The sequence below is a fragment of the Scyliorhinus canicula genome, chromosome 8 (assembly GCF_902713615.1).
Source record: "Scyliorhinus canicula chromosome 8, sScyCan1.1, whole genome shotgun sequence".
Taxonomy (NCBI): domain Eukaryota; kingdom Metazoa; phylum Chordata; class Chondrichthyes; order Carcharhiniformes; family Scyliorhinidae; genus Scyliorhinus; species Scyliorhinus canicula.
Genome location: NC_052153.1, coordinates 153,384,344 through 153,456,432, shown reverse-complemented (window position 1 = coordinate 153,456,432; position 72,089 = coordinate 153,384,344). Strand labels below are relative to the sequence as shown.

The window sequence follows — 72,089 nt, the reverse complement described above, 5'->3', positions numbered from 1 at the left end:
AAAGGGCAATTTAGTACGGCCCACCTACCCTGCACATCTTTGGGTGTGGGAAACCCACGCAGACGCGGGGAGAATATGCAAACTCCACATGTACAGTGGGCCGGGGCCGGGATTCAAACATGGGTCCTTAGCGCTGTGAGGCAGCAGTGCTAACCACTGCGCCGCCGTACCCCCCTCAGCCACAGTATTTCAATGCCCATGTATATCTGTACTTCCACATAGCATCTTTTCATTGAGTGAATAGCCCAACTCCTTGGGCAGGAGTTTTTGAATGGGGGGGGGGGGGGGGGGGGGGGGTTGTTGAGTAGGCAGGGATACCAGCTGCTCAGCAGTCATTAACATTCAATGAGGCATCGATTGTCTAAGTGTGAAATTTCCGATCTCACCTGGGAGGTAGTCCTGCTTTCGAGAGCTGCTGACCAATCAGGAGGCTGGCAACTCTGTAGTCGCAGTAATGCCTCTTCAAGTGGTGGTCACTCCTGGGTCTACAACCAGTCCTCAGAGAAGATGAGATTATGGAGCCTGGACAGTAGATACGTCGGGGTATTGATGTGGCCTGGCTGGTAGGCCTCAGCCAAGGGTCTGGGTATCTGGTATGAGGCCGGGGGGAGGGGGGGGGGGGGGGGGGAGAAAGGTTAACGGCCAGGTATGATCTTGGCAAGAAAGTGCTGAGGATCCTCGAAGGAGGTATTGCCTTTCTTGACACCAGCTTTTGCACTAAAGCAGCCATGCTGCCCGTTTGGTATGGTCCTCCAACTGCCACATGTACAATAGATACGGATATAACCTGACCTGGGAGAGGGGCAGGGAGGTTGAAGGTCAGATAACACATGTTTGGGGGTCACCAGCATTGCAGATTAAATTATTTTGTAATTGCAGTTAAATCTGTGACTTGGAGTGTTGTTCTTTCAGTTTGAGATGTGACACAGCAGTGTCGACCTGAAATGTTAACTTGATTTCTTTCCACGGATGCTGCCTGACCTGTTGAGTATTTCCAGCACTTTTTTTGCTTTTATTTCAAATTTCCCGCATCTGCAGTATTTTGCTTTTCTATAAGCTTTTGTAAGGACTTGTCAAATGACATTTTTACCAATACTATTGCTGACAGACAATTAAGCCTTGCAGAACAGGAGGGCGGCACAGTGGCGCAGTGGTTACTGTCTGTGTGGAGTTTGCACATTCTCCCGGTGTATGTGTGGGTCTCACCCCCCTCACCCCACCCCCCCCCCCCCCAACCCCCCAACCCCCCAACCCAAAGATGTGCAGGGTAGATGAATTGGCCCTGCTAAATTACCCCTTAATTGAAAAAAAGAATTGGGTGCTCTAAATTTATACTTTAAAAGTCTTACAGAACAGATACAATTGATATTAGAAGGGCTCTGTTCAAAGTTGATTGTGTATCTAGAAATGTGGAGGCACAATGCATTCAATCATTTATCTGAGTAGGTGCTAAAGCTAATCCCTATGCGTTCTTTGTTAACAACCAAACGGCAAATTAGATCTAAACTATACAAAACAATCTGACAAATGACAAACGAGAGCTCCAGAAAGGATTAAATGACAGAATAAACTATATAGTGAAATATAAATGCTGTGAGGCATAAAAGCCTATTGTTCAAGTTGTCTGTGATTAGTAGGAGTATTCAAAGTGAAAATGTAATCATTATAAATGGGACATAATGCAACAGCAATGTAAGGGACAACATATGCCAAATCTGATACATTAGCAGGCATCCTATGTTGCTTTGTGTTGTTCAGACAAAGCTGAATGGTGATAATTAGATTATTCTGAATTGTTATTGTCATAGAGAAAGGTGCAAATGAAGACTGAATAACGGCTCACCAAGTTTGAGGTTATTTAATAGGTTTAGCATTTACATGACCTAAATCTGTAAATTACATTGTCTCAAATTACATTTGTGGGTGACTTTCTTGGTGAAGATGACATCATAGAATCATAGACTTCCTACAGTGCAGAAGGAGGTCATTCAGCCCATCGAGTTTGAACCGACCCTCCGAAAGAATACCCTGTCCCCGTAACCCTACCCAACCTTTTAGTCACTTCAGAGGCAATTTAGCCTGGCCAGTCCACCTGACCAATTTAGCCTGGCCAGTCCACCTGACCAATTTAGCCTGGCCAGTCCACCTGACCAATTTAGCCTGGCCAGTCCACCTGACCAATTTAGCCTGGCCAGTCCACCTGACCAATTTAGCCTGGCCAGTCCACCTGACCAATTTAGCCTGGCCAGTCCACCTGACCAATTTAGCCTGGCCAATCCACCTGACCAATTTAGCCTGGCCAGTCCACCTGACCAATTTAGCCTGACCAGTCCACCTGACCAATTTAGCCTGGCCAGTCCACCTGACCAATTTAGCCTGGCCAGTCCACCTGACCAATTTAGCCTGGCCAGTCCACCTGACCAATTTAGCCTGGCCAGTCCATCTGACCAATTTAGCCTGGCCAGTCCACCTGACCAATTTAGCCTGGCCAGTCCACCTGACCAATTTAGCCTGGCCAGTCCACCTGACCAATTTAGCCTGGCCAGTCCACCTGACCTGCACACCTTTGGACTGTGGGAGGAAACCGGAGAACCCGGAGGAAACCCAGACAGACACGGGGAGAACATGCAAACTCCACACAGTCACCCAAGACCAGAATCAAACCCCGGTCCCTGGTGCTGTGAGGCACTAGTGTTAACCACCGTGCCGCTTATGTTCGTCATGATGCCTGTCATTGATGGAATTGAAGGCAGAGAAATCCCCAGGGCCTGATAATCTACATCCCAGAGTGCTTAAGGAGGTGGCTATGGAGACAGTGGATGCATTGGTAGTCATCTTCCGGGATTCTATATACTCTGGAACAGTCGCTGATTCAGGAGCTGATGAGGAGCTCAGGAGCTGAAACAGGGGCTGGTTTAGCTCACTGGGCTAAATCGCTGGCTTTTAAAGCAGACCAAGCAGGCCAGCAGCACGGTTCGATTCCCGTACCAGCCTCCCCGGACAGGCGCTGTAATGTGGCGACTAGGGGCTTTTCACAGTAACTTCATTGAAGCCTACTCGTGACAATAAGCGATTTTCATTTTTCATTTCCCTGCAGATTGGAGGGGAGCTAATGTCACTCCAATATTTGATTTGATTTAGTATTGTCACATGTATTAGTATACAGTGAAAAGTATTGTTTCTTGCATGCTGTACAACCAATGCGTACCGTACATAGGGAAGGATGGAGAGACTGCAGAATATAATGTTACAATTGGAGCAAGGTGTAGAGAAAAGACCAACTTAATACGAGGTAGGTCCATTCAAAAGTCTGATGGCAGCCAAGAAGAAGCTGTTCTTGAGTCGGTTGGTACGTGACCTCAAACTTTGGTATCTTTTTCCTGATAGAAGAAGGTTGAAGAGAGTATGTCCAGGGTGCGTGGTGTCCTGAATTATGCTGGCTGTCTTTCTGAGGCAGCGGGAATTATGGATAGAGTCAATGGATGGGAGGCTGGTTTGTGTGATGGACTGGGCTACATTCATGACCTTTTGTAGTTTCCTGCGGTCTTGGACAGAGCAGGCTCCATACCAAGCTGTGATACAACCAGAAATAATGCTTTCCATGGGAGGTAGAGAGAAAACTGGGAATTATAGACCAGTAAGCCTAAGTGGGTTGAATCCATTATCAAGGACTTTATAGCTGAACATTTAGAAAACAGTGGCAGGATCAGTCAAAGTCAGCATGGATTTATGAAGGGAAAATCATGCTTGATAAATCTGTTGGAATTCTTTGAAGATGTTAATAGACTCGAACAGTTTGATATTAAGAAGAAGGATGTGCTGGAAATTTTGAAAAGCATCAGGATAGATAAGTCCCCTGGGCCTGATGGGATATACCCAAGGTTACTCCAGGAAGCGAGAGAGGAGATTGCTGCGCCGTTGGCGATGATCTTTGTGTCCTCACTCTCCACTGGAGTAGTACCGGATAATTGGAGGGAGGCGAATGTTGTTCCCCTATTCAAGAAATGGAATAGGGAAATCCCTGGGAATTACAGACCCATCTTACGTCTGTAGTGAGCAAAATATTTGAAAGGATTCTGAGAGGTAGGATTTATGATTATTCAGAAAAACCTAGTTTGATTAAAGATAGTCAGCATGGCTTTGTGAGGGGCAGGTCATGCCTCACAAGCCTCATTGAATTCTTTGAGGATGTGACGAGACACATTGATGAAGGTCGGGCAGTGGATGTGGTGTATATAGATTTCAGTAAGGCATTTGATAAGGTTCCCCATGGTAGGCTCATTCAGAAAGTTAAGGAGCATGGGATACAGGGAAATCTGGCTGTCTGGATACAGAATTGGCTGGCCGAAAGAAGATAGCGAGTGGTAGTGGATCGAAAGTGTTCCAGCTGGAGGTCAGTGACCAGTGGTGTCCCGCAGGGATCTGTTCTGGGATCTCTGCTCTTTGTGGTTTTTATAAATGACTTGGATGAGGAAGTGGAAGGGTGGGTTAGTACGTTTGCCGATGACATGAAGGTTGGGGGAGTTGTAGGTAGTGTTGAGGGTTGTTGCAGGTTACAACAGGACATTGACAGGATGCAGAGCTGGGCTGAGAAGTGGCAGATGGAATTCAATCTTGACAAATGTGAAATGATTCATTTTGGAAGGTTGAATTTGAATGCTGAATACAGGGTTAAAGGTTGATACGGTTGTTAAGAAGGCGTATGGTGTGTTGGCTTTCATTAACAGAGGGATTGAGTTTAAGAGCCGTGAGGTTTTGCTGCAGCTTTATAAAACCCAATTAGACCACACTTGGAATATTGTGTCCAGTTCTGGTCGCCTCATTATAGGAAGGATGTGGATGCTTTGGAGAGGGTACAGAGGAGATTTACCAGGATGCTGCCTGGGCTGGAGGGCATGTCTTATGAAGAAAGGTTGAGGGAGCTGGGGCTTTTCTCACTACAGTGAAGAAGGCAGAGAGGTGACTTGATAGAGTTGTACAAGGTGATGAGAGGCATGGATAGAGTGGATAGCCAGAGACTTTTCCCCAGGGTGGAAATGGCTGTCATGAGGGGACATAATTTTAAGGTGATTGGAGGAAGGTATAGGGGAGATGTCAGAGGTAGGTTCTTTGCACAGAGAGTGGTGGGTATGTGGAATGCACTGCCAGCAAAGGTGGTGGAGTCAGAGTCATTAGGGACATACAAGTGACTCATAGATAGGCACATGGACAGCAGTAAATTGAAGGGGTGTAGGTTAGGTTGATCTTAGATTAGGATAAATGGTCGGCACAACATCGTGGGCTGAAGGGCCTGTACTTTGCTGTACTGTTCTACATTCTATGTTCTATGTAACCAGTACAATTGACAAGGGGGAGCCAGTCGGTGTGGTATATTGGACTTTCAGAAGGCGTTTGACAAAGTCAAAATAAGAGATTATTGTACAAAATTAAAACGCATGGGATATGGGGAAGTGTATTGAGGTGGATAGAAAACTGTTTGGCAGAGGGGAAACAAAGAGTAGGAATTAATGGGTCCTTTTCAAATTGACAGGCAGAAACTAGTGGGGTGCCACAGGAATGGTTGCTGAGACCCCAGCAATTCACAATATATATTAATGATTTGGATGAGGGAATGAAATGTATCATCTCAAAGTTTGCAGATGAAATGAAATGAAAATGAAAATCGCTTATTGTCACAAGTAGGCTTCAATGAAGTTACTGTGAAAAGCCCCTAGTCGCCACATTCCGGCACCTGTCCGGGGATACCAAGTTGGGTGGGAGGGTGAACTGTGACGAGAATGCAGAGATCTTACAGCATGATCTGGACAGGTTGGGTGAGTGGGCAAATCAATGGCAGATGCAGTATAATTTGGATAAATGTGATGTTAGTCACTTTGGAAGCAAAAACAGGAAGGCAGATTGCTGCCTGAATGATTGTAAATTGGAAGAGGGGAGTGTGCAGCAGGACCTAGGTGTCCTTGTGCACCAGTCGCTGAAGGTAAGCATGCAGGTGCAGCAGGTGGTAAAGAAGGCTAATGGTATGTTGGCCTTCATTGCGAGAGGACTCGAGTACAGAAGCAGGGATGTGTTGCTGCAATTATACAGGGCCTTTGCGAGGCCACACTTGGAGTATTGTGTGCAGTTTTGGTCTCCTGTTCTGAGGAAGGATGTTCTTGCTCTCGAGGGAGTGCAGCGAAGGTTTACCAGAATGATTCCAGCGATGGCGGGATTGTCATATGAGGAGAGATTGACTAGGTTGGGATTGTTTTCGCTGGAGTTCAGAATTATGAGGGGGGATCTCATAGAGACTTATAAAATTCTGACAGGACTAGACAGGGTAGATGCAGGGAAGATGTTACCAATGATAGGTGTGTACAGACCAGGGGTCACAGTCTGAGGATTCAGGGTAAACCATTTCAGCCAGAGATGTGGAGACATTTCTTCACCCAAAGGGTGGTGAGCCTGTGGAATTCATTATCACAGGAAGTAGTTGATGCTAAAATATTGAATATATTCAACAGGCGGCTAGATATAGCACTTTGGGGAGATTGGGATCAAAGGCTATGAGGAGAAAGCAGGATTAAGCTATTGAGTTGGATGATCAGCCATGATCCTGATAAATTTAGCTTTGGCTCGTTTGGCTCAAAGGGCCAAAAGGCCTCCTCCTGCTCCTATCTTCTATGTATCTCTGTACCTATATCATCTTGGGTGTTTGGTAGGGTTCCGATGGGTACTTAGGCGTCTGCTCAGGCAATTGTGCCCAGAGGGTTCTGGTGCAAATAAACCAGGATACCATAGATGATTGAGTTTTAGACAAGTTTCTGGCTCAGGATATCCTCTCTTTACATTTTCTCTCTGCTTCAGTCCCTTGCTTTCGAAGGAGGCTGCACGCACCAGGTTAATGTGGTTTTGCCAGGTGCAGTGATCCTGGCTGAGCTTCTTCCAGACTGAGAAGTCGATATCAAAGCTCCTAAATGAAGCCTTCATAGTATCATAGAATCATAGGATTTCTACAGTGCGGAAGGAGGCCATTCGTCCCATCGAGTCAGCGCCAACTCTCTGAAGATGCACTCCACCCAAGCCCACTGGCCCGCCCCATCCCTATAACCCCACCTAACCTAATGGCCAATTTAGCATTACCAATCCACCTAACCTGCACATTTTTGGACTGTGAGAGGAAACCCACCCAGACATAGGGAGAATGTGCAAACTCCACAGAGTCACCCAACACCGGAATTGAACCCGAGTAATGGTGCTGTGATGGAGCACAGCTCTTGCGGCTAAAGGAATCAAAGGGCATGGAGAGAAAGTAGGAGTGGGATACTGAATTTGCATGGTCAGCCATGAATGGTGGTGCAGGCTCGAAGGGCCGAATGGCCTACTCCTGCACCCATTTTCAATGTTTCGAACCAAAGTGCCACTGTGCTGCCTGTAAGCTCTTCCCTTGACTGCCACGGGAGTGCTTCCCAGGCTCAGGCTATCCACAGCAGATTTGTTTTGGTGAGTGAGTGTCAGATATTCTAGATAACCAGCCCAACTCAGTTGTGTCTCAATATAGTGTGGGTGCTCAGCGTGTCAGATCAGGTGAGCACCTCATTCTCTGGTATTCTGTCCAGCCATCTGATCTTCAGAAGTTTCCAAAGGCAGCTCAAGTTAATGTAGTTGAGCTTCTTGGTATGATGCTAGTTCACAGTCCAAGTCTCACAGATGTAGAGCACAGTGGGCAGGTCTTTTGCTCTATAAATATTATGTTTGGTTGGCAGACTTACCCCTCTTCATTCCCAGACTGATGTTCTCAGTCTGCCAAAGGCTACACTTGCTTTGGCAATTCTTGCATGTGTCCCGTCACTAATATAAATAGTTTGAGAGAGTGTGCTACTGAGGTAAGTGAACTTATCCACTGCTGACATGTTCTGGTTATTACTGAACCCTTAGTCTCAAGGTAGGCCCCAGCCCCTGCCAAAGTTCCCCCTGCCTGGCGGATCGGCCCTCCCCCAACTGTGGCGGTGCTGGACTGAGTCCGCAGCCGCCAGGCCGAGTTCCCAACAAGCACACGCGACCGATGCCATCGGGAACTCGGCCGGTTGGGGGCGGAGCATAGGGGGGAAGGCCTCAGGTAACGTCCTGAGGTCGTCCGTACGGTATACACCGTACTCCTAGAGAACGCCGCTTTGGAGGGGGCAGAGTATCGTGAATGTGGCGCCGCCCCCGATTCCAGCACAAACGGGGATTCTCCGGCCAATCGGCGAATGCGATTTCGGCCTCGACAACCGGAGAATCCCGCTTTATGTTTTTTTTCCTGGTGTTGTCTTAGATTAATCAGCTTCTCATGCAATATTTGATTTTGATGCTCGGATCACAATCATGGGAGGCATTGAATAACATGCTGGAGAAAAACATGATGAAGTGGGTTGGTGCAAGCACATAGCCCATTTAACACCATTAAGACCATAAGATATAGATAGGCCCATATCACTTCTGAATGTGGACGCAAAAGTGTTGGCAAAGGTATTGGCAGGTAGGCTGGAGGAGTTCCTCCTGAAGGTGATAGGTGAGGATCAGACGGGGTTTGTGAAAGGGAGGCAGCTTTTTTCAGGAGGGTTTTGAACGTCGTTACGGCACCGGTGGAAGGGAAGGAAACAGAGGTGGTTGTGACATTGGACGCCGAGAAGACATTCGACCGGGTAGAATGGGGGTACTTGATGGCAGTTCTGGAGCAGTTTGGGATCGGACCAAGATTTGTGAACTGGGTAAAGCTACTATATAAGGAGCCGAAGGCAAGTATCCGCACGAACAATATCAGCTCGAGATACTTTTCTCTCCACCGTGGGACGAGGCAGGGATGTCCTATATCCCCCCTGCTGTTTGCAATTGCAATTGAGCCGTTGGCCATCGCATTAAGAAGTTCGGGAGCATGGAAAGGAATAGTGCAGGGGGGGGGGGGGGGAACAGAGCATAGGGTGTCCTTATATGCCGACGACTTGCTGTTGTATCTGTCGGAACCAAGTGTGTTGATAGGAGGAATATTGGAGCTACTGCGTGTATTTGGGTCTTTCTCGGGATACAAGCTGAACCTAGACAAGAGTGAGTATTTTGTGGTGTCTCGGCCGGGGGTGGGGGGCAGGGGTGGGGGAGCTGCCATTCCGTAGGGCAGGGACTCACTTTAGGTATCTGGGGGTGCAGGTTGCCCGGGAATGGGGGAGGCTTCGCAGGGGGTTTGGGTCTCCCAAACCTGATGTACTACTATTGGGCGGCGAATGTGGAGAAGGTGCGGAGCTGGGTCAGAGGGGTTGATTCCTAGTGGGTCAGAATGGAGGAGAGTTTGTGCAGGGGCTCAGGACTGAAAGCACTAGCAACAGCGCCGCTCCCGATAGCTCCGGGGAAATACTCAGGGAGTCCGGTAATAATAGCTTAATTGAAAATCTGGAGGCAGTTTCGCCAACACTTCGGGTTGGGGGCAGGGTCAAGGGAAATGCCGACTCGGGGGAACCACAGATTTGAGCCAGGGAGGTGGGATGGAAGTTTTCGGAAATGGGAAGAGAAGGGGATTAAGACACTAAAAGATTTGTTTCTTAGGGGACGGTTTGCAGGATTGAAGGAACTGGAAGCGAAGTATGGGCTGCAGCAGGGAGAAATGTTTAGATACATGCAGGTTCGGGATTTTGCCAGAAAGGAGATACAGAGTTTCCTGGAGGAACCGGCCTCCACATTGCTGGAGGAGGTGCTGACGACAAGGGGACTGGAGATGGGGGTAGTGTCAGCGATGTATGGAGCTATTTTGGAAGAGGATAAGGCACCACTGGAAGGGATCAAAGCAAAGTGGGAGGAAGAATTGGGAGAGGTTATAGAGGCGGGGGTCTGGTGTGAGGTGCTCCGGAGAGTGAATGCCTCCACCTCGTGTGCGAGGTTGGGGATGATACAGCTGAAGGTGGTATACAGAGCACAATTCATGAGGGCAAGGATGAGCCATTTCTTTGAAGGACTAGAAGATTTGTGTGAGCATTGCGGGGAGGGGTGGGGACCTACTAATCACGTTCATATGTTTTGGTCGTGTCCAAAGCTAGAGGATTACTGGAAGGAGATTTTTAGGGTAATCTCCAAGGTGGTGCATGTGAAACTGGACCCGGGTGCCCGGGAGGCCATATTCGGGGTGTCGGACCAGCCAGGGTTGGAAACGGATGCGGAGGCAGATATCGTAGCCTTTGCCTCGTTGATCGCCCGAAGGTGGATGCTGTTGGGATGGAGAGCAGCCTTTCTACCCTGTGCCCTGGCGTGGCGGGGGGGGGGGGGGGGGGGGGGGGACCTGTTGGAATTCTTGACTCTTGAGAAGGTTAAGTTTGAACTGAGGGGAAGGATGGAGGGGTTCTACAAGTCATGGGCATTATTTATTTCGCACTTTCAAGAACTGGTTAACATTGAACATTAGTTGGGGGGGATGGGTGGGAGGGTTGGGGGGAGGGGGGCTGTGTGTATTAAGGGTGACTATGGGTAATCCCTGATTCCTTTTTGTCAGTTGTTTATGTAAACATGCAGGCTAATGTTTGGGGGTTGGTGGGAGGATCAGATCATTGTTATTGATATGGGGATTGACATATTTGTTGCTGATTATTGTTTATTGTTGGTGGGTGTAAATTTGGGAGAAAACGTGAAAAAGGAGAATAAAAATATTTTTTTTAAAAGAGCATAAGATATTGGAGCAGAATTAATCCATTCGGCCCATCGAGTCTGCTCCACCATTCAATCATGGCTGACTAGTGACTGGGAACGGGTGAGACGTCTCACCATCATCCAGATCATGCGCGAGCATGGCATCATGAAACTGCTAAATCATTGTGAGGAATTTCCCAGGGCAGCTGAGTTTCTCCATTGTCTTCCAAAGATCCTCACAGCTGACTGTGTCAAAAGCCATGTTCAGGGCAATAAACATGGTGTTGAGGTCCATGAGAACATGAGGTTCTCCTGTAGCTGTCTTAACTGCAAACACATGGTTCCTCGACCTTTTCTGAAACTGCACGGACTCTCTGGCAGGTGATCCTAGTTGAGATGTTGCACTAAGTGGTTCGGAAGGATTCTGGTGAAGGATTTTCCAGCAACGGAGAGGAGCGAGATTGCCCTATAAATGTCACAAGATTGGCGAGTTTCTTTCCACTTGTACAGCTGGACAATGGAAGTATTTTAGTATTCTTGCGGGATTCTTCCTTACGCCCACATGGACTCAAAGCGTTCAGTGAGCTTTCTCACCAGGCATTGACATAGAACATAGAACAGTACAGCACAGAACAGGCCCCTCGGCCCTCAATGTTGTGCCGAGCCATGATCACCCTACTCAAACCCACGTATCCACCCCACACCCGTAACCCAACAACCCTCCCCTTAACCTTACTTTTATTAGGACACTACAGGCAATTTAGCATGGCCAATCCACCTAACCCACACATCTTTGGACCGTGGGAGGAAACCGGACCACCCGGAGGAAACCCACGCACACAGGGGGAGGACGTGCAGACTCCACACAGACAGTGACCCAGCCGGGAATCGAACCTGGGACCCTGGAGCTGTGAAGCATTTATGCTAACCACCATGCTACCCTGCTGACCTCCAGCCTTGTAGATTTCAGCTGTGATTGTATCAGCTCCCGGGGATTGGCTGCCAGACAGGTCTTAGATTGTGTTTGTCATTTCTTTTTTTTTTTTTTTTAATAAATTTAGTGTACCCAATCATTTTTCCAATTAAGGGGCAATTTAGAGTGGCCAATCCACCTAGCTTGCACCTTTTTGGGTTGTGGGGGCGAAACCCACGCAAACACGGGGAGAATGTGCAAACTCCACACGGACAGTGACCCAGAGCCGGGATCGAACCTGGGACCTCGGCGCCGTGAGGCAGCAGTGCTACTGTGTTTGTCATTTCTAACAGTGTGGAAGGATCATCAACAGAACAGCTGGTGCCAACCTGTGGCAGTGGCTGTCTGTTGATGGCTTCTTTATTGATGCATGGAGCCCAGTTGAGGATGTGGTGAAAGGAATTTGCCCACCTTTCTAGAATTTGAGCCGGAATTCTCCTTCCGTTTTCCTGCAGTGGTATTCTCTGGTGCAGCTCGCAACGCACCCCCACCCGTAGGTTTCCTGGTGCCATGGGGTGACTCCAATGGGAATTTCCCTTGAGTGCGGCTGGGAGGCTGGGGCATCCCACCTCTCAGCTTTTACTGTGAGAATTGTTGGCCTATCAGAACTGAGGACTGGTAATGAACCAATAGACTGGGGACCATACACAGATTTCAGAGAATTGCTTTCTTTTTAAAAATAAATTTAGAGTACGCAATTCTTTTTCCAATTAAGGGGCAATTTAGCATGGCCAATTCATCTACCCTGCACATCTTTTTGGGCTGTGGGGGTGAGACCCACTCAGACACGGAGAATGTGCAAACTCCACACGGACAGTGACCCGGGGCCAGGATCGAACCTGGGCCCTTGGCACCATGAGGCAGCTGAGCTAACCGCTGTGCCACCGTGCTGCACCTAGAGAATTGCTTTCAGTCTTTGCGGTCTGCATGTAACTGAAGATTATCTGCTTTCTGATGCAGTCAATCTTGTTGTTTGAGCTTGCATTGGACAGTTTAGCAGATGTTTCAATGGGCATTGTGCTGGATAGTATAGTGCTGATTTTTAATTGAGGAGAACCTGAAGAGATGATGGGCTGGGTTCCCCATTGACCGCGCTGGTATCGGGGTCCATGATCCGGTGGAGAATTATGAAATCGGGATCGGCGTCGGACGTTGGCAGGCACCAATCCGAAAGTGAATCATGCGGCAGCATGGTAGCACAGTGGTTAGCCCAGTTGCTTTGCACCTCCAGGGTCCCAGATTTGATTCCCCAGCTTGGATCACTGTCTGTGCAGACTCTGCATGTTCTCCCCGTGTGTGCGTGGGTTTCCTCCGGGTGCTCTGGTTTCCTCCCATGGTCCAAAGATGTGCAGGTTAGGTGGATTGTCCAAAATGGTTAGGTGGGGTTACTGGGTTAGGGGGATAGGATGCAGGCGTGGGCTTAAGTAGAGTGCTCTTTCCAAGGGCTGGTGCAGACTTGACGGGCTGAATGGCCTCCTTCTGCACTATAAATGCTATGATTTTATGATATGAATCGAGATCTACGACCACGTGCCGGTGGCAGAATGTAAATGAATGCAAATGGGTCTTAATGACCTGTATACATCTATTTAGCAGGTCCAGCACCCAATGCTCCGGCTTTCCTTGATTCTCCGGTCCCCTGGGCCGGGAATCACTTATGGTCTCTACTCGCACAGCCCTAGCGTGGTGGACCTCGCAGTGGGCCAAGGGGTAACTCCTTCAGGGAGTTTCCCCCAGAGTCCATCCTGGGTTTTCCTTGAAGACACCGGGGATCTCCGACTGCCCCAGGATCTAGCTGTCATGCATGCTCCCTGGGAAGCGTGCACAAACTTGCATGATCTGCAGGCAGTGGTCGCACACAAGTTAAACATTCAGGGAGTGGAACCCTACCTGTTGCTGAAGGGCACTCCAAGACCACCCAGTGTGTGCAAGGCGGCATGCGTTCCATCAATTACCCCCTGGACCTGGGGCATCCCGGCAATGCCAGAGAATTCTGTTGCCCGGGCATCTTGTTGGGCTTGGTCCAGGTCAAAGTTTATGTATTCAGCTGCCCGGGCAAACAGGTCATCTGTGACTTCGCGGATGCACTTATGGGCTGTAGGTTGGGAAATGCCACATCCACACAAGTCCCCGCTTGAGCCCTGGAATGAACCAGAAGCGTAGAAGCTCAGGGCTACAGTGACCTTGATGGCCACCGGGAGCGGGTAGCCTCCTTGTCCATGAGGTGCCAGGTCCGCAAGGACATGGCACAGCTGCCACACCGTCCCCTTGTTGAGGCGGAGCCTCCTGCGGCACATGCTGTCCGAACCTGTCCTCGAATGACCAACGGTGTTCGTACACCTTGGGCCATTGCTGGCCTCCCCCCTCTGGGTCCCTCTGTAGCCTAATGGGCTACCAGGTCCTCAGGGTGTGGGGCGGGCCCCTGCACGTGGGCTGCTGCCTCCAGCCTGCGTCGACGATGATGCCGCCTTCTCCAGCGTCGGGCTGCCTGGACTACCACCAGCAATGCGGCGGCATGACAATATCATCCGTAATGTGATATCTGTAAAGAATTGGAGAGGGTGAGAGGCTAACCATCAGTTATGGTTTCCACCCCGGGACCCTCGGGTTCCCCAAGCCTCCCCTACCCTTACATTCCCTGCCTTCTCTCAGGGTGCCATCCAACAAGCTGGTTGTGATGGGGGACTCCACCCTGCACACACATCCCCGACCACAGCAGGAGCCCATGGGCACAGAACCCCAGATCCTTGATCCCAGACCCCTACAGAGAACATATCTTGGACCAGTCTCAGGCTCCCTCCCTGATCCACACATACTCACCCTCTGGTCGTGGGGATATCCCCAGTGCTGAGGCTCAGCTCCAGGGTGTTTGATGCTGGCTGCTATCTCTGTGGTGTTGATGCCTCCAGTGTCCAGGTCTTACAGTTTGATTGTGATGCTAGACAATAATACTCACCTGCGACATGGCATGTGTACCTTCGGGAATCCACTTGAGCGCTTTGAAGTGCTTGTGCAACTGAAACTGCCATTCCTTATGGCAATAGCCTTCAGCTATGTGGCCAGATTCTGCCACAGTCAGAGAGAGTTGAAGTGACCATTACCGTATTACCACAGACAGAGCTCTGTCCTGGGGATGTTTGGTGGGAGGGACAGGCAGCAGCTGATGTTGCCCCTGGTATGGGTATACACATCCATTATTTGGTGGCATGTTGGACTTGCAGGCGCTGAGTCCCTCACCCCCCAGCCCAGGGGCGACCCCCAGTGAAGGTGCCCACCCACCCCGACCAAGCCCGAGTGCTTGGGCAGCAGCTCCAGTGCCCTTGGGCTGCATGCCCAATTTTGAAGATGGTAATTCACCTCCTCTCATCTCTTCAGCAGCCATTGCGCTAGCTTCACATTTTTAAATAGGTGTGCTAAAGGACACCCGTGTGACAGCTTTCTGGAGAGCCAGTTAGATCACGGGAGGCCATTAGATTGGGAATGCATCCCATTAACGATATGGAGATTGGCCTCAGTTGGTGTTAATTGGAACCTAGCCACATCTAGGCAGGATCTGGGACCCGCCAACGGGAGTGGGTTAGTTAGATTGCAAACCGATTGGTGCCCGGCACGGATCCCGATTTCTGTCCCTCCTGTGATCTGACTGGCTCGGCTGCGACGCGGCCGTTAGATCACGCCCTATATCCCTGAAGCTTTCCCAGTCATCCTCAATGCAGTCAGTGAAGAGGAATCGTTCTCCGAGAATATTGAGAGTTACTTGTGTCCCGTAAAATGTCATGTATTGAATGAGTTTCATACCATTGAATTTAGGAACATACGTCATCTCTTCATACCATCATTGTGTCAGTGCGAAATTCCCTTTCCAAGCTGGAAACCTGAAGTTCCAAGGTTTATGATGTAAGATAGAATTACAGGGGAAGGTGTAACTAAGTAAAATATAGTCATTAGAGTAGAAATTGTAATATAATACCCAACAAAACTATGTTTTGAAAGGACCCTGATTGCGTATACGTTCCTTAAATGCTTAAACATTAAATTAATTTTGAAGTTTGTTCTGAGGCATTTTCTCAGGAATATTGCGAAGACTGCTCAATGTATGGGTCTGCTAAGAACAACTTTTACTGAAACTTTTGGCATGATTGTTGCCAGGGTTCAGTTCAGCCTGCCACAAGAGCCCGTGCTATAGTAATATTTTGTGGCCATTAGGTGATTGTTGGCAGTAAAATATAATGCAATGTAGAGTAAAGTTCTTTCTTCTCTACCCCAACAATACCCAGAATCAGTTTTAGAAAAGCACAGAAATAGAGTTTACACACAGGTTGTCAGCTTACAAGTGGAATCTGATAATAATTTTTTTTTGAAATAATTTTTATTGAAAAATTTTGAATTTATACAACAATAACGCACCATAGTAAAATACCAAAAATAACAATAATATTAACAATCATAAACATTAGCCCCACCTCCAGGAACAACACAGCATTTTAACAACAACGCAAATTAACACAATATAAAGTTACAGCCCCCCCGGGTTGCTGCTGCTATTGACCAAGTTACCTATCTTTGAGCCAGGATGTCCAGAAAAGGCTGCCATCGTTTATAGAACCCTTGTATTGATCCTCTCAGGGCAAATTTGACCCTTTCCAATTTTATAAATCCCGCCATGTCACTGATCCAGGTCTCCACACTTGGGGGCCTTGCATCCTTCCACTGTAGCAGAATCCTTCGACGGGCTACTAGGGACGCAAAGGCCAGGACACCGGCCTCTTTCGCCTCCTGCACTCCCGGCTCTACCGCAACTCCAAAAATCGCGAGTCCCCACCCTGGCTTGACCCTGGATCCAACCACCCTCGACACCGTCCCCGCCACCCCGTCCAGAATCCTTCCAGTGCTGGGCATGCCCAGAACATATGGGCGTGGTTCGCTGGACTCCCCGAACATCTGGTGCACCTGTCCTCACCCCCAAAGAACCTACTCATCCTAGTCCCGGACATGTGGGCCCGGTGCAGCACCTTAAATTGGATGAGAGGAATCAAGCCCATCGTCCTCCCACTGCTATGACATTTTGCAAGCAGCAAAGATAGTGGACATCCCTCTCGCCAGAGTCCAATTGGATCACTTATATGGGAAACTCCGAGTCTCTTACAGCCACTGCCGGTATTTAGCCACCAGTGGGGGTGGGTTCTCCTCCAGACGTAGAAATGCACCTCAATTTTGAAATTTTCATTTTTGTTTTCAGTGGCCTTGTATATATCTGTGTCTGTAATCTCCTCCAACCCCACAACCCTTTTAGATATCTATGCTTATCTGTTTGAACACCCCCAATTTTAATAAGTCCATCATTTGTGGCCATGGATTCAGCTGTCAAGGCCTAAGCTTCGGAATTCCCTCAACTTCCCACCTCTCTACCTCTTTCCTCCTTTAAGGCACTCTTTAAAACCTACCTCTTTGACCAAGCTTTCAGCCTTCTGCCCTAATATCTTCTTATGTGGCGTGGTGTCAAACTTTGCTTTATAAGGGCGGAACTGGGGCACAGTGGATAGCACTGTTGCTTCACAACGACTGGGACCCATGTTTGATTCCCGGCTTGTGTCACAGTCCGTGCGGAGTCTGCATGTTCTCCCTGTGTCTGCGTGGGTTTACTCCGGGTGCTCTGGTTTCCTCCCACAAAGTCCCGATAGACGTGCTGTTAGATGAATTGGATATTCTGAATTCTCCCTCAATATACGCAAACAGGTGCCGGAATGTGGCGACTGGGGGATTTTCACAGTAACTTCATTGCAGTGTTAATGTAAGCCTACTTGTGACACTAATAAAGATTATTATTATAAATGCTCCTGTGAATTACCCTGGATTTGTTTCTTACTTAAATCGCTACATAAATACTTGTTGTTGCTGTTCCTCCTGCTGCACTCATCTTCCACAATTGAATAGTTAAGATTGGGAAGCAAGTGAAAATTGTCCCATACAACTAGACAACAGAGGAAATGCATTAAAGGGAGTTGGTGCGGCCGACCATGTCAAAAGCTGCAGAATGGTTCACGAGGATGTCACTTTGATTAGGGTTGTTTCAGCGCTATGGCAAGGAGAAAACCCTGATTAGATGGGCTCAAATGTTGTGGAAAAGAGGTGGTGCAGTGGTTAGCATTGCTGCCTCATGGCGCTGAGGACCCAGGTTTGAATCTGGCCCTGGGTCACTGTCCGTGTGGAGTTTGCATGTTCTCCCCCGTGTCTGCATGGGTCTCACACCTACAATCCAAAAGATGTGCAGGGTGGGTGAATTGGGCACACTAAATAGCCCCTTAATTGGGCACTTAAAATTTTTTTTTTTTTAAACTGTGGAAAAGTATGCTGTTTAGGGGAATGTTTAATAACTATCTGAAATTAATCAAAATATAGGCTACAGGGAGCGCACAGGGCATTTGTTTTAGATTGGTCGAACAAAGTACTGACATGGACACAGTTAATTAAATAGTCTCTTTCCATGCTGTAAACATCTGTGGCTCTATACTTCAAAGTTTTGCTGCACATTAGGAATTGTGCTCCTTTACACAGGGATTTGGGAGTCAGAAAGTATTCCAATTACTGGTTGTTCACAACATTACGTTAATGTGAATCATCTGGGGATGATTTTCTATTTTAGAAAAGTGATTTAAATGCAATTTGGTATGGTTATTGATTATAATAACTCCTCTGCATGATCAGCCGGGTGACATGGTTGAGCATTTGATCTGAACCATGGAAGGTATTTTTTTCAGCATTTGTCAGAGGATTAAAGAGACAAAAAGTCTATCAATACCCATTGTAAGTAATGGTCCATTGATATCCAAGTCATATACATCTACAATCAGAAAATCAAATTGAATAGTGTTTGAACAATGAATTTTTCTGCTGATTGATCTTGTGCAGGGCAGGCTGAAGGACTATTTAATGATGAGAAATTTATGAAATATGTCTGGCTACAGGGAGACTGGTGTTTCTTTCTGATCAAGTCCAATGCCAAATACATTCAGACTGAATTCCAGAATTGTGACCGACAAAGAAAGGAGATGGATTATGATGATCCTGCCCATCTGCTGGTTCTTGAGCCGAGCAGAGAATCAAAAAGGAAGTTATTACTTTCTCATAATCTTCAATTCATGATATGCTCCCTCTGGCTTTTCCTGAAAAATTATATGAAGAACAATATAAAAGAATCAGTTTACTAGCCACAACAGTTTCCTTTTGCATATTCATATTCGTCAGACTATTACATTAGCTGTAAGGGGTTATTTGATGCTGAGCGATGGCCATGTTTACTCAAAGGGCTTGCAAAAAAAAAAATTTAAATGGGAAATGATCAACAGTTACGAATTCTCCTATGTATTCAGGAGAAGTTATTTGGGGCTGCAGAGAAAAAGTGAAATGAGAATGAAACACAAGTGTATCATATAGATCTATTCTCTTATTTGGCAGTCATAATAGTAACATTAACGTTTGCCCACATTATAATGATGGCTGCATTTCAGAATTTTTCCATTGGCTTTGAAACACTTTGAGAGTATGAAAGGCAATATATAAACATGGTTTCATTGTTTCGTTTCCTTGCTTTATCTACAAAAACAAAGTTTGAATCTGAAATCTATTGTGCACATTGTTACCTAAAATACTGAGAGATAACGGACTGACACCTAGATTCAAATCCAGATTGAAATATGTTCCCCCTGATGTCTGTAAACATTCTAAATTAAATGTTTTCAGACAACCTCAATCCCAATCTTAGCGAATGTATCAAAACAACACTAAATTGGCATTAAATTGCCATTACCACAAAGAGATCAAAATGTGCTTCATGTGGGAAATGCTGATGTGGTGAAGTTGAAGGAAGCAAAGCACATTATTGGGGTGGTATAAATAGTTATGAATGCAATATTTATCCTGTGCTGACGGTATATGGTACTCACCCTGGATATCAAATGCAGAAAGCATTCATTCTGCCGAACTGACAGTCCTTGCCTTGATGGACAGATATTTTTACAGAAAAACATTGCTTGATTTGTTCTGACTTAAAGAACCTTCCCCAGCTGGTGTTATACATGCTATAGCAGGCAAGGAGAATTCAACTGCTTATTGACAATAAGCATTTCAGCTATCCTCCGGAATGTGTGCAAAAATCATATGGGGAGTGGCAATATTGTGGTTTATAAAGCCTTTCAGAATTCTTCAGCAAATATTCTGTGGAGTAAACTGCCACATTATCAAATCAGTCAAGACATCTAAAATACATCGTCAGGAGATTAATCTTTTTAAGCAATCTCCAAAGAAAGAAACATGTTTGATTATATAATTTTTTAGAAGGAAGTTAAGAATTTCATTGTTTTTTAAAAATAAATTTAAGAGTACCCAATTCATTTTTTCCAATTAAGGGGCAATTTACCATGACCAATTCACCTAGCCTGCACACCTTTGGGTTTCTGGGGCGAAACCCACGCAAACACGGGGAGAACGTACAAACTCCACACGGACAATAACCCAGAGCCGGGATTGAACCTGGGACCTCGGCGCCATGAGACAGCAGTGCTAACCACTGCGCCACCGAGCTGCCCTCTTGAATTTCATTGTTGAGTCATGAGAAGACATTGGACTATATAAGAATGCCAATTTAGAAACAAAGGTACCAGAAGTATGGTTCATATATAATCTTTGTACCTAGTTGATAAAACAATAAACAAAATCAATCGACAATGGCAAATCAAGAATTTTACCCAAGTGCCAATGATTTTGTGGCCTTGACTCATGCAAACTCCTCCTACTTTAAAAAGATGTTTCATTCAATTAAAGAAAATGCTGTTTTTTCCCCCTCTTCATTGACTGAGTGGCAATGCCAGGGAGCAGATTGCCTGACCTTTATAGAGCCCATTGCATTAACTTCAATGGGATGAAATTCAGGCAGGAACCAAAATGGATGAAGATGAAGTGCTCCACCTGATTACGATCCAATTGTAAAAAGAAAAATCAAACTCCCTTTTGCAACGCTGACTTTTGCTGCACCTTTTTAGTTTTCATTGCTTGCAAAATAAACCTTCAAATAGCTTTCAAAGATGACAGAAATCAGAAACCCAGCATGTGAGGAAGCACACGGTTAAGTCCATATCTAGCTGTTCTGCAGCACAGCACGCTAGTTCCCCGATGTTTCAGATTATTATTTATATGCTCAGAAGGAAATATGTCAAAACTGAACTCTCTTTTAAAAATCTATATCTTCTTGATCTCAAAGCACTCTGATTATTTTCATCAATACAGTTATCAACTGAACCTGAAACAAATCTCAAGTCACAGCACAGTTGTTGTTACCATATTATTTACTATGGAAGTAGTACTCATTGTATTCTATTGGGGTGAGTTGGCTAGGGGACAAGCTTTTGATCAATTGATTATGCCCATTGAGAGAATCTACATTGAAATTGCATTGCTTATCTACAGCCAAATTAAGTCTCTGGAACATTCATAACTCCTGTGGGTGATTATAAGTATGGAATTTTTGGACCTAAAGGGTCATATTGCCTGAAACGTAACTACGGCCAGAGATGCATTGGTTATAAATTAGCAGAAGCAACTGGAGGTAGGGGGATAATTATAAATTCTTTATTTGGTATAGCAGACACACGTCTCCCCTTATTTTGCATCAAAGCGGGGAGTTGAAAGGCAAGCATGTGGAAAGCAATTTAGCTTTTTTGAAGCAAATAGAAACCAGAAATGATCATTTCAGTCAGATTAACAGCAAAGACCAATGTATACCATCACATCATATTTCCTATTGAAAATATTGTCTTAATTTTGAGAAATATAACATTTATTTGTTGCAATGGAAGTTGAGCAGTTTAACAATAGACTCCCGACCAAATGTTCAGCAGAGTTCTGACTCCAAAATGACCTGACACCAAAATGTGTTGTCATCTGAAACATAGAAAATAGAAATAGGAGGAGTCCATTCGGCCCTTCGAGCCTGCTCTGCCATTCACTATGATCATGGCTGATAATCAAGTTTAATATCCTGATCCTTCCCTCCATATCCTTTGATCCCTTTAGCCCAGGGGTGGGCAAACTACGGCCCGCCAAAGGTCTTTATGCGGCCCACCAAGATCAAGTCATCAAAAAAAAAAGATTTTAAAAAATTTTTTAAAAAACATTTTTTTTTGTAAGGTTAATGGGGGGGGGGGGGGGTGCTGTTGGGTTACTGGTATAGGGTGGATACGTTGACTTGAGTAGGGTGATCATTGCTCGGCACAACATCGAGGGCCGAAGGGCCTGTTCTGTGCTGTACTGTTCTATGTTCTATGTTCTATATGAGGCGCCCAGAATCATAACCGGGTGAAGCGCCATTTTTGAAAAGTAGAGAAAAAGAGGGCTAAAGGCAGGATGCTGGCGGGGGAAGCGCTGAGGTATATGCCGCACGCTAATTGGTTACAACCGGGACTATTAATTAATATACTATGCGGCCCTTTAAAATTGTGAATTTCTGAATGCGGCCCTTGCACGGAAAAGTTTGCCCAGCCCTGCTTTAGCCCCAAGAGCTATAACTAATTTCTTCTTGCAATTACACAACGTTTTGGCCTCAACTACTTTCTGTGGTAGCGAATTCCACAGATTCACCACTCTCTGGGTGAAAAAAATTCTCCTCGCCTCAGTCCTAAAAGGTTTACCTCTTCTCCTCAAACTATGACCCCTAGTTCTGGATTTCCCCACCATTGGGAACATTCTTTCTGAATCTACCCTGCCTAATCCTGTTAGAATTTTGTAAGTTTTTATGAGATCCCCTCTCACTCTTCTGAATATAGTCCTAACTGACTTAGTCTCTCCTCATATGACAGTCTCACCATCCCAGGGATCAGCCTAGTAAACTTTTGCTGCACTCCCTCCACAGCAAGAACATCCTTCCTCAGATAAGGACACCAAAACTGCACACAATACTCCAAGTGTGACCTTACCAATGCCTTATACCAATTACAATAAAATATCTATATTCCTATACTCAAATCCTCTCGCTATGAAGGCTAATTTAACACTTGCCTTCTTTGCTGTCTGCTGTTCCCGCACGCTTACTTTCAGTGACTGATGCACCATGGTAAGGGGCAGCAGGGTAGCATGGTGGTTAGCATAAATGCTTCACAGCTCCAGGGTCCCAGGTTCGATTCCCGGCTGGGTCACTGTCTGTGTGGAGTCTGCACGTCCTCCCCCTGTGTGCGTGGGTTTTCTCCGGGTGCTCCGGTTTCCTCCCACAGTCCAAAGATGTGCGGGTTAGGTGGATTGGCCATGCTAAAACTGCCCGTAGTGTCCTAATAAAAGTAAGGTTAAGGGGGGGGTTGTTGGGTTCCGGGTATAGGGTGGATACGTGGGTTTGAGTAGGGTGATCATTGCTCGGCACAACATTGAGGGCTGAAGGGCCTGTTCTGTGCTGTACTGTTCTATGTTCTATGTTCTATGGTCTCGCTGAGTATTCACCTCTCTCAATTTACACCCATTCAAATTATAATCTGCCTTCCAAAGCAGATAACCTCACATTTATCCACATTATGCTGCATCTGCCATTCAGCCTCTTCAAATCCTGCTGAAGCATCTCTACATCCTCCTCACAGCTCACCCTCCCACCCACCTTTGTATCATCTGCCAAGTAACTGGAAGAATCCTGGACAGAAACTGGAGGGGATGGGACGTTTCGGCGTGGCCAGTTCGGCGTGGCCGATTCGGCGGGGCCAGTTCGGCGTAGCCGATTCGGCGGGGCCAGTTCGGCGTAGCCGATTGGAATGGGACGTTTCGGCATGGCCAGTTCGGCGTGGCCGATTCGGCGGGGCCAGTTCGGCGTAGCCGATTCGGCATGGCCAGTTCGGCGTGGCCGATTCGGCGGGGCCAGTTCGGCGTAGCCAATTCGGCGGGGCCAGTTCGGCGTAGCCGATTGGAATGGGACGTTTCGGCGTGGCCAGTTCGGCGTGGCCGATTCGGCGGGGCCAGTTCGGCGTAGCCGATTCGGCATGGCCAGTTCGGCGTGGCCGATTCGGCGGGGCCAGTTCGGCGTAGCCAATTCGGCGGGGCCAGTTCGGCGTAGCCGATTGGAATGGGACGTTTCGGCGTGGCCAGTTCGGCGTGGCCGATTCGGCGGGGCCAGTTCGGCGTAGCCGATTGGAATGGGACGTTTCGGCGTGGCCGATTCGGCGGAGGAGTTTTTCGGCGGAGGGACGTCAAGACGTCAAGATGGGGGTTTTAAATTTATTTAAAAATCTATGCTAGCGCTTCCCATTGAGAGTCTACTGGGGGCGGGGGGAGAGGTCAGACCCCCGTAGACTCACGATGGGAAGCGCTAGCATAGATTTTAAAATAAATTTAAAACCCCCATCGTGGATTTAATTAAAACAGTGTCAATTTCAGCGGCCGGAGAGGGAAGCTGCTCTCTCACTGAAGCAATTGACACTGCCGGCTGCTCTCTCCCTCCAATCCAACTTTTAAGTTTTAATGTTTCTGATTGGAGGGAGAGAGCAGCCGGCAGTGTCAATTTCAGCGGCCGCTGATTGCTTCAGTGAGAGAGCAGCTTCCCTCTCCGGATCAAAGTGAGCCGGCCGCTGAAATTGACACAACTGACAGTTGGGGTCCATAAGCTCCCCCGCGGAGCACCAAACCGGGTCTGACTTTATACAGCCGGTGTTACTGAAGATATTGTGACTTTACACAATGTGTTAAGTCAGACAGCAGTGTAGATCACTGGGCAGCTGCTTCAATACTTTCAGTAACACCGGCTTTCTTTAAGAGTTTAATGTTGGTGCCTTTCTTTAAGAGACCCGGTTTGGTGCACAAACACGATATCTGAGGCGGCTGGAAGGAAAAGATACAAGAAATGGGCTGCACAAACATTTTGCGACTATAACTAATTTGACGCCGAAACGTCCCTCCGCCGAAAAATTCCTCCGTCGAATCGGCTACGCCGAACTGGCCACGCCAAATCGGCCACGCCGAACTGGCCACGCCGAAACGTACCAAACCCTATTCTGGAAGGCCATCTTGGGGAAGCAGCAAAACTGCTGTGAAAATATGTATGGCTCCCCTTCTAAGTAGGTAGGATTTCATCCATGGAGACGATGGTACTGTATTAATATAAATAATGGATTAAACTTTCACTTTGACCATTTTGCCTGCCAGCTGCATGAAGCAGTATGATGTTAATAGACCAGTTAGGTGAAAAATCATCGAATCATCGAATGCTTCTGGCACAGAAGGAAATGAAAAACACTTATTGTCACAAGTAGGCTTCAAATTAAGTTACTGTGAAAAGCCCCTAGTCGCCACATTCCGGCACCTGGTATAAGAATTGAACCGTGCTGCTGGCCTGCCGTGGTCTGCTTTCAAAGCCAGCGATTTAGCCCTGTGCTAAACCTGCCCCCTGGCCCTTTGGTCCTTGGTATTCATGCTAGTTCTCTGCAAGAGCAACTTATCTAGTTCTGAGTCCCTGCCTTTTCTTGTAGCCCTGCAATTTTCTTCTCTTTGGATAATTATCCAACTCCTTTCTCAAGCCCTTGATTAGAGCTGCCCCCACCACACAGTGCATTCCAGATAAAACTGAGAAGAAAATAAGAATACAATCTGGATCAGGCCTTTTGACATTTTCCTATCCTTAAGAAGGCTAAAGAAAGGTCACTATTTGCATTTCTAAAGGATGCTTTAACATTTATAGATTATATTAGCTGGCGGTTATTTTAGCATGCATAAACTGCTTGGCATTAATTAATCCATGGGAGATTAAAAACCATAGGGAATGTTTTTACAACAGAACCTAAAAAAGGATTCTAATGCATTTAATGTTCAAACTTAGCTTTATGCACCACACTGGTGTTTTTGCAGTTGTGAAACAGATTCTCAAATGAAGGATAAATTGTGCATTGATTTACAGAGAGCACAATATAAAGCATTTGGGAGTTATGGATTATGGTTCATAGTAATATGCTACATTCTCTTCAGACTGTGCAAAACAGCTACATCAATCTTAACAAGCCTACAAGGGTGTCAGTAATGCAAAAATTGCAGGATTCTAGCACTACCTCTAATAATTTGTCCAATGCGTATTATTAACTGGAACATTAACCTTATCATAAATCCTAATGAAAGCAAAGAGTTGACCTAGAATCACCCTGACAATGTTGGAAAGAAAATAAAATCACATTACGCTGTTGAAGAGATACTATTTATAAAACATGCAATCAGAGGCAATTAAACATAAATATGCATCCGGATATTAAACTTTCATAAATTGGTGCTGACATAATTATGTACTGAGCAATTTTGCTTTGTTGTAGCTCATTTAGGTGGCTCAATCAATCTTTAGTATATTTATTGGGAAAAATTAAAACACACATCATCACCTATGTTATGTGTTATGTTGCATAATTGTATCCATATATTTCCAAACCTAGCAGATGCAGTATTTTTGAGCAAATATTCATGTCTTTCATTGTTCTCTGTAACCTTTGTTCATCTCTTAATTTAATTCCCCTTACTTTTTTCTCCTTTGTTTCTTGTCTTTGTGGCTGTGTCCATCTCACAGTCTTTCCAAATGATTTGTTTCTATCTTACCTCTTCCAATTTGGTTCTTCATTCTTTAACGTAACTATCAGTCTATTCTTACATTTTTTATCATTTCATGTCCTTTTTCACTTTCTGAGAATATTCTAGATAAGCAATAAACTGATATTTCCCTGCATCAATTCTGCTTTGTTAAAAGCGTGGTAAAATAGTGGCATTTTATTAATATTAATACTGGTGCAATTATATGGTGATAATTTTTAGCCTAGTGTATGTGGTCCAGCGTAATCAGTCACAGAAGCAAAATGCTCCAATTTTAAGGAGAATCCCATGTACATGATAACAAGAAACTCATTTTTATTATATCGTAACAAACTGCATCATGATGTGTGTTCATTACAGTTGTGGTAAAAGGTAAAATATATTTTCTCCTTAGTTACTTGCTTAAGTTACAGAATGTGCTAAAATGTTTTTGAATGTTACATTAGGAAATAGTTAATGTCTTGAAAGTTGCTAGGCATCATTTGGTTCCTATATTCCATTATCTTTTCTATGATATAGAAATTAGCAGAGGTGACACAGAGTAAGACAACCTGCTGTGAGATGGAGGAGGGAGGGGCGCTCAACAGGAAGATATATCTGCCCCGAATGTTTAGGGAGTGACTCTCCTGTCTGAACCTCTGCAAAGAAGAGTGTTCTAGCTTCACTAAGGAGAATGTATTGATATCTGTCACCTCAGCAGCCATAACTGCAGCCTCAGAACAAAGTGAGGATAGAATTGCCGGTGGCTATGAAGAGACTGTAGTGCCATAGAGTCCAAGAGCAAGGAAGTAATGCTGAACTTGCATAAGACACTAGTTAGACCTCAGGTGGAGTATTGTGTATAGTTCTGGGCACCACACTTTAGGAAGGATGTGATGGCATTGGAGAGAATGCAGAAGAGGTTTGCAAAATTGGTTTCAGGGATGAGAAAGTTCAGTTATGAAGATAGATTTGAGAAGTTAGAATTGTTTTCCTTGGAGAGGAGGAGGCTGAGGGCAAATTTGATAGAGGCATTCAAAATCATGAGGGAGCCGGACAGATTAGATAGGGAGAAACTGTTCCTGCTTGAGAATGAGAGAGCACAAATTTAACGTGATTTGCAAAAGTAGCAAATGTGATGTGTGAAAAACATTTTCACACAGCGAGTGGTTTGGGCCTGGAATACACTGCCTGTAAGTGTGGTGGAGGCAGGTTCAATTAAGGTATTCAAGAAGGCATTAGATAATTATTTGAATAGAAACAATAAATGTGGTTACAGGAAAAAGGCTAAGTCATAATGTTCATTTGGAGAGCTGGACTGAATTACCAGCTTCTACACAATAATAATGATGTGATTTTGTTACAATTGCCATAAATCAAAACAAATTAACAACTTTTAGGGTTGAGCAGGTAATATTTAAGATATTACACTATTCGCCATTCATAAGTGAGATCCAAAGATCAGTCCAAAGATGCGTGCCTTAGGTGGATTGGCCATGCTAAATTGCCCCTTAGTGTCCAAAAGGTTAAGTGGTGTTCCTGAGTTACGGGGATAGGGGAGGGGGGGGGTGGGGAGCGTGGGCCTAGGTAGGGTGTTCTCTTTCTGCACTGTCGGGCCACTCCCCCGCCCTATCCCTATAACCCCATCTAACCTTTTGGACACTAAGGGACAATTTAGCATGGCAAATCCACCTAACCTGCACATCTTTGGACTGTGGGAGGAAACCGGAGCACCCGGAGGAAACACACGTAGACATGGGGATACTGTGCAAACGCCTCACAGTCACCCAAGACCAGAATTGAATTTGGGTCTCTGGTGCTGTTAAGCAGCGAGAACTAACCACTTTGCCACCATGTTGCTGCACATTGTCACCTTTAATGGTTTCAGCCCCATCGTCGGCCACTGCTTCAGACATGGCCATTCAATGATTTTGAGCACTATCTTCTCCATCAGTTTGAGGACAGATGAGGTCATGCAGCTGTGCCTGTGCCCCTTTCTTTAGTTGCTGCTTCCACTAGTCATAAGGGGAGGCAGTGGCATTGTGGTATTATATGTTTGATCAGTAATTCAGAGACCCAGAGTCATGCTCTGGGGACCTGGGTTCAAATCCTGCCATGGCAGATGGTGAAATTTGAATTCAACAAAAATCTGGAATTAAAAGGTGACCATGGAACAATTGTTGTTAAAACCTCATCTGGATCACTAAGACAGCACCTGCAGTATTGTGCACAGTTTTGGTCCCCTTATTTGAAGAACAATGTAGTGGCACTGGAGGTAGTTCAGAGGAGGTTCACTAGATTGATTCCAGAGTTGAGGGGTTTGTTGTATGAGGAGAGATTGAATAGTTTAGGCCTAGACTCTAGAGTTTAGAAGAATGAGGGGAGATCTAATTGAGGTATACAAGATGCTTAAGGACATGGATAAAGTAGGCATGGAGTTGATGCTTCCTCTTGGATTGGATTTGTTTATTGTCACGGGGCTTTATTGTCTTGTGGGGCATTCTAAAACAAAACATCATAGTCTTGGAATAAGAGGGAGCAAATTTAAAGCAGACTTGAGCAGAAACAACTTCTCCCAAAGGAGAATCTGTGGGATTCTCTACCCCAGAGTGCGTTGGATGCAAGGACAGTGAGTAAATTTAAGGAGGAGTTAGACAGATTTTTAATTGGTAATGGGTTGAAGGGTTATGGAGAACAGGCAGGACAGTAGAGTTGAGGCCAGAATGGGATCAACCATGATCACATTGTTAGGCTCGGGAGGGTAAATTGCCTCCTCCCACTCCTAGGTCATGTGTACTGAGGAGGAATAACAACAAAAGGGATTATTATTTAAATGGCAAAATATTGAAACATGCTGCTATGCAGAGAGACCTGGGTGTGCTAGTCGCAAAACATTGGTTTACAGGTGCAACAGGTGATTAAGAAGGCAAATGGAGTTCTGTCCTTCATTGCTAGAGGGATGGAGTTTAAGACTAGGAAGATTATGCTGCAATTGTATAAGGTGTTAGTGAAGCCACACCTGGAGTATTGTGTTCAGTTTTGGTCTCCTTATATGAGAAAGGACGTACTGGCGCTGGAGCGTGTGCAGAGGAGATTCACTAGGTTAATCCCAGAGTTGAGGAGATTGGATTATGAGGAGAGGTTGAGTAGACTGGGACTGTATTCACTGGAATTTAGAAGGATGAGGGGAGATCTTATAGAAACATATAAAATTATGAAGGGAATAGATAGGATAGATGCGGACAGGTTGTTTCCACTGGTGGGTGAAAGCAGAACTTGGGGGCATAGCCTCAAAATAAGGGGAAGTAGATTTAGGACTGAGTAGAAGGAACTTCTTCACCCAAAAGGTTGTGAATCTATGGATTTTCTTGCCCAGTGAAGCAGTTGAGGCACCTTCATTAAATGTTTTTAAGATAAAGATAGATAGTTTTTTGAAGAATAAAGGGATTAATGGTTATGATGTTCGGGCCAGAAAGTGGAGCTGAGTCCACAAAAGATCAGCCATGATCTCATTGAATGGCGGAGCAGGCTCGAGGGGCCAGATGGCCTACTCCTGTTCCTAGTTCTTATGTTCTTATGAGATGCTCTGGCTGATTCTCAATCCAGCTCTTACAAAGAACAAAGAAAATTACAGCACAGGAACAGGCCCTTCGGCCCTCCCAGCCTGCGCTGACCCAGATCCTTTATCTAAACCTGTCTCCTATTTTCCAAGGTCTACTAAAGAACTGTAACATTGTAGGTAGCAGGTGGGGAACATATCAGCTATGGTAGAATGGCAGAGCAGACTCAATGGGCCGAATGGCCTAATTCTGCTCTGATATATTATGAACTTATGAACTTATAATATCCTTTAGGGAAGGAAATCTGTAATCCTTGTCTGGCCTACATGTGACTCCAGATCCACAGCAATGTGGTTGTTGACTCTGAAATGCACACCGGGATGGGCAATAAATGCTGACCCAGCCAGTGATGCCCACATCCCATGAACAAATAAAAGAAGCAAATCAAAAACCCGTATTTTCCTGCAAGTGTGCCTGTGAGTGTAGGGCAATTTATTTAGTTGATGTGACTGTTGTGGTTGTACAAGCTGTGAGATATGAGTATGAGGCTTGCATCAAGCAGTGCTAAGTATGTGGGAGTAAAGTGACACTATAAGTGTTACGTATGAGTTGTGAATTATACAGATTGTTGGTCGGTGAGTCATGGGGTGTAGTGCATTGAGCAACGTGAGGCTACTGGGGCAGTTGGTGAGATAAAGCATTTGAGGATACATTCATTAACCTTGATCACTCAGGTGAGGTCATTGAACTCCTTGTGGTGCTGCATTCAAGGATCCACTTGGGCTAGGCTCCTGGCATTGACTACTACGGGTGTCTGGTAGCACCAACTGCTTGTCTGGAGGGACTTGAGCCCTGTGGATTGATGGCATCTCTCCCGCTCACTGCCTCCTAACCCAAAGTGCGGTATTGGAAAGTCTTGCCGACCACTATTTATCATGTTCTATCATTTTTTGAATCCCTCCCAGGTCAAATTCAATTAACCTCATGCACCTTTTCCAGCTTAAGTTGCAAATTGTTTTAAAATAAATTTAAAGTACACAATTATTTTTTTTAATTAAGGGGCAAGTACCTGCACGTCTCTTGGGTTGTGGGGGTGAAACCCACACAGACACGGGGAGAATGTGCAAACTCCACACAGACTGAAGCCGGGATCGAACCGAGTCCTTAGCGCCCTCGGCGGCAGTGCTAACCTCTGCAACACCGTGCCGCCCACAAATTGGTTTGAAGTATTGCAGGCTAGCATGAACTTGTGTTAGCCCTATTCCTGCATACAGCCACTCAACAATATGCGTAGTGCTGGCTGCATGCTATAATTATTTAAATGAGCAGGCAGCACCAAGTTAATGTGCTCGCTGCATCAGAAGCACTGGCACTGGTTAATCGCACATCCCCATCCCTGCTTATTTAGCTTTATGGTCAACATTTCCCAGATATAACCAGTGTTACTTTACAGAGTAGGAACACTGCTCTCTTTAACTGATATTCACATTATCAAGTCACACTGACAGAACTAGGGTAAACTAGGTGAGACGGTAGCATAGTGGTAGTGTTAGTAATCCCAGGGGCCAAGCTAATGCTCTGGGGACATGGGTTCAAATTCCAACACAGCATCTGGTGCAATTTAAATTCAAAAAAGCTAGAATTTAAAAGCTAGTTGTGGTAATGGTGATCAGGAAACTATCATTGATTGTCGCACAGTCCAAAGATGTGCGGGTTAGGTGGATTGGCCATGCTAAATTGCCCGTAGTGTCCTAAAAAGTAAGGTTAAGGGGGTTGTTGGGTTACGGGTATAGGGCGGATACGTGGGTTTGAGTAGGGTGATCATTGCTCGGCATAACATCAAGGGCCGAAGGGCCTGTTCTGTGCTGTACTGTTCTATGTTCTATGTTCTATGTTCCCTTATACCCCTTTAGGGAAGGAAATCTGCCATCCTTACCCGGTCTGGACTACATGTGGCTCACTCTTAAAAATGCCCTCTGAAATGGCCTGGCAAGCCATTCAGTTTAAGGGCAATTAAGGATCTGCTGACCGAGCCAGCGACGCCCATATCCTATGAAAGCGAAAAATAAAAACCACATTCACTGTTACGGAACATGAACAGAACGCTATCCACAAAGAGCCAATGTCGAAATGGTGACAGTGTTTACAGTGACTGATATGGATACAGCAGTGTTTATGCTGTAGTTTATACTAAATGGTCCATGTTTATCAATGTAACAATAATAAAGATAGTGATAGTTATACTGACCAAGATAAGAAACAGCAATACCTACGCTCAATGTGGAAAGTGTCCCACTGCTCATGATAGCGATTTTTAAAAAATGTTAATGCATATCTGTATGAATGTGTGTGAGTGAGAATGTGCGTGTAAACTTGTATTTAATTGTAAATTGTATACTCGAGCCAAAATGGTCAGAACTAGGGGAAATAATCTGCCAGCAAAGTTCTCTAGCCGGGGATGTATTTACATAGCATATGCTTTCCTGTCAGACTGTTCATTGTCAGCAGTTTCTGCTGTCAGAGGAAGAAAATAGATAACAGGAGAGTATTCAACATTGTGGTGAAATTAGCAGCCTATCAAAAGACCACCGCCAGACCAGCTCTCTCATAAGTAGCTCTGGTCCTCCGTACGTTTCATGTAACAGGCTTTGGGTTGGGGATTTGCTGTTGGTGATATCAGCCCACTGCCAATCGGTTCACTTTAACGACAGTCAAACGCATTGGAATCGTTCACAGGCAGAGCTGAGCAGCTGACTACTATAACCCGCTTGGAAATGCTCCAAGGCTTCGACAAGTGGGTTGCTCTCGCAATTGTGATCTCCCTCTCAGTATAAATCGCCGTAGCGCAGACCCTGCTGCCTCGCAGTCACTGTGTGCTTTCTGAGCAGTGCGCATTGTATTGCTTGCTGGGTGACGGGCGCTTTCCAACATACTTACTGTGCATTGTCCAACGCTGACTGCAGAGGGTGACAGCCACTCATTGTGACAGCACTCCCTCTTTCGCAGGCAGCCGAGCAGGCTATTTCCCGGTCGATCAGCAGTCAACTCGCAGCGTTGTTCCCAGCTCCAGAACACAGCAACCCTCAAACAGCCGGGCGAACACGTCCTGCACCAGTCCAAGACCATGATTTCCCCCGCCGGATCATCTGCTCACAAGTTTCGGTAAGTCCATCTTTCTTTTCACACCCGTCAGCACGCAAACTGATTGTGAAACATTTGTATTTTTTTTAAAAGGAAGCTTGATAGAGGAACCGTGAATACCATGCTGGTGTCACAGTGTGAGAATAACTGGGTCAGTGAGGGATAGTGAGACTGGGTCAGTGTGGGATAGTGAGACTGGGTCACAGTGAGAATAACTGGGTCAGTGTGAGATAGTGAGGCTGGGTCAGTGAGGGATAGTGAGACTGGGTCACAGTGAGAATAACTGGGTCAGTGTGAGATAGTGAGACTGGGTCAGTGAGGGATAGTGAGACTGGGTCAGTGTGGGATAGTGAGACTGGGTCACAGTGAGAATAACTGGGTCAGTGTGGGATAGTGAGACTGGGTCAGTGAGGGATAGGGAGACTGGGTCAGTGTGGGATAGTGAGACTGGGTGAGGGATAGGGAGACTGGGTCAGTGTGGGATAGTGAGACTGGGTCAGTGTGGGATAGTGAGACTGGGTCACAGTGTGGGATAGTGAGACTGGGTCAGTGTGGGATAGTGAGACTGGGTCACAGTGTGGGATAGTGAGAGTGGGTCAGAGTGGGATAGTGAGACTGGGTCAGTCTGGGATAGTGAGACTGGGTCAGTGTGGGATAGTGAGACTGGGTCAGTGTGGGATAGTGAGACTGGGTCAGTGTGGGATAGTGAGACTGGGTCAGTGTGGGATAGTGAGACTGGGTCAGTGTGGGTTAGTGAGACTGGGTCAGTGTGGGTTAGTGAGACTGGGTCAGTGTGGGATAGTGAGACTGGGTCAGTGTGGGATTGTGAGACTGGGTCAGTGTGGGATAGTGAGACTGGGTCAGTGTGGGATAGTGAGATTGGGTCAGTGTGGGATAATGAGACTGGGTCAGTCTGGGATAGTGAGACTGGGTCAGTGTGGGAAAGTGAGACTGGGTCAGTCTGGGATAGTGAGACTGGGTCAGTGTGGGATAGTGAGACTGGGTCAGTGTGGGATAGTGAGACTGGTTCAGTGTGGGATAGTGAGACTGGGTCAGTGTGGGTTAGTGAGACTGGGTCAGTGTGGGTTAGTGAGACTGGGTCAGTGTGGGATAGTGAGACTGGGTCAGTGTGGGATTGTGAGACTGGGTCAGTGTGGGATAGTGAGACTGGGTCAGTGTGGGATAGTGAGATTGGGTCAGTGTGGGATAATGAGACTGGGTCAGTCTGGGATAGTGAGACTGGGTCAGTGTGGGAAAGTGAGACTGGGTCAGTGTGGGATAGTGAGACTGGGTCAGTGTGGGATAGTGAGACTGGGTCAGTGTGGGATAGTGAGACTGGGTCAGTGTGGGATTGTGAGACTGGGTCAGTGTGGGATAGTGAGACTGGGTCAGTGTGGGATAGTGAGACTGGGTGTGGGATAGTGAGACTGGGTCAGTCTGGGATAGTGAGACTGGGTCAGTGTGGGATAGTGAGACTGGGTCAGTCTGGGATAGTGAGACTGGGTCAGTGTGGGAAAGTGAGACTGGGTCAGTGTGGGATAGTGAGACTGGGTCAGTGAGGGATAGTGAGACTGGGTCAGTGAGGGATAGTGAGACTGGGTCAGTGTGGGATTGTGAGACTGGGTCAGTGTGGGATAGTGAGACTGGGTCAGTGTGGGATAGTGAGACTGGGTGTGGGATAGTGAGACTGGGTCAGTCTGGGATAGTGAGACTGGGTCAGTGTGGGATAGTGAGACTGGGTCAGTCTGGGATAGTGAGACTGGGTCAGTGAGGGATAGTGAGACTGGGTCAGTGTGGGATAGTGAGACTGGGTCAGTGTGGGATAGTGAGACTGGGTCAGTGTGGGATAGTGAGACTGGGTCAGTGTGGGATAGTGAGACTGGGTCAGTGTGGGATAGTGAGACCGGGTCAGTCTGGGATAGTGAGACCGGGTCAGTGTGGGATAGTGAGACTGGGTCAGTGTGGGATAGTGAGACTGGGTCAGTGTGGGATAGTGAGACTGGGTCAGTGTGGGATAGTGAGACTGGGTCAGTGTGGGATAGTGAGACTGGGTCAGTCTGGGATAGTGAGACTGGGTCAGTGAGAGATAGTGAGACTGGGTCAGTGCGGGATAGTGAGACTGGGTCAGTGTGGGATAGTGAGACCAGGTCAGTCTGGGATAGTGAGGCTGGGTCAGTGTGGGATAGTGTGACTGGGTCAGTGTGGGATAGTGAGACCGGGTCAGTCAGGGATAGTGAGACTGGGTCAGTGTGGGATAGTGAGACTGGGTCAGTGTGGGATACTGAGACTGGGTCAGTCTGGTATAGTGAGACTGGGTCAGTGAGGGATAGTGAGACTGGGTTAGTGTGAGATAGTGAGACTGGGTGAGGGATAGGGAGACTGGGTCAGTGTGGGATAGTGAGACTGGGTCAGTGTGGGATAGTGAGACTGGGTCAGTGTGGGATAGTGAGACTGGGTCAGTGAGGGATAGTGAGACTGGGTCAGTGTGGGATAGTGAGACTGGGTGAGGGATAGGGAGACTGGGTCAGTGTGGGATAGTGAGACTGGGTCAGTGTGGGATAGTGAGACTGGGTCAGTGGGGGATAGTGAGACTGGGTCAGTGTGGGATAGTGAGACTGGGTCACAGTGAGAATAACTGGGTCAGTGTGGGATAGTGAGACTGGGTCAGTGTGGGATAGTGAGACTGGGTCACAGTGAGAATAACTGGGTCAGTGAGGGATAGTGAGACTGGGTCAGTGTGGGATAGTGAGACTGGGTCAGTGTGGGATAGTGAGGCTGGGTCAGTGTGGGATAGTGAGACTGGGTCAGTGTGGGATAGTGAGACTGGGTCTGTGTGGGATAGTGAGACTGGGTCACAGTGAGAATAACTGGGTCAGTGTGGGATAGTGAGGCTGGGTCAGTGTGGGATAGTGAGACTGGGTCAGTGTGGGATAGTGAGACTGGGTCAGTCTGGTATAGTGAGACTGGGTCAGTGTGGGATAGTGAGACTGGGTCAGTGAGGGATAGTGAGACTGGGTCACAGTGTGGGATAGTGAGACTGGGTCAGTGAGGGATAGGGAGACTGGGTCAGAGTGGGATAGTGAGACTGGGTCAGTGTGGGAAAGTGAGACTGGGTGAGGGATAGTGAGACTGGGTCAGTGTGGGATAGTGAGACTGGGTCAGTGTGTGATAGTGAGACTGGGTGAGGGATAGGGAGACTGGGTCAGAGTGGGATAGTGAGACTGGGTCAGTGTGGGATAGTGAAACTGGATAGTGTGGGATAGTGAGACTGGGTCAGTGTGGGATAGTGAGCCTTAGTCAGTGTGGGATAGGGAGACTGGGTCAGTGTGGGATAGTGAGACTGGGTCAGTGTGGGATAGTGAGACTGGGTCAGTGTGGGATAGTGAGACTGGGTCAGTGTGGGATAGTGAGACTGGGTCAGTGAGGGATAGTGAGACTGGGTCAGTGTGGGATAGTGAGACTGGGTCAGTGTGGGTTAGTGAGACTGGGTCAGTGTGGGTTAGTGAGACTGGGTCAGTGTGGGATAGTGAGACTGGGTCAGTGTGGGATTGTGAGACTGGGTCAGTGTGGGATAGTGAGACTGGGTCAGTGTGGGATAGTGAGATTGGGTCAGTGTGGGATAATGAGACTGGGTCAGTCTGGGATAGTGAGACTGGGTCAGTGTGGGAAAGTGAGACTGGGTCAGTGTGGGATAGTGAGACTGGGTCAGTGTGGGATAGTGAGACTGGGTCAGTGTGGGATAGTGAGACTGGGTCAGTGTGGGATTGTGAGACTGGGTCAGTGTGGGATAGTGAGACTGGGTCAGTGTGGGATAGTGAGACTGGGTGTGGGATAGTGAGACTGGGTCAGTCTGGGATAGTGAGACTGGGTCAGTGTGGGATAGTGAGACTGGGTCAGTCTGGGATAGTGAGACTGGGTCAGTGTGGGAAAGTGAGACTGGGTCAGTGTGGGATAGTGAGACTGGGTCAGTGAGGGATAGTGAGACTGGGTCAGTGAGGGATAGTGAGACTGGGTCAGTGTGGGATTGTGAGACTGGGTCAGTGTGGGATAGTGAGACTGGGTCAGTGTGGGATAGTGAGACTGGGTGTGGGATAGTGAGACTGGGTCAGTCTGGGATAGTGAGACTGGGTCAGTGTGGGATAGTGAGACTGGGTCAGTCTGGGATAGTGAGACTGGGTCAGTGAGGGATAGTGAGACTGGGTCAGTGTGGGATAGTGAGACTGGGTCAGTGTGGGATAGTGAGACTGGGTCAGTGTGGGATAGTGAGACTGGGTCAGTGTGGGATAGTGGGGTCAGTGTGGATAGTGAGACTGGGTCAGTGTGGGATAGTGAGACCGGGTCAGTCTGGGATAGTGAGACCGGGTCAGTGTGGGATAGTGAGACTGGGTCAGTGTGGGATAGTGAGACTGGGTCAGTGTGGGATAGTGAGACTGGGTCAGTGTGGGATAGTGAGACTGGGTCAGTGTGGGATAGTGAGACTGGGTCAGTCTGGGATAGTGAGACTGGGTCAGTGAGAGATAGTGAGACTGGGTCAGTGCGGGATAGTGAGACTGGGTCAGTGTGGGATAGTGAGACCAGGTCAGTCTGGGATAGTGAGGCTGGGTCAGTGTGGGATAGTGTGACTGGGTCAGTGTGGGATAGTGAGACCGGGTCAGTCAGGGATAGTGAGACTGGGTCAGTGTGGGATAGTGAGACTGGGTCAGTGTGGGATACTGAGACTGGGTCAGTCTGGTATAGTGAGACTGGGTCAGTGAGGGATAGTGAGACTGGGTTAGTGTGAGATAGTGAGACTGGGTGAGGGATAGGGAGACTGGGTCAGTGTGGGATAGTGAGACTGGGTCAGTGTGGGATAGTGAGACTGGGTCAGTGTGGGATAGTGAGACTGGGTCAGTGAGGGATAGTGAGACTGGGTCAGTGTGGGATAGTGAGACTGGGTGAGGGATAGGGAGACTGGGTCAGTGTGGGATAGTGAGACTGGGTCAGTGTGGGATAGTGAGACTGGGTCAGTGGGGGATAGTGAGACTGGGTCAGTGTGGGATAGTGAGACTGGGTCACAGTGAGAATAACTGGGTCAGTGTGGGATAGTGAGACTGGGTCAGTGTGGGATAGTGAGACTGGGTCACAGTGAGAATAACTGGGTCAGTGAGGGATAGTGAGACTGGGTCAGTGTGGGATAGTGAGACTGGGTCAGTGTGGGATAGTGAGGCTGGGTCAGTGTGGGATAGTGAGACTGGGTCAGTGTGGGATAGTGAGACTGGGTCTGTGTGGGATAGTGAGACTGGGTCACAGTGAGAATAACTGGGTCAGTGTGGGATAGTGAGGCTGGGTCAGTGTGGGATAGTGAGACTGGGTCAGTGTGGGATAGTGAGACTGGGTCAGTCTGGTATAGTGAGACTGGGTCAGTGTGGGATAGTGAGACTGGGTCAGTGAGGGATAGTGAGACTGGGTCACAGTGTGGGATAGTGAGACTGGGTCAGTGAGGGATAGGGAGACTGGGTCAGAGTGGGATAGTGAGACTGGGTCAGTGTGGGAAAGTGAGACTGGGTGAGGGATAGTGAGACTGGGTCAGTGTGGGATAGTGAGACTGGGTCAGTGTGTGATAGTGAGACTGGGTGAGGGATAGGGAGACTGGGTCAGAGTGGGATAGTGAGACTGGGTCAGTGTGGGATAGTGAAACTGGATAGTGTGGGATAGTGAGACTGGGTCAGTGTGGGATAGTGAGCCTTAGTCAGTGTGGGATAGGGAGACTGGGTCAGTGTGGGATAGTGAGACTGGGTCAGTGTGGGATAGTGAGACTGGGTCAGTGTGGGATAGTGAGACTGGGTCAGTGTGGGATAGTGAGACTGGGTCAGTGAGGGATAGTGAGACTGGGTCAGTGTGGGATAGTGAGACTGGGTCAGTGTGGGATAGTGTGACTGGGTGAGGGATAGGGAGACTGGGTCAGTGTGGGATAGTGAGACTGGGTCAGTGTGGGATAGTGAGCCTTAGTCAGTGTGGGATAGGGAGACTGGGTCAGTGTGGGATAGTGAGACTGGGTCAGTGTGGAATAGTGAGACTGGGTCAGTGTGGGATAGTGAGACTGGGTCAGTGTGGGATAGTGAGACTGGGTCAGTGTGGGTTAGTGAGACTGGGTCAGTGTGGGATAGTGAGACTGGGTCAGTGTGGGATAGTGTGACTGGGTGAGGGATAGGGAGACTGGATCAGTGTGGAATAATGAGACTGGGTCAGTCTGGGATAGTGAGACTGGGTCAGTGAGGGATAGTGAGACTGGGTCACAGTGTGGGATAGTGAGACTGGGTCAGTGTGGGATAGTCAGACAGGGTCAGTGTGGGATAGTGAGACTGGGTCAGTGTGGGATAGTGAGACTGGGTCAGTGAGGGATAGTGAGACTGGGTCAGTGTGGGATAGTGAGACTGGGTCAGTGTGGGATAGTGAGACTGGGTCAGTGTGGATAGTGAGACTGGGTCACAGTGAGAATAACTGGGTCAGTGTGGGATAGTGAGACTGGGTCAGTGTGGGATAGTGAGACTGGGTCAGTGAGGGTTAGTGAGACTGGGTCAGTGTGGGATAGTGAGACCGGGTCAGTGTGGGATAGTGAGACTGGGTCAGTGTGGGATAGTGAGACCGGGTCAGTGTGGGATAGTGAGACTGGTTCAGTGTGGGATAGTGAGACTGGGTCACAGTGAGAATAACTGGGTCAGTGTGGGATAGTGAGACTGGGTCAGTGTGGGATAGTGAGACTGGGTCAGTGAGGGATAGTGAGACTGGGTCAGTGTGGGATAGTGAGACCGGGTCAGTGTGGGATTGTGAGACTGGGTCAGTGTGGGATAGTGAGACCGGGTCAGTGTGGGATAGTGAGACTGGTTCAGTGTGGGATAGTGAGACTGGGTCACAGTGAGAATAACTGGGTCAGTGTGGGATAGTGAGACTGGGTCAGTCTGGGATAGTGAGACTGGGTCAGTGTGGGATAGTGAGACTGGGTCAGTGTGGGATAGTGAGACCGGGTCAGTGTGGGATAGTGAGACTGGGTCACAGTGAGAATAACTGGGTCAGTGTGGGATAGTGAGACTGGGTCAGTGAGGGATAGTGAGACTGGGTCAGTGTGGGATAGTGAGACTGGGTCAGTGAGGGATAGTGAGACTGGGTCACAGTGAGAATAACTGGGTCAGTGTGGGGTAGTGAGACTGGGTCAGTGTGGGATAGTGAGACTGCGTCACAGTGTGGGATAGTGAGACTGGGTCAGTGTGGGATAGTGAGACTGGGTGAGGGATAGGTAGACTGGGTCAGTGTGGGATAGTGAGACTGGGTCAGTGTGGGATAGTGAGACTGGGTCAGTGTGGGATAGTGAGACTGGGTCAGTGAGGGATAGTGAGACTGGGTAAGTGTGGGATAGTGAGACTGGGTCAGTGTCGGATAGTGAGACTGGGTCAGTGTGGGATAGTGAGACTGGGTCAGTGTGGGATAGTGAGACTGGGTCAGTGTGGGATAGTGAGACTGGGTCAGTGTGGGATAGTGAGACTGGGTCAGTGTGGGATAGTGAGACTGGGTCAGTGTGGGGTAGTGAGACTGGGTGAGGGATAGTGAGACTGGTTCAGTGTGGGAGAGTGAGACTGGGTCAGTGTGGGAGAGTGAGACTGGGCGAGGGATAGGGAGACTGGTTCAGTGTGGGAGAGTGAGACTGGGTCACAGTGAGAATAACTGGGTCAGTGTGGGATAGTGAGACTGGGTCACAGTGAGAATAACTGGGTCAGTGTGGGATAGTGAGACTGGGTCACAGTGAGAATAACTGGGTCAGTGTGGGATAGTGAGACTGGGTCAGTGTGGGATAGTGAGACTGGGTGAGGGATAGGGAGACTGGTTCAGTGTGGGAGAGTGAGACTGGGTCAGTGTGGGAGAGTGAGACTGGGTAAGGGATAGGGAGACTGGTTCAATGTGAGAGAGTGAGACTGGGTCACATTGAGAATAACTGGGTCAGTGTGGGATAATGAGACTGGGTCACAGTGAGAATAACTGGGTCAGTGTGGGGTAGTGAGACTGGGTCAGGGATAGGGAGACTGGTTCAGTGTGGGAGAGTGTGACTGGGTCAGTGTGGGAGAGTGAGACTGGTTCAGTGTGGGAGAGTGAGACTGGTTCAGTGTGGGAGAGTGAGACTGGGTCAGTGTGGGATAGTGAGACTGGGTGAGGGATAGGGAGCCTGGTTCAGTGTGGAAGAGTGAGACTGGGTCAGTGTGGTGTAGTGAGACTGGGTGAGGGATAGGGAGACTGGTTCAGTGTGGGAGAGTGAGACTGGGTCACAGTGAGAATAACTGGGTCAGTGTGGGAGAGTGAGACTGGGTCAGTGTGGGAGAGTGAGACTGGGTGAGGGATAGGGAGACTGGTTCAGTGTGAGAGAGTGAGACTGGGTCACAGTGAGAATAACTGGGTCAGTGTGGGACAGTGAGACTGGGTCACAGTAAGAATAACTGGGTCAGTGTGGGGTAGTGAGACTGGGTGAGGGATAGGGAGACTGGTTCAGTGTGGGAGAGTGAGACTGGGTCAGTGTGGGAGAGTGAGACTGTGTAAGGGATAGGGAGACTGGTTCAGTGTGAGAGAGTGAGACTGGGTCACAGTGAGAATAACTGGGTCAGTGTGGGACAGTGAGACTGGGTCAGTGAGGGATAGTGAGACTGGGTGAGGGATAGGGAGACTGGTTCAGTGTGAGAGAGTGAGACTGGGTCACAGTGAGAATAACTGGGTCAGTGTGGGACAGTGAGACTGGGTGAGGGATAGAGAGACTGAGTGAGACTGGCTCAGTGTGGGACTGGGAAGCCAGTGGTGGACTGGGGGTAAGAATGTGGGAGGGGGTAAGTGTGTGGGAGGGGGTAAGAGTGTGGGACTGGGGTAAATGTTTGACTGTGGTAATAATATGGGACTGGGGTAACAATGTGGGTCTGGGGTAAGTCTAGGATTGTGGTAGTAATATGGGGCTGGGGTAACAATGTGGGACTGGAGTACAAGTGTGGGACTAGGGTTAGTGTGTAACTGGGGTAACAATGTGGGACTGGGGTAAGTGTGGGACTGGGGTAACAATATGGGACTGGGGTAACAATGTGGGACTGGGGTAACAGTGTGGGACTGGGGTAAGTGTGGGACTGGGGTAACAATGTGGGACTGGGGGTAAGTGTGAGACTGGGGTAACAATGTGGGACTGGGGGTAACAATGTGGGACTGGGGTAAGTGTGGGACTGGGGTAACAATGTGGGACTGGGGGTAATAATGTGGGACTGGGGGTAAGTGTGGGACTGGGGTAACAATGTGGGACTGGGGGTAACAATGTGGGACTGGGAGTAACAATGTGGGACTGGGGGTACGTGTGGGACTGGGGTAACAATGTGGGACTGGGGGTAAGTGTGAGACTGGGGTAACAATGTGGGACTGGGGGTAACAATGTGGGACTGGGGTAAGTGTGGGACTGGGGTAACAATGTGGGACTGGGGGTAATAATGTGGGACTGGGGGTAAGTGTGGGACTGGGGTAACAATGTGGGACTGGGGGTAACAATGTGGGACTGGGAGTAACAATGTGGGACTGGGGGTACGTGTGGGACTGGGGGTAACAATGTGGGACTGGGAGTAACAATGTGGGACTCGGGGTACGTGTGGGACTGGGGTAACAATGTGGGACTGGGAGTAACAATGTGGGAGTGGGGTAACAATGTGGGACTGGGGGTAACAATGTGGGACTAGGGTAACAATGTGGGACTGGGGTAACAATGTGGGACTGGGGTAAGTGTGGGACTGGGGTAACAATGTGGGGCTGGGGTAACAATGTGGGACTGAGGTAATAATTTGCGTCTGGGGTAACAATGTGGGACTGGGGTAAGTGTGGGAATGGGGTAAGTGTGGGATATGTTAATGTGGGATTGGGGTAAGTGTGGGACTGGGGTAAATGTGGGATATGTTAATGTGGGATTGGGGTAAGTGTGGGATATGTTAATGTGGGATTGGGGTAAGTGTGGGACTGGGGTAAGTGTGGGATATGTTAATGTGGGATTGGAGTAAGTGTGGGAATGGGGTAACTGTGGGATATGTTAATGTGGGATTGGGGTAAATGTGGGACTGGGGTAAGTGTGGGATATGTTAATGTGGGATTGGGGTAAATGTGGGATATGTTAATGTGGGATTGGGGTAAGTGTGGGACTGGGGTAAGTGTGGGATATGTTAATGTGGGATTGGGGTAAATGTGGGACTGGGGTAAGTGTGGGATATGTTAATGTGGGATTGGGGTAAATGTGGGATATGTTAATGTGGGATTGGGGTAAGTGTGGGACTGGGGTAAGTGTGGGATATGTTAATGTGGGATTGGGGTAAATGTGGGACTGGGGTAAGTGTGGGATATGTTAATGTGGGATTGGGGTAAGTGTTTGACTGGGGTAACAGAATGAGACTGGGATAAATGTCGAACAATGTGGGGCTGGTTGTGCGGTTTCCACTCTGTACTGGTTGGTTGCTGCGCTGAGTGGCTATGACTGGACCAGGCAGCAGTTCGGAGCTACTGTGTAAACTCCCTCTCCTGGGCTGTTTACTGTGCAGCCCCTCTCTGCCTGTTTAGACTCCTTTGTGACCCTATCTATGTGCGGCTGCCCATGTTCCCTGGCTTGTGAGTACTCGCGTGTTTGAAAAGAGCCGCTGTTTGCTCTGACCGAGCAGCCGGCAGCTGCTGTTTCCAACCCTGTCCTCTCCCATCGCAAAGCCGGGGTACCAGCGAGCGGATGCACGTTTTAAAACTTAAACAAACTTTGTCATTGGAGCCTTGGTGAATCGACTGTTCTGCTTGTAAGTAAACGCGGGGCCGGGGGGGTTGCATTTGAAGACACTTGACTGCTATCTATTCAGAACAGTCTCGTGGCTGTAACATTTGCTACATCAGACGGTAATTTACATATTAATGTCAGTTTCGGACTCGGGACTCCCTTTTGTGTGTCGGAGAGGCGCTTCCTGTCTTTGCTTCAGTCTGATGAAGGTCTTGCAGCATCACTCCATCTCATAGTTTGAAGGAAGCTTTGAGAGGACGGTCCAGACGCCCTCATGGTCCCTAGTCGGACCATTAAGAAACCGTTAGCGGGTAAACCTAACCACAAATATCAGTGTCTGCAGCGAAGCTGTCCAAGACAGGGAGACAGTGGGTGTAACTGAGGGATTTCAGTGAAGGGTACAGAAGCTTGTGATACGATTACATATTATCTTGTATCAAGGTTGAACTTGATCCCTGTAATAAAATGGAAACTTGCAGTTGTCCTTGTCCCCCGGTATGAGTGATTTTTCTCGGATGTATCTGGGCAGGGTTGTGTTTGCAATAAGTTTATTAACAGTGATAATCGGCTGTGGAGTGGAGTGTATGCCCTAGGGAGCAGACATTGGGACGGGGAACCGCGGTCGGATTGTATCATCTTGTTTACTTTGGCGGGAGCCAAGGATGCATTTTGTTAAAGTCATGTTTTGCGGGGGGGGGGGGGGGGGGGGGGGGAAATGCAGCAACAATGATTGCAGCTTCCACCAAATCCCCAATAGAGACGTGAGGAATTCTATCCAGCCCGCGGTGTGGTTGAAATTCATACAATTTGATCAAAGCCGAAAGTCGCCGCTTCACACGTGTAAGTTATCACTTCTGGGGTTTGATTTGGTGAGCAGCCAAGTTTGTGTTGGGTTTGAGGAATCGCCCACTTCCGCAGAATGAAGAGAATAGCTCACCACTGACAATGGGTCCCAGGCATTTCTTTGACTTGTGCCAAAAGGCTGCAAATTACAAGTGTATTTGGTCCTTTGCACATGAAGACACCCCCAGTAAAATCGCACGGGTGAGGGACTCAGTTTAATGACTGCTTTCAGCTGCAGCTGCCGGTGCTCTAAGGTACAGTAACAGCGCCGACTCTTTATTCAGCTCAAAGTAAACGTCAAAAGAAGCAAAGCGCCGCCAGAATGAAATCAGTCTAATGTCACTGTGTTTCACTCGTGCTTTTGTTTCTGGGTGCAGAGCAGGAAGGCGGTGAAAAGGACAGGTAACTGGGATTGTTAACCACCCCCCTCTTAGCAAAACCTGGCTCTGACTGTCCATGGTAGAAAAAGTGGGGGGGGGGGGGGGGGGGGGGGGGGGGTAGGGATCATTATTTCCGTGACATACTGTAATTATCATTCAGCAATTTTAAGGGTTCACACACACAACTGGGAAAGTTTCAGTGTGGGGAAGAGGAGTGATTTTTTAAAAGTCATATTGCTAATAATGTCTTGCAATCTAACTTACCTCGTGACGAAATTGGGGGGGGGGGGGGAGCAAAAATGGTTTTAAGATATGATACTGGTTTGGAGAGCCGGTGCAGACACGATGGGCCAAATGGCCTTCTGTTGTGCCTTAACCATTCTGTGATTCTGTGAAAGTAATGCAAGCAACGAGCTGCTTTCCCAAGATGATCAGCAAGTGTTAGAGCATCAGATGGATCTATCAAAGTGCAATACCAACAATGCAAGTTAGTTACCGGATATGGCCGGTGTTAATGGGCTGCAAGAGTGTGCACCATGCACAGCAACAATACCTGTGACATTAGCAATCCCTCTAATACACAGCTACTGGTTCTAATTGTTTTTAGTCGGAAATTGTGTCTTTTTACTCCAGAAGCATTATGGAATATTTCACACAATTTCAAAAAAAAGCAGGACGTGAATAAATAGCGAGATGTTGCAAAGGTAATTCAACTAAATTTAGTGTTAATGGTGTAAATTGTTTTTAACAGTTCTGCTTTTGTTACCTTCAGAAGATAACATCTTAACCAGGAGTAAAAGGATTATAATACCTTGACTTGCCAAAATTCGTATTGTCTTTAGTCGGTCATATAAATGTGAATATATTGGCTTTTGATTTGGTATAAATTCGCATATAAATTATTACATGAAATTAGACAAAATCCACTCACCTCATTTTTAAATTATATTCAATCATTACTTACATCAGCCTTTTCGCATTTTATTTTGTAGAGTAAAATGACTGACTTGACATATGCATGCGTGCCATACAAGGTGTGATGCAAAATAATTCAAATGGCTTGAATTGCATCTCATGGCACCGTTATTGATGCAGGCTTGACATATTCCAGCAATTGGCATGGTGGAAATAAAGTCCTTTAATGTTGCCCCTAATAAAATGAGTACTGTTTTAAATCCCACTTTTTAAAGAAGAAGGATCAGTTTAAGTTCTGGGGTGGAACGGAAACAAAAACACAATCTTAAAGCTGCTATGTTGGCAGATGCAGTGGTTACTTTACACAGGGCACTATCCTCCGTATTGAATAAGGTGAATGTTTGGTTCATTTATTATTGGTGGCATTGATTGGGGAAGAAGTATTGGTCAGAATATCAGGACAAATTCTCCAGATAATGTCTTGGGATCTTCCACTGAATAATAGTCTATTTAAAGGACAACAGTTCCTTAGCACGTATCAACTTAACTCTGTTCAATTGCCACAATAAGGCTTGAACACACATCTTCTGGCTCAGAGATGAGTTTAATACTAACCAAGCAAAGCTGACAAAGCCCATCAGCCATGATTGAATGGCGGAGTGGACTCGATGGGCCGAATGGCCTTACTTCCACTCCTATGTCTTATGGTCTTATGGACATTCATATGACCATTACTTATCTTGAGACAAGTGTTTAATATTCAGTGAGTATTGTATACTGGGTTTGTCTTTAACTGCATCCGTATGGTATTGAGTATTATTTATGTACATCATTTGGTATTCAGTATTCTTTATGGTATACAGTATTCTTTATGTACATCAGTATGGTATTCAGTATGTTTTATGTACATCAGAATGGTATTGAGTATTCTCCATGTACAGCAATATGGTATTGAGTATTCTTTATGTACTTCAGTATGGTATTCAGTATTTTGTATGTACATCAGAATGGTATTGAGTATTTTCTTTGTACATCCCTTTGGTATTGAGTATTCTTTATGCACATCAGAATTATATTGAGTATTCTCTATGTACATCAGTGTGGCAATGAGTATTCTCTATGTACATCTGTATGCTATTGAGCATTCCTTAAGTACTTCAGTATGGTATTGAGTATTCTCTATCAGTGTGGGATTCATGTTAATTTCACTATAGTTTTTCCACTAGCTTAATCATCACGTTGCAATCAATACATTATATGGATAAGATGCCGCTTTAATACACTATAATATATAACACTCTTTTGCAAACACTGTTAATTCATCACCTCTAATTACTCCCACCAGTACTGAGAGTGACAGACATCATCAATATTGCACACTGTTGTTAATAATTTGATCTCAACAGACAAAACCAGTGTGTGGAAGGGCAGCACTATAATTGTTTCGCTGTGTGTACAGTCCAAATAGACATAATACACAAATTACACATTCACTGCCACTTTATATTGGAATCCTGGTGTCAGCAGTGAGCACTATATAATTATAGTTTTAGCAGTGTCCCATTAGATTGTGAATGCAGACTTCACCTGCCTTTCATCGTTATTTCAAGTACCCACTAGATGGCACACTCTGGAAGTGGGCAGTAAACAGGCTGGACAGGTTTTTCCCTGCACAATGTTCAGACATTGTCAAATGCAATCCCGAAGACACCATAAAACCCTAGAATGTAATAAAAATGAAACTGGTCTTTTCACTCTAAACCAATGTCCATGATTAACAATCCCACTTAATAGTAAAACTTGGCCTTTGGTTTTCATAGAAAACTAAAAGAATTGTCGAATGCAATCTTCCACAACACTGGTTATCCAGAATCCCCAATAATTGAATTGGAATTTGACTTATTCAGTCACTGCAAAGCAGTTCTCTGCCTTTGGGCTGAAAAGGGAGGATGGTATTGGGAGGTAGTTTTGAGAGATCTGAAAATGAAATGAAAATCGCTTATTGTCGATCTGTGGTAAATGTTGCGAAAAGTTCTCTTTGCATAAACATAGCATAAAATAAACTGGTGGAAATTTTGTATTTCAAAAGCGAATTAACTGGATTTCTTTATTTGTTTTTTCTCTCCCTGCAGTGTTTGATGAGAATGTCAGTCAGCATGCACGAGAATCGAAAATCAAGAGCCAGCAATGGCTCAATGAATATTTACCTCTTCCACAAAACTACATACGCCGACAGTGTTCTCACACACCTGAATCTTCTACGACAGCAGAGGCTATTCACGGATGTCCTCCTCCATGCAGGAGAAAAGACCTTTCCTTGCCACAGGGCCGTGCTTGCTGCCTGCAGCCGATATTTTGAAGCCATGTTCAGTGGAGGATTACGTGAGAGCAAAGATAATGAAGTGAATTTCCATAATTCCATACACCCAGAAGTTCTGGAACTCCTCTTAGACTATGCTTACTCATCCCGTGTCCTTATCAATGAAGAAAATGCAGAGTCCCTTCTGGAGGCTGGGGACATGCTGCAGTTCCAGGACATTCGAGATGCTTGTGCAGAATTCCTGGAGAAAAATCTACATCCAACCAATTGTCTTGGAATGCTGCTGCTCTCTGATGCCCATCATTGCACGAAGCTCTATGAGCTGTCCTGGAGAATGTGCCTCAGCAACTTCCCAACTGTCAGCAAAAGTGAAGACTTTATGCAGCTGCCAAAGGACACATTGGTGCAGCTTCTCTCCAGTGAAGAGCTGGAGACAGAGGATGAGAAGCTTGTGTACGAGACCACCATAAAGTGGGTGAAGTATGACGTGAATAGACGCCACTGTTGTTTGCCGGAACTGTTGCAAACAGTTCGATTGGCCCTCCTGCCAGCTGTTTACTTAATGGAGAATGTAGCCATGGAAGAGCTTATAACCAGGCAGATGAAGAGTAAAGAGTTAATCGAAGAAGCAATACACTGCAAATTAAAAATTTTACAAAACGACGGAGTGGTGACCAGTCTTTGTGCCAGACCTCGCAAAACTGGCCATTCCTTGCTCTTGCTTGGAGGGCAAACTTTCATGTGTGACAAAGTTTACCTAATAGACCACAAGGCAAAAGAGATCATTCCAAAAGCTGATATCCCCAGCCCACGTAAAGAGTTTAGTGCATGTGCAATTGGCTGCAAAGTATATGTGACTGGAGGGCGAGGGTTAGAAAATGGGGTCTCCAAAGATGTTTGGGTGTACGATACTCTTCACGAAGAATGGTCCAAATCCGCTCCAATGCTTGTTGCGAGGTTTGGCCATGGATCTGCCGAGTTGAAACATTCTTTGTATGTGGTCGGTGGGCACACTGCAGCCACAGGGCGGCAACCAGCATCACCCTCTGTCTCTCTAAAACAAGTGGAGCAGTATGACCCAGTCACCAATAAGTGGACAATGGTGGCTCCTCTTCGGGAAGGTGTCAGCAATGCAGCTGTGGTCAGTGCCAAGCTAAGGTTGTTTGCCTTTGGTGGTACTAGTGTGAGCCATGATAAACTGCCCAAAGTGCAATGTTATGACCCGTGTGAAAACAGGTGGACTGTGCCTGCTACCTGCCCTCAGCCCTGGAGGTACACAGCTGCGGCTGTGTTGGGCAACCAAATTTTTATCATGGGTGGGGACACTGAATTCTCGGCATGTTCCGCATATAGGTTTAACAGTGAGACCTATCAATGGACTAAGGTGGGGGATGTGACTGCAAAAAGAATGAGCTGCCATGCCGTCGCCTCTGGAAATAAACTCTATGTAGTTGGAGGCTATTTTGGCACTCAGAGGTGTAAAACATTAGACTGCTATGATCCCACTTTGGACACATGGAACAGCATCACTACCGTACCTTATTCATTAATTCCCACAGCATTCGTTAGTACGTGGAAGCACCTTCCTGCATAGAAGTACAATCCTTCAGTGTTTCTTAGGTAAGGAGTTCTTAAATTCATTAACAAGAGTTGATTTTGTGAAATAAGCCGTCGCGCTTGAACATGGTTGAAAAACAAGTTAAAATGAAACGTGCTCCAGTGGGAGATCTGCTTGACGTTTTCATGTTGAAGCTGTGGTGCCAAGCGAGAAATGAACCCACATTGTTCCAGGACAGTCATGTGAGATAATAAAAGGTGTTTGAGTCTACCTTCAAATTTGCAGGTCAAAATCTGATCACGTTGTCCGGGCACAACTACTATTTTAGCCAGAGACCCATGTATGGAAGCCTTTGTAGCTAACTTGCCATCTGACCTGGCGGAAAGAGTAATCAGGGCTAGGAGAGGCGGGTCATTTGAATCTTTTCGAATATCCTGTCAAGCGGAGTGGGCGTGTTCAGGCCTACATCTCCTAAGGGAAGGCTGAAGTCTTCCCTGCCTGGGAGCTTTCCACTCCCACCCCTAGCAGTGAAACCATTTCCCCATGACGTACCTGAATGCCCTGGAACCTGCTTTCAGTCCTCAGCGGTGGCCTCCTGCTGTCTTAACATTCCATTCCCACACTGTGGTCATTTGCTAGTTTCAATCACCTAGAACTCTTCCTACTGAGGTTAGGATGGTTTGCCAACCGCCTCAGCCCCAGCTTGTCCAGCTCTCATCCCGAATTAAAAGAGCGGCTGTGGTGCCTTTGAAGGTGGAACCATCATTTTTGGTACAGATTTATGCAGATGTTGATTGCTCAGTGTCTGACTGATGAGTCAATGCAAGGCTTTCCGGTTTGCAAGTGCTTTGACAGGAGCAATGTTTGCAAAATAACATAAACTGATTCATTTGTACTCAAATATTATCATTGAAAGATCAACTAATCCTAAAAAAAGCAAGTTAGATTACCTATATACCGTATAAACAAATGCTTTAATTTAATCTGAGAACCTGCCATTCTGCAGTGATTTATTTAGTCTCGGGATAATGGCCTGTCATAAAGCTGGCTAGCAGCCAATAAGTTATGAAGCGAAACAAAGATGAAGCAATAAAAAGCATAAAATTTCCTGCATTAACTTTGCAGTATCCTTTTTATTGGTATGTGTTGGAAGGTTAATGTAATATCAATCCCCCATTCCTGATATTATGACCTGATCGTTTCCAAAAAAGCCATGTTGACAGGTTTTTAATGACAGGCTGAGGCAGAGGGGATCAGTAACAGACTCATTTTGAAGTCAAATTAACCGTCTATTGTCCTTGGTCTAGAAGAGAGTGCGAGGGGATGGAGACGAAAATTGCGCATAGGGATTTGCACAACAGCAACCAAAAGCTGATGGCAATCACAGTTGGCTATTTCTTGCTTTCACTTGCGTGACCCGGACAGGACAAGAGGCTTCCATTCATCCTTCTTAAAACATTAGGGAGCCCATTGGTTACAGTTCAGGGTTGGAGCAGCAAGCATTTTGAAACAAAATTGTATATGTAATGTTATACTCCGTTCTAATGGAGCAAAGCTATTTTATCTCGTAGTTCAATCCAGAATGTTCCCTGTAATCACCACAATGCTCTTTTGATACTTTTGTGTGTGATCTTTCTAACCATGTTATTTTTTTTTCTTTTTTTGCTAGCTTAGTGAAAAGTGCAATTTTACTTTTGAAGTTATTATTATAGTTCTTTTTTTAATAAAAGCTCATTAAATCAATGCATTTTACACCACATGACAGGCGAGATGGGATTGTCACAGGCCTTAAGGACTCGTGCAGTCTTTAGTTATAATAATTTCTCCTATTATTGGTTCACCTTTGTTGTTTAAGCACTTTCATTTCAGCTTTCAGTCACTGATTGTAAGAGTTTTCCATGCGTTTTCATTTAATCCTTGCTTTAGAAATCTAAGTTCATTTTCTATACAACCTCCTCTTTTAATAGAAATCTTAACGCTTCAGATTTCATATTTTTGCAATTAGCATTTCCATTTTGTATATTTTGGACCGTTACCATAAATTAATATTTCATCTTATTCAAATCATATATATCCAGCCTATTAAAATAAAGAAGGCGTACCCCAATTTAGATGTTTAGAAATATTTAGTCGGTGCAGCCTTGTCCTCCTTGTGAAGTGAGTAGAAGGTGTGGGGATTGGGGAAATCCCTTGCTAATTGAGATTCTTTACATCGAGCCTTTCAATCTAGTAGCCAAAGCACAGGACTACGTGCTGAGGGATACACTAAAGCTTGGGCAAGCTGCCGCAGAGGCGCAATGGGGGAAGGTCGCTGTCTAAGACCTTTCAGCCATTGTGAAGTGAGGGGTTGGAAATTGTACAGAACCCCCTTGGGCTGTATGACTTACATTAAATGTATACTGTGAATATTACACGTAAGACCTTTCAGCCATTGTGAAGTGAGGGGCTGTAAATTGTACAGAACCTCCTTGGGCTGTATGACTTACATTGAATGTATACAGTACTGTGAATATTACATGTATCACAATTGTATTGAAGCACCTCAAGAGTACAACTTGATCTACGTCGGCAACTTAAATATCTTTGCACCATTTGTAATGACCATTTTGAAATGAATGTAATGTTTCTTAAAGCACCTTAGTGTGCAACATGACATATGTAAAGAACCTGAATATTGCACTTTGTGTGATGGCCATTTTGAAATGTTCTTTCAGATACTTTGCGAATAAAGTATATTTTTGCAAAAAACAACACTTGCCAATGATAACAAATAATTTTTATTGCCAGTGTGAGGAACTGAGCTAATGGCTGAACCCAAGTATTTTTGTAGAGAGTCCTTGCAGCCATATGGGTGTCTTATTTCCATTGATCAATGGAACCTAAACTTGATGCACTTGGAGATGTTTGCTACAACAAAGATGAACTTTCTCGGGTGAAAGCAGTGATTATTTCATTTATTGCTCATGCTATCAGGCCTAAGAAGATTTATTTTAGATAATGCAGAATCATGCCTTCGGGATATATGAATAAGCTTCTAGTAATGTGCAATAAATGATTTAATCTATTTTTTTAAGCTTAGACTATTAATTCAATGTGACCTCACATGGTTTGCCTAGAACATGAATTTGCTATTCGTCAGTTTGTTCAATGTTTTACAATCTAATGTGCAGGAATGATGCTGGACCCGTGAAGATTGTGTTTTGATGGGAAGTTTGCACTTGTGACCATAAAAACACTGGAATGGAGTACTCCCCCATTGATCCTGGGCAGTGATCTGACCTTACAGAGCAGCACAAGCAATATGAGCCTATTTACATTGAACACAAAAACTACAATATAAATTGCGAATGAATATGGCGAAGAATAAAAGATTTAGTGAGGCAAAATTACAGTCATTACTCTGTCACCAGTTCACTTGGCTATGAAATGATTACTTTGTTGGAATAGATGAACTGTTGAAGTCAAATACGAACAATAACAGAATCCTGTTTCTCTTTTTGAACAGATGCCAGGACTCCCGATGTGAAGATTTTGTCTACTGTGAAGAAACACCACTTAAATGAAGAGAAAAGCATACCCTATTTACCTGTTTGAGCTTAAATGAATTGGCTTCAACAGGCCACTATTAGTGACATGAAGAAAACATTTTGTTTCCATATACACACATTGCATATCTTATGATTATGAAGCAGTTTCTGATTGATGATTGGTAGTGGTGATAAATCGTGAACTAACAGTGATGTTATTCGGCTCCTCCAAAAATTAAGACTGACCACCACACTTCTCATTTTTTATTGACTCTTAACATTTTTTGTATGAAATTTTAAATGGCTGTCACCTCGTAGCATGAGAATTGAAATCCTGGCACCAGCTGTGAGGGCGTGGGCAGATTGTGAAGGATGTGGATATGGGACTGAATACAGATAATGCTGTGCCTTCCTAACTTTTCACTAATGGGTCAGGGGCTCTGGACATTGTTGCCGGCAATGCCTGAGGCAGCAATTACCCTGCTTCAGGAGCCCATGCTGTCAGGCAGGCAAAATCCTTCAGGATGTGGACAAGGGGTGGGGAGTCAGCTGCAAAAATACAACTGAATCATTAAAGGTCAACTTTATTAAAAGAGAGGAGGAAAAAAATGACCTGAGGGTTGAGGATACTGCTTTTATAAGAATCTGTTATTTATGTTTGCCTTCTTTATTATATGATTGTAGGATATTTATTGCTCAATGAAGTTGCTTGCACATTGAAATGACAAGTGTTCATAAATGTGTATTCTGTGTTAAAGAGAGTAACGAGTTATTTGCACACTTGTATAGCAGAAGTAGGGGGTTGGGGGGGACTGCCCACATTCTTGAAAACCATACCCTTTCTCTGTCACATTAAACTGGAAAGTGCAAAGCAGCATGGAAGGGAAGGGGAAATTTCCAATCGGAAATGAGATGGGTACAGAAGCCAGAAGTCAGTGAGGTCACTTTCCCAGGCCTGTAGTTCACCAGAGTGCATGGTGTCGGTTTTAACATATGTCCATGTATCAATAAACTATCCAATACTTCCAAGGCTCTGTTAACAACACTATTCGGTGCGTACTAATTAATCTTTCAGCATGTACATGCGTGCAGCCTTCTAGGCAACTCTGTCCAGCCCAGACCATTTTTTAATGTGGTCCCTTATTACTCACAATTACCTTGAACCACTCAGTGAAAATGATCAAAGCTGTAGGCAGCCTTTGTTATGATCCAAGGGTCAACCTTTCCTGGTACGCACAGGATAGACGAGAGAGAGAGTGAGATTTAGGTTAGAATATCAAAATTTTGTAGAATTTAGTTAAGGATTTCTGACTGGTGTAGTTTACATTTGAAGGATTAACATGCTCCACCAGATTCCTACGTATGGTAGGCAGATTTTAGACAGATGTTAATCCATTTAAAGTAAACAGGTCAATGCCTGCATAACAATATAATGCTGCAAAATGCAATATGAGCATGTTAACTCTTTGCATGTGAACTTCAGCAATCAGAATTTCTAAGCCCTTTTGTAAAGCACCATGTTTCAACAATTTAAGTGTTAAAAGAATAAGGCCAGTGTCTGAAAGTCAGAGAAAAGCATTCAGTGACATCTTTGTTCATTTATAAATGTTATTATCTATTTGATTATTGTAATGTCGTTTGAGTAAACTTTTTTTGAAGAACATTATTGTGATGAAATGATTATAGAAATGGTCAGCACACATAAAACACTGAAATTCCAAAACTTAATACATGCATTTCCATGTAATCTGGCTGTAAAATGGTACTTCAATGATTCACTACCTTGCCTCTACATCGGATATAAATCAAACAAGTAAGTGTTCCTATAAAGGCACTTCCCATTTTGGAATTGAGCCAACCAGGAGATAACGTAAAGGGTGATCAAAAAAGTTAAGATACTTTCAATTATCTTGGGTTAGGGAGTGGACAATCACTCATGATTCCTGCTTGTGATCATTAGGCAGTTATCCCTGTTGGAAAGTTTTAATATGGTCATTGGGCGATGACCATATAGGGTCAGTAATGATGCATGCACTGCATGGTTGAAGTTCACACATGAAGAATAGCCATTTTTGGCCAGGGACTAGGTGCGACCAGTGAACATGTATCAACATGAGTCATTTAGGAGAGGACTGGAGAAAATTAGATGGGGCAGGGAGGGTACCAATAAAATTAATATAACTATTAAATAATGGGAGTAATATAGACGTTTTGTTTTTGAAGTGGAATGATAATATAATGGTGGGTGTCTTGTGTTTAGTGGCACGTTATTTGTCTAAAAACCTGGGTATTTTTAAACTCCTATTTCCTTATAAATATGCAAAAGCAGCATTTTTCTCAATGTTTTGACTAATGGTGCAGTTGGAAGAAATACATTCAGCACCTTGTCAACCACCGAGACAGGAATAGTGGCCATTTTTAGTAACATTTCTTGAAGTCTAAAGGCCCTTGAATAAGAGAAGGTAACTAAAAGCAGGGTGGGCCTCAGGCCCTGCAGGGAACTTTCTGGGGTCCTGCTTTTTGAATTGATGTGGAAATTTTGCTTGCTGTTTGACTATTGCAGATCTGCAAAAACACTGCACAGTTTGAACAGAATGCAATTCACAGCAGAGTGCACACACAAAGTTGGCGTAAGACAAGGAGGTTCTTCCTATTTTGTCCACTCATCACCATAGCAACACATAACAAAGCGCACTCTTCTATTTCCAATGTAATTGTATAAAGGCCTTTTCATGAGAGCTGACACCTGTCTGAATGAGAATGATTAGAAATGAATAATGTCTGCACCAACAAGAGTAAGATGTATGTGATGTAAAATTATGTCAGTGTAAGATTTACTGTAAGCATTTCCTTTTTTTTACGGCTGGAATGTACCATTTTTGTAAACGTAATTTTTTTTCACAATGTGAACTCAAAAGAAATTAAATTGTGTTGCCGTTTCTTCTAAGTGATCTGAATTGAGTTATTTAGCCAGTACTGTGGTCCAGTGCTTTATCTGGAAGGGAAGATATTGTCACAGACAATTATTTGGTCCCTTTATCTCTTTATTTTGATTGCTTTGCTTAAAATAAGCAGTTATTTCCCAGCTTTTTGAGGATTTGAAATGTACAAGGCGTTGTGACTGTGTTTTGTAATTAGAAATCTTTGTCAGTCTTTCCTATGCTACTGTTGCAAGTAACTGCTCGTGCTCCAGAACCTAAGATGGACAAAGTTTCTATTTAACTCTGTTGTTACCTAGCAACCAAAACCTTTACCTCAGAACTGATGATAATCTGTGGGGGAAGGGCTTTGCTTTTGAGGAAGGGCCCTATCATCTTTTAAAAAGCATATATATGAAATTATGTATCTTTAAAATATTTTATGCCAACTTTGTCATTCTCGCCTTAAGATTGGCTCTTGATGGGCATGCTCCATAGATGACAGCAGTCTTTAGGTACTTCCCTCAAGAGACCATATATTCTGTATGTACAGTTAATCGTCATAGGCTATCTTATTGCAACGGTACCACAGTTGGATCTTGTCTCATGCCCATTTTACAGTGGTGGACAGGGATCAATTTGGGAATCCTGGCTGATTATCCCTCCCTTGCCCACTCTAGGAATGCTGAGATAATTTGATCCCAGTCCTAGATATCCCAGTCCCTTGTTTCTAAACGTAGTAAATAATAATATGCACCGAGAAAAATCCAAATAATCAATGGCCAAATAGTTGTACACAAAACCACATATGACAAGTTAAAATTCCACAGCGCAAGATCTGGTTTCATAGCCAAGTGATATGTCAGTAGTTGTTTGCGATAGTTCAATGACACGAGTCATACTGAGATAGAATATAAAAGCCCATAATGCAGAACCGTCACAGTTGATTACTAAGGCTTCCTGGTTAAAAACCAGTTGAGCTCATTTTTGCTCTGGTGGGGAAGGGGTATGGGACATAACAACACAAAGCCATGGTAATAAACCTGCCATTATTCCCTGCCTACTGTCAGAACTTGGTCCCAGCATTTTCTCCCACAGCTTTCAAATTAAAACATAAAGGACTGCATCATCACTGATAAACGTTACTTCATTTTCTTACAAATATATGACATAATTTCAATCGCATTGAAATGTACCATCCCCTTGCTTGGGAAATGACATACAATCGTTTTGCCGTTTCTTCCTTACTTTTTCATGAAGGCAGCGGGGGGAGAGGTTTTGTACCAGAAATTGATGACGGTTTACCCCAATTATTGTCACAGCTAAAGCATCCTTGGGTGTGGTCCGCCTAGGTGGTTGTTTCATTTCACCTGCTACTTTTGATATGGGGCAGAAATGGGTTGGGCATTTGACCCATAGCAAGGTAGACTTTAAAACTCAAATTTAACATTAGTACAGGTGTATGTAAGGTGAAGAGGTTACTTGCGGGATTTTTGTCTTTTGGACAAGTGCAAACAACTGATAGGTCTGGAATTTCTTTGAAGAAAGTCCTGAGATTCACCGTAAATCCAGCTATTGCTGCTAACTGGAATCTGTGCTCTACATATGGTGAAGTTACGATGGCAGATTGAAAGTGGCTCTGAAGATCTGGGACAAAGGTCTTGGATACTGGCACTCCTGCATGAAAGAAAAAGCATCCAGGCAAGGCAGCCTAGACATATAAAAGTAACACTATACAGCCGTGTGGGTTAGTCACCTGTATATGTGAACCCAACTAATAAGAACATAGTGCATGTGAAAACCATTTCAGGCCATCAAACATATTCCTTTACAAAAGCACAACACTGCAGATGCTGGAATTTGAATTCACCCGATGCCGGTGTCTATATATTTACATTGTGTACCTTGTGTTGCCCTATTATGCAATACTCAGCAGGTCAGGCAGCAACAGTGGAGGGAGAAACAGTGAGTTAACAGGAAGGTATTAACTTCCTCGGGCAACACGGTGGCGCAGTGGGTTAGCCCTGCTACCTCACGGCGTCGAGGTCCCAGGTTCGATCTCGGCTCTGGATCACTGTCCGTGTGGAGTTTGCACATTCTCCCCGTGTTGCGTGGGTTTTGCCCCCACAACCCAAAGATGTGCAGGCTAGGCGGATTGGCCACGCTAAATTACCCCTTATTTGGAAAAAAATGAATTGGGTACTCTAAATTTAAAAAGAAAAAACAACAAAAAAACTTCCAAAAACAGATTGGTTTGCGTCCGGTGGAAAGCTAAAATGTAAAACAATTTCAAACTAGAACTCAAACTATAATTTTTTTCATTTCAGTTTTAATGGACGGAGGGGTGGCATGAGGGGGAGGAGGAAGGGGAGGGGGAAGGGTGCAGGAAGTGGAAGATAGGCAGCCAACCTGCTCTCAGGGGACCGGATATTCATTTAAGTATTTCAATGGGCTGGATTTTGCAGGTTTATTCTCTGTCCAACCTTGATATTGGCCGACCAGATTTCCCTTAGCCAAGGCCTGTGTTTACTGACTCCCAGGACTCTGCCCCCCCTGTCCCCCACACTCCCTGCCGCCGTGATCACAGACCCTGCGAATGATCACCAGCTCAATGACAACACCCGCAATCACTGACTCCCCATCGCTATAACTGACATCCGAATCGCAGCCGCCCCAACCGACACCCCACAAATACTGCCCTTTCCCTCACTTGCCACATCCTTCCCTCCAATCTCTTTCTGACTCCCTCACTGATCTCTTCTCAATACCTGATCTCTACTTTCATCTGCATTTGACACACCTTGAACACCCATTGACCCAGGGAAGCATGTTGGCGCAGTGGTTAGCACTGCTGCCTCACGGAGCAGAGGCAGGGCCTCACGGCTCCGGGTCACTGTCCGTGTGGAGTTTGCACATTATCCCCGTGTTTCTGTGGGTTTTGCCCCCACTTTCCACACCGACAATGTTATGGCTTTGTGAGCGAAATCCCAAGTAGAGTGCCAACTTGTGGATAGTTTGTGTCATGGGCCTACACTCATTTGGAATCAAATCAAAGTTGCCTAAACACTTTTTATGTGACACAGAAGAGATTTTCATTTCATTAGACTGCGCTGGGTTACTGTACCATCAAGTTCCAGCACTACGACTTCCGGTGACGGCAGGCGGGAGGCGGCCGCACAATGGAGGGCTCCCGTTAGGGAACGGCATTTTCGGGGCTTTAAGCCCGGTCCCAGGGTCCACGGAGGTGGCAAAAGCAGGGAGAAGGCACAGAGGAGGCACAGAGGAGGCACAGTAAAGGAAAATGTCGAGCAAAAAAACGGCCGTTAAAAAACAGCTGATGGTCCATCGGGGAGTGGAAAGGTCACCGTGGGGTTACCAAGGAAAATGGAGGCTGGAGCACCAGGAGAGGCCGCATTGCTTACGGCTCAAGAAATGACTAAGGTGATGGCTGCGGAATTCGAAAGGCAGTTTACAAAATACATGGAGACAATGAGGAAGGAGATGAGGGGGGTTTTGAGTGTGCTGGTGGAGGAGGCGATTTCCCCGGTGACGACGGCGGTGGCGAGCGCAGTGGCGGAGGTGCGGGAGCAAGGGGAAGCCCTGAAGGAAGTGGAGGAGACATTATTGCAGCACGGTGATCAACTTATCTCGATGGGGAAGGAGATGCAGAAGGTGATAGAGATTAATAAGGATCTGCGAGGAAAAATGGAAGACCTGGAAAACAGATCCAGGCGACAGAATTTGAGGATTGTGGGGCTGCCCGAAGGAGTTGAAGGACCGAGGCCGACTGAGTATTTTGCTGCAATGCTGGCGAAACTATTGGGGGAGGGGGGAGGACCACTCCCGATATGAACTGGATTGGGCTCATCGTTCATGGAGGCTGTACCAAAGGCAAGTGAGCCGCCAAGGGTAGTGACTCTGTGCTTCCATAGGTACAGTGTGAAGGAGAAGGTCCTGCGCTGGGCCAAGCAGAAGCAGGTGGTGCAGTGGGCTGGAGCTGGTATACGTGAATACCAGGACTTTACGGTGGAGCTGGCGAGGAGGCGGGCTGCTTTCAACCGGGTGAAGAGGGCACTGTACATTAGCAAGGTGCAGTGCGGCATTGTATATCCAGCGAAGCTGGGGGTGACTTACAAGCTCAAGGACTTTTCTTTTGGAACAGCGGAAGCAGCGGAGGAGTTTGCGAAGGCAGAATGACTGTGGCAGAACTGAGAAATTGAGAAATGGCCATGTGCCGATGTAACCTCATGACTGTATTTTCTTCTTTTTTGTTTCACTGTGTGCGGGTGTATGGGCTAAAGGACCTAATGTTGTATACATTTGGACAAGGGAAGTGATGGGACTTTCACTCGAAATGAGGGCTCTTTGGGGTATAGGTCGATATGCGGGGAGTTCTGGGCTTTCCTAGGGCCCGGCAAGGGGGAATGGGCCCCGGGCGGGGGCCTCCACGCTGGCCGGTTTAAGCCGGTCAGTGAACGGGATTGAGGTGGGGGGGAGGGGCTGCTGCCATCAGAGCCTGGCAGAACAGGGTCCGAGGGGTCTAGCCGGGGTGGAAAGTTGGGAGGAAGGAACCGAGGTGTGGGGGAGAAGTTTTACAAGAGGCAGTGGAGGGGAGGAGTTTGGGGGGGGGGGGGGGGTGTTACAACTCTTAGGTATCATGTACGGCACTCTTTCAGAGGTTGGATGGCATTGAGTGTCGGGGGAGGGGGGGAGGACTCTATAGGTTAATGGTAACCATGGGCGGTCCCGGACTCATTTTTCTTTTTCTCCTTTGCTTTTTGTTTCCACCGTGGGAGGGTTTGTTTTATTGGATGCATATATTGACAGGTGGGCCGTTGTTTGGGGTGGTGGGAGGGTGGAATCGTTGTTATTGTTAAGGGGATTGATTTTGTATTTGTTACCGTTTACTGTCTGTGGGTGGGGTGTAAATTTTGAAGGAAAATGTGAAAATGGAGAATAAAAACATTTTAAAAAAGTTCCAGCACTACTCTCAGTAGCAAAAATAGGTAGTAAAAACAAATTTAAGAAATGTTAAAGGACAATATGCATCCCCATAGATGTCATACATACATACATACACCTACAATATATACAAATTTGACGCAACATTCACAGTCCACACAGACACTTACATTGTGGTTGTGATCATGGCTACAATGCAATTTCTTTTACTAGTTTTTATACATATTGATAATATGTACAAAATGGACATGATTACATAGAATTTACAGTGCAGAAGGAGGCCATTCGGCCCATCGAGTCTGCAACGGCTCTTGGAAAGAGCACCCTACCCCTACCAAGGTCAACACCTCCACCCTATCCCCATAAGTCAGTAACCCCACCCAACACTAAGGGCAATTTATCATGGTCAATCCACCTAACTTGCACATCTTTGGACAGTGGGAGGAAACTGGAGCATCCGGAGGAAACCCACGCACACACGGGGGGAACGTACAGACTCCGCACAGACAGTGACCCAAGCCGGAATCGAACCTGGGACCCTGGAGCTGTGAAGCGATTGTGCTAACCACTATGCTACCGTGCTGCCCACTTAATGATAAGGGCAGCACGGTGGCGCATTGGATAGCATTGCTGCCTCACGGCGTCGAGGTCCCAGGTTTGATCCCGGCTCTGGGTCACTGTCCGTGTGGAGTTTGCACATTCTCCCCGTGTTTCCGTGGGTTTCGCCCCCACAACCCAAAGATGTGCAGGCTAGGTGGATAGGCCACACTAATTGGAAAAAAATGAATTGGGTACTCTAAATTTAAAAAAATAAAATAAATAATATGCTAAAAAGTGATCTTGCCCATGGTGGCCAGGATTCAGATTGCAACGTCTCGCGTGATCGCATTGAATCTCGCGAGGCATTGCGAGCTGGGTCGATCCCAGGAGCAGGGTCTCCCGGTTATCAGTGCTGCACCTCTCGAGCTGCTTTCCAGGCGCAGCATGGCCGCTGGATCACGCCCAAACAGAATAGTGAGAATTGAGTCTGGAGTAAGTAAATTTTAAAGAGGTATGCCAAATAGTCCTTGACGCATGAGGAGTAGATGAATGTGCGTTGCAGCCATTGCAATTTGAGATTCCAGTAGCGCAGACTTCAGGCAAATGGTCGGTTTTAAAATTCCAGTATTGCTGACTTCAGCAGGTGAATAGTCAGTTTCAAGATTCCGGTGTTCTGCAGTTTGGCAGAGAAGTTTCCCTATTTCCATTTCGGCTGTGGTCTTTTCTGACTTGGCTTACTTCTACAGTCAGAGAGAGAGAGAGATGTATACCCACAAAAAGCTGTTGCTGCTTCTGCCAGCTTGCTTTTTGCTTCAAACACCCCAGCACCGGTACATGCACGTGCACACACACAGCTTTTATCCCAGACTTTGTATATTCCTGGAAGGCCAATTCCATCTGGACATTACTCACAGCATGTTGACTATATACTCACAGTATGTATGAGATTTCATAGAATCCGTACAGTGCAGAAGGAGGTCATTCAGCCCGTCGAGTCGGCACCTTCCCTTGGAAAGAGCACTCTACCTAGGCCCACGCGCCCACCCTATCCCCATCTAACCCTTTGGACACTAAGGGGCAGTTTAGCATGGCCAATCCAGATGATAGTCATCTCACATTATATCCCACTGTCTCCCCCGAAGATGGCAATTATTTTTGGGATGTTTTAGAAGTATCTTTGCCTGGAGAAAGGGTGTGGTTCCATTGTCTCTGAGATTTTCACCCATCAGTCACTGACTTTACTTCCTCAGCCATCTTTGAGCCTGCGTGTCGGTTTTAAAGAACTCCCAGGCTTTAATGAAAGTCCAATCTTTACGGATGTGATTCAGTGTTTTTCCTTCATTATTATGACAATTGATATCTTGTTGGAACTTATTCCTTTGGTAGATTTTCTTTAATGTCTTCTATTACCGACTGCACCAACCCCACTTAATCTTGTGGAGAATGGCTCTGCAAAGCTTCTTCCTGCCAGCAAATGTAAATTGAATAAAATTCCAGAATACTTAGCTAACCGTGCACACTAGATTATTTATCCTTGAATGGTTTCCTCTCTTAGCATGACATAGAACATAGAACAGTACAGCACAGAACAGGCCCTTCGGCCCTCAATGTTGTGCCGAGCAATGATCACCCTACTTAAACCCACGTAACCCGTATACCCATAACCCAACAATCCCCCCATTAACCTTACACTACGGGCAATTTAGCATGGCCAATCCACCTAACCTGCACATCTTTGGACTGTGGGAGGAAACCGGAGCACCCGGGGGAAACCCACGCACACACGGGGAGGACGTGCAGACTCCGCACAGACAGTGACCCAGCCGGGAATCGAACCTGGGACCACTGGAGCTGTGAAGCATTGATGCTAACCACCATGCTACCGTGAGGCCCCATGGTAACAACATCTGTTGTTCCATGAGCTCACAAGCCATTGTGTCAGACATAGTAGGTGATGATCCCTATTGAAACTTATACTTATAACCCTAAATCCATTCTTAACCAGATATTCGTTCGATCCTTTTCTCAGTTTCTAACTGATGTAACATTAATGGCTTTAGTTTGTTTTCAATTGTACATTTTGGCATTCCATGTGACTTCTTCTATTTTTATCTGTACTTTTGCTGGGATTTTTATAGTCACATCCTCAATTCTTCCCTGCTAATTTACTTACCTCTACAATGTCCAATTCCGCTCAGCCTTTTCAAAACCCAGATCGTATTGTAATGGTTGATCGGACTGGGCTCATTGGAATCACAAAGACAGGATGCTCAGTGGAATGCTCAACAGCTAAGTGACAAAACCTGATGAGAGTTTGGGAAAGATTTCAATGTCTCATTTGCTTGCTGGAGTCATCCGAGGGAGGGATGGAGCCAGTGGGCACGAGTGTCTTTGGAAATCGTGGGAACCAGCGACTCTGGGTCCTGGAAGAAAGTGTGGGAAAGGAACCAAGATATTAAACAAAATGGTCACAGCAAAACAGCAGGAGTGAAAAGCCAAGGCAGGAAAGTCAACCCAAGCTGGGATGTGGTGGATTGTAGAATAGTAAACAGCATTTAATGTTTGAGATGGCAGCCGCCCAGTGGGCCCTAGATGGGCTGGGGTGGCCTCCTTTTTTGGACACTGAATGGAATATGGAGGAAGTCGCAGGAAGCTGCTGCTGGTGCACTGCGACTACCCCCCCCCCCCCCCCAACTCCCACCCCGCCAATTGCTGGGGTCTGGTCCACCTGCTCATCCTGGAATTTGCCAACTCCACTTACCCCTCTTTGAGGGCACCCAGTCATTAAAGCGCCTCTATCATTATACAGTCCCAGCAATAGCCACCTGTAGTGGCAGTGCTGCCGAAACTGTCATCCTTAATTGGACAGTGACGCTGGCTCTGGCTACTTAATTGGCCACCCAGGAATTTATCACTGGCTGGTGGGTTTCCTGCCCCCTTTGGCCCTGGAGGACAGGACTTATACCATCCCAGTAAAATTCAGCCCCATATCCCAGTAACTATACCAGCAATGTCATTCCCTGCCCACTGGCATTCCTAAAACCAGTCAGGATCAGGATCTGTTCCTGATTAACGCATCTTCTGAAAATATATTTAATCCTCAACTCACAATCTATTATGAGGTAGAAGTTGGAGATGGTGCAATTATTCACCTCTTACTTTCACCATCTCCCCCCCCCCCCCCCCCCCCCCCCCAACTGCAACTTCCCTCACCCCAACCCTTCCCTTGTACATTACTGTTTTCAGATACCCAAGAACTGTCCCTTAGCCAGCTCGTGCTGCTGAAGCTGACGGCTCAGTGTAAGAACAGATCACTGAGGAAGAAACATCATCAATTAATCTGATAATTGCAGCCATCAGCTGAGAGACTGGCACTGCGTACACTTCAGAGGGTTGTGTAGAGGCGGGATCTGCATGTGGTGAGTCACTGGGTAAGAGTGGGCAGCCACCAAGCCAGAGAGAAAGAATAATGTGTGTGCCGGGGTTCTGATGCAGAAGTCTCAAGTGACACTCAAAGGCATCAATGGGGTTAGAAACCCCCCGACATTTCAATGGAAGCTCAGGCACAGGCCATGACATCTATTTTATTTATTCTTTCATGGGATGTGGGTGTCCCTGACAAAGCCAATATTAATTCCCATCTCTTATTGCCTTTGAGAAGGTGGTGATGAGCCACGTTCTTGAACAACCACAGAAGTCCATGTGGTGTATGTACACCCACTGTTCAAAAGGGGGTTGCAGGATTTTGATCCAGCGAAGAAATGGTGATATATTTCCAAGTCAGGATGGGGAGTGACTTGATGGGGAACATATAGAACATAGAACATAACAGGCCCTTCAGCCCTCAATGTTGTGCCGAGCCATGATCACCCTACTCAAACCCACATATCCACCCTATACCTGTAACCCAACAACCCCCCCCCCTTTAACCTTCCATTTATTAGGACACAACGGGCAATTTAGCATGGCCAATCCACCTAACCCGCACATTTTTGGACTGTGGGAGGAAACCGGAGCACCCGGAGGAAACCCACGCACACAGGGGGAGGACGTGCAGACTCCACACAGACAGTGACCCAGCCGGGAATCGAACCTGGGACCCTGGAGCTGTGAAGCATTTATGCTAACCACCATGCTACCCTGCTGCCACCATATAGATGATGGTGTTCCCAGGTATTTGCTTCCCTCATCTCTCTGGGTGCTGTTGAAGAAGCCTTGACAAATTGCTGTAGCGCATCTTTTATTTGGTACACACTGCTGTCACTGTGCCCCGGCGGTGGAGGACGTGGATGATTAAGGTGGTGGGTCCAGTGGCAATCAAGCGGGTTGCTTTGTCTTAAAGAACAAAGAGAACAAAGAAAATTACAGCACAGGAACAGATCCTTCGGCCCTCCCAGCCTGCGCTGATCCAGATCCTTTATCTAAACCAAAGAACAAAGAAAATTACAGCACAGGAACAGGCCTTTTGGCCCTCCCAGTTTTGGATAGTGAATCATAGAATCTACAGTGCAGGAGGAGGCCATTCGGCCCATCGAGTCTGCACCGTGCTTGGAAAGTTCATCCCACCTAAACTCACACCTCCACCCTATCCCTGTAATCCAGTAACCCCACCTAACCATTTTGGACACTAAGGGCAATTTAGTGTGGCCAATCCACCTAACCTGCACATCTTTGGACTGTGGGAGGAAATCGGAGCACCCGGAGGAAACCCATGCAGACACGGGGAGAATGTGCAGATTCCGCACAGACAGTGACCCAAGCTAGGAATCGAACCCAGGTCCCTGGTGCTGTGAAGTAACAGTGCTAACCACTGTGCTATCGAACCCAGGTCCCTGGTGCTGTGAAGCAACAGTGCTAACCACTGTGCTATCGTGCACACTCACACAGACTGATTGTGGCTAAAGGCTATCATGTCCATTGAAAAATTTTTTTTACAGTGTCCAATTAATTTTTTCCAATTAAGGAGCAATTTAGCGTGGCCAATCCACCTAGCCTGCACATCTTTTGGATTGTGGGGGCAAAACCCATGGAAACACGGGAAGAATGTGCAAACTCCACACAGACAGTAACCCAGAGCCGGGATCAAACCTGGGACCTCGATGCCGTGAGGCAGCAGTGCTATCCAATGCGCCACCGTGCTGCCCTTATCATGTCCATTTTGTACATATTATCAATATGTATAAAAACTAGTAAAATAAATTGCATTGTAGCCATGGTCACAACCACAATGTAAGTGTCTGCATGGCCTGTAAATTTTAAGTCAAAGTTGTATAATTTTTAGGTGTATGTATGTATGACATCTATGGGGATGCATATTGTCCTTTAACATTTCTTAAATTTGTTTTTACTACCTATTTTTGCTACTGAGAGTATGAAAATGAAATGAAATGAAAATCGCTTATTGTCACGAGTAGGCTTCAATGAAGTTACTGTGAAAAGCCCCTAGTCGCCACATTCCGGCGCCTGCCCGGGGAGGCTGGTATGGGTGTGCTGGAACTTGATGGTACAGTAACCTAGCTCAGTCTAATGAAATGAAAATCTCTCTGTCACATAAAAAGTGTGTAGGCAACTTTGATTTGATTCCCATGGCACAAACTATCCACAAGTTGGCACTTTACTTGAGATTTCGCTCACAAAGCCATAACATTGTCGGTGTGGAAAGTGGACAGCCCAACCCGGTACCATAGGATAATCTCTCCTGAGGTGAGGGTGGAGCCACACTTTCTATGTACTCAGGTGTCATAACATACGCCAGTATATAATAGTGCAGACACACACACTGATGGACATACAGTAGGACCAATCAACATGCATAACACCGCAGCCAATCACCAGTTAGAGCACACTCACTATAAAGACAGAGGGCATCAGTTTTCCCGCTCATTCGGGATGCTGTGAAGTGTTAGAACTTCTTAGACCTGCCTGCAAGTGATCTGCCTTCCACCAGCGTACAGCCATCCTGCAACATGGACAGCGCCCACCTGCCGCCACCGCTCCGCATCACCGGCAACCTAGGGTCCAACTGGAACATCTTCAAACAACGATTCCAGCTCTACCTTGAAGCCACAGACCTGGAAGCTGCTTCAGACGCCAGGAAGATCGCTCTCTTCCTCTCCACAGCCGGGGACCATGCCATCCCCATCTTCAATTCTCTCACCTTCGCCGATGATGAAGGTAAATCTAAATTCAAGACGGTCCTCCTCAAGTTTGACAATCACAGCGACATCGAGGTGAATTAAAGTTTTGAGCGCTATGTCTTCCAACAGCGTTTGCATGGTAAGGACAAAACCTTCCACTACTTTCTCACCCACCTCCGCATCCTTGCGCAGTCCTGTAATTACGGGTCCACCTCCGACTCCATGACACGCAACCAGATTGTTTTCGGTGTTCAGTCGGACCCCCTTCGCCAGCAGCTCCTCAAGGTAAACCAACTCACCCTAGCGATTGCCATCGAGACCTGCGTGCTCCATGAACACGCCACTAGTCGGTATTCCCACATCCAAGCGGCTGAAACGGCGCGGCATGCTCCCCGCGAGGCAGAACGGGTCCAAGCAATCAAACAACTCCCGGGCCTCAGACTGGATGAGGGCGGCCATTTCGTGGACTCCCGCGCTTGGGCGCACCGAACGAGGGGACGGCGACGCAGCAAATGTAATGCGCAGGCGCGCACCACGCATGATCGCACCGCACATGCACGGTGGCGCAACGAACACACTGACGCAACAGCGTGCGGCAACTGTGGCTCCGCCCATTTAAAGCGACAGTGTCCTGCAAAATCCCGACGATGCCTGCAATGTGGCAAACTTGGCCACAATGCTGCCTTATGCAAATCAACTCAACCTGCCAGCTTTCATCACTCCAGCCATTCTCGCAGGGATGTCCGGGCCATTCAACCCACAGTCACTGAGCCTGATTCAGACCTGTCACCTGATTTTGACACCGAGGACCCGAAGGCGCCTTTTCAAGTCGGCATCATAACAAAAAACAGGGTGACCCCGAAGCACAGAATCCAGCCTCTACCGATACACAGCATCAATCCGGATGATGAGTGGTGTGCCACCCTCACGGTCAACCGGTCCCAAATACTATTCCGCCTGGACACTGGTGCCTCCGCCAATCTCATTGCGCGGTCTGACCTCCAAAGCCTTCGTGTCAAACCAGCAATCCTGCCATCAGCCTGCCAACTATTAGATTACAATGGCAATGCCATTGCTGTCAGCGGCTCATGCCAACTTGAAGTGACGCACCGGTCACCAAAGCCATCTTGCCGTTTGAAATCGTAGGTTCCTCGAAAGCCTCCTTGCTGTGATGAGGCCTCGTCATGGGCCCCCATTGCCTATGTGTCGTGGGCGATGACCCCCACGGAGTAGCGCTACGCGCAGATAGAAAAGGAGTGCCTGGGCCTTCTGGCCGGTGTTGTGAAATTTCACGATTATGTCTACGGGCTTCCCCAATTCACCGTCGAGACCGACCATCGCCCGCTGGTCAATATAATACAGAAGGGCTTGAACAACATGACGCCTCGCCTCTAGCGGATTCTTCCCAAGCTCCGGCGATACGACTTCCAGTTGGTGTACACCCCAGGCAAGGACCTCATCATTGTGGATGCTCTCTCCAGGTCAGTCAACACTCCATATACCCAGCAGGGTTTGTCTGCCAAGTTGACGCCCAGGTAGCGTTCGCGGCCTCCAATTTACCTGCCTCAGACGAATGCCTTGTCTGCCACAGACTGGTTAGGATAGGCACAGGTCTTTAGTTAATCTAACATCGTGTTAACCCACAGTAATAGTATGTTCAACAGTTTATAGTTTAATAAAATAGTGTTGTACTATTTTAAGTGTTGGTGGCCTGTATGTGTTCCACGGATCCAGAGCACCCAACACATCATCAGGCACTGAGGTAGAGTAGAGGGAATTAAATATAAGTTTGAGTGTTTGATGCTAACATTGTACAGCTAACAAGAGAAGGAGCTGAGTTCCTCAACATTGACCTTCCTAAATACACAAAATCAAATCAAAATAAAAGTAGAAGAAAGCAGAGAACGAGGATGTCCACTAAATCTATTTTATCCAATGACGCATATGTCATATCCACTGTCACAAACAAATACAAACTTTACTCTAACTGTGACAAATAATGAAGTTAAAATTGTAAAAATAAAACTTTCAGATTTATTTCTTAACCCAAGGATAAGGAAATTTCAACTCATCAACTTAACATGGTACGGACGGAAGATCTTATGAGGGAAGACTGAGGGCTGTTTTCATTAGAGAGAAGAAGGTTAAGAGGTGACTTAATTGAGGCATACAAGATGATCAGAGGATTAGATGGGGTGGACAGTGAGAGCCTTTTTCCTTGGATGGTGAGGGGACATAGCTTTAAATTGAGGGAAGATAGATTTAGGACAGAAGGCATTAAAATGGTCATTGGATAGACATATGGATGATAAGGGAATAGTGTAGATGGGCTTTAGAGTGGTTTCACAGGTTGGCGCAACATCGAGGGCCGTAGGGCCTGTACTGCGCTGTAATGTTATTTGTTCTATGATGGCAGGGGCGGCACGGTGGCACAGTGGTTAGGACTGTTGCCTCATGGCGCCGAGGATCCGGGTTCGATCCCGGCCCGGGTCACTGTCCATGTGGAGTTTGCACATTCTCCCCTTGTCTGCATGGGTCTTGCCCCCACAACCCAAAAATTTACAGGGTAGATGGATTGGCCACTCCAAATTGCCCCTTAATTGGAAAAAAGAACTCTAAATTATTATTCTTTTTAAATAACATGATGGTGACATTAAATCAATCTTGACAGGGGCAGCATGGCAGTGCAGTGGTTAGCATTGCTGCCTCATGGCGCCGAGGTCCCAGGTCTGATCCCGGCTCTGAGTCACTGTCCGTATGGAGTTTGCACATTCTCCCTGTGTTTGGTGGGTTTTGCCCCCACAACCCAAAGATGTGCAGGGTGGGTGGATTGGCCACGCTAAATTGCCCCTTAATTGGAAAAAAATGAATTGGGTCCTCTAAATTAATTTTTTTTAAAATCAATCTTGACAAGCTGCAATCCACAGATACGATGCTTGCAACCCAATAGAACTCAAGCCAAAAGCCAAGATCTCCGTACAGAAGGAGAGACTGTCTGTTTTAGTGAAAATCTTAAAGTCCCGCCCCTGAACGTGGTCTCCATCATTTTCCTTGGTGAGTGGAATATGGTTGGGTTCTAATAATACTAATAATAATCTTTAATTGTCGCAAGTGTGCAGTTACTGTGAAAAGCCCCTAGTCCCCACATTCCGACGCATGTTCGGAGAAACTAGTACGGGAATTAAACCCGCGCTGCTGGCCTTGTTCTTCATCACAAACCAGCTGTCTAGCCCACTGAGCTAAACCAGCCCTTAATGCCCTGAAATAGCACTTAAGATCATTTGTTGTGGTGGGCAGCACGGTGATGCAGTGGTTAGCACTGCTGTCTCATGGCACCATGGTCCCAGGTTCGATCCCTGCTCTGGGTCACTGTCAGTGTGGAGTTTGCACGTTCTCCCTGGATTTGCATGGGTCTCACCCCCACAACCCAAAGAGGTGCAGGGTAGGTGGATTGGCCGTGCTAAATTGCCCCTTAATTGGAAAAAAGAGCATTCGTCGGTAACAGAGGCAACTGTACATATTAAAATGCAGCTTACTCAATGAGATCTGGTTTTGGCTAGTGGGATGCCCAAAACATGACCTGTTCACTTTAGGTCTGGCAGGAGGAGGTCTAAAGTTACCAGACTTTTTTGGAGTGTAGGGTACACTTTAGGAGCTGGTCCCTGGGTACCTATGGGAGAGATAAAGTTCCCTTTGGGAGGGGCAATATGCCTTTTGGGATACCTAAAAGTAGACATGAATGTGCATAAAAATGCATAAACTCATTGGAACTGTAAAGCTCATTGGAACCGTGAAGAGAATTGTCAAAAGTACCTTCAAAAGAAGTGTCAAGCTGCCTGGGCATTTAGATGTATTTCCTTTTAAATGTGAGAAAAAGCTGCCTGCAGTGTTCTAAAAAATGAGTCCTTTCTAATTCATTCTGTCTGTTAACATAGGGCTGAGAGCTGCCACTTAATGCTGCATGACTGATTTTGTAACCTATCATTATCACAATCAGGTGCCTGTCAGTTACAATTTGATTGACTGATCCAAGTAGTTATAAATTCTTTGAAATGGTACTACGGATACAAATGCATTTCAAATTGAAATTAAACTAATTAAATGCAGTGAATGTTTATTTTATTACTCAATGAGACTGCTTTCTAATACCTGGAAAGGACGCTTTTTAAAAACACTGCAAACTCTTTCCGAGGTTGCCCACCATCCATTTTCACCCGGAAAACCAGATGTGTTATAATCTTGACTAGTATCTAACCAATATGTAGATGACTCTGCTGTTGGGTCAGTGATATTCAAGTTCACCCTAAAAAGCATTTCTTAAATTTTAAAGAT

The 72,089-nt window shown here is 46.3% G+C and overlaps 1 protein-coding gene across 6 annotated transcripts; it reads left to right on the top strand.

Moving 5' to 3' along the window:
- The first annotated feature begins 32,362 nt into the window (after positions 1-32,362).
- enc1 (ectodermal-neural cortex 1) lies at positions 32,363-56,147 on the top strand. Of its 6 annotated transcripts, none has more exons than XM_038805475.1 (3): positions 32,363-32,886; positions 47,928-49,735; positions 53,179-56,147. In XM_038805475.1, exon 2 carries the CDS (start codon positions 47,934-47,936, stop codon positions 49,707-49,709), a length of 1,776 nt encoding a protein of 591 aa, XP_038661403.1. In that variant the 5' UTR covers positions 32,363-32,886; positions 47,928-47,933; the 3' UTR covers positions 49,710-49,735; positions 53,179-56,147. The 6 variants fall into 6 exon arrangements, with proteins under 6 accessions (XP_038661403.1, XP_038661399.1, XP_038661401.1 ...); XM_038805471.1 differs by lacking the exon at positions 32,363-32,886 and adding an exon at positions 43,367-43,679; XM_038805473.1 differs by lacking the exon at positions 32,363-32,886 and adding an exon at positions 43,946-43,968.
- Positions 56,148-72,089: the final 15,942 nt, after the last annotated feature.

Excerpts from the sequence above, each read along its gene's own strand:
- enc1 (XM_038805470.1), top strand. The coding sequence starts at position 44,719 with ATGACTGCTTTCAGCTGCAGCTGCCGGTGCTCTAAG. Across the intron at positions 44,755-47,927 it reads GCAGCTGCCGGTGCTCTAAG|TGTTTGATGAGAATGTCAGT; the intron begins GTACAGTAACAG and ends CTCTCCCTGCAG.